At 35.5% G+C, this 60948-nt stretch overlaps 1 pseudogene; it reads left to right on the forward strand.

The window, feature by feature from the left end:
• Positions 1-25475: 25475 nt before the first annotated feature.
• LOC120168091 lies at positions 25476-53711 on the forward strand (annotated as a pseudogene).
• Positions 53712-60948: the final 7237 nt, after the last annotated feature.

Here is a 60948-nt window from a genome sequence, read left to right on the forward strand (position 1 = left end):
CGGAGTCTATTAAGCAATAAATAGTCGAACAAAGAAGGAATAAAGAAGCCCCCAGCCGTGCACACCGTTTCATTAAACATCACATGTTAGCAAAACCTCTAAAGGAGCCCGACACACGTTAGCACACTTCTAAGGAGACCAGCGCACGTTAGCAAAATCCGGGAAGTAATATATTCTTTCTCTTTCACTTTAATTTTACGTTTTGAGGCAAAACGCTTTAAGTGAGGGGAGTAGAGTGTAGATGAATTTCCCTTTTGCTTATCTTTATGTTTCGATTCTAGTATGTGTTGGTTGAATTTGCAAAATTTCATTGAATTTCTTTTTCTTGTTGAATATTTTTTGAATGATATACTTGTTTGGGAACACATGATTGTTTAGGTTGGGATGTTCTTGATAACGAATAGCATGAATTGTGATAAGTTGGCATTTTTGTGATATTCCATGACTCTGTTGGTTGAAATGTGATTAACTCAATGCACGAAACAATTTGGTGAGATTTGAGCCTTACGAGCATATCATTTTTGCTCTCATTTTGTTCGATTGAGTGTGTCGAATTTGGATTGATATTTTAGAACCTGCATGTTAAATGTCGAGATTATACATGAACATGATGCTTAAAAATAATTTGGGCACCTTAGGATTAACCATTCCGTTTCCCCACTAAATTGCCTACCCATGCATTTTCATTTAGTTAACCACTTCCGAGCCTATTTCCACTTCTTTGTTTTCACCATATTTATAAACCCGAGCCTTCTATTTTATCACTCTTTTCTACCATTTTTAGGACAAGTGAACAGTTATCCGATGTATGCTCCATGATAAAAAAGAAGAAGGAACAACTTTTGAAAAGAAAAGAAAGAAAGAAAAAAGGGGTTGTTCGAAAGAAAAAAAAAGTGAAAAAATGGAGAACGAAACAACAACAAAGAAAAAAAATGCATTTCGAAAAGAAATTTATTGTTTGATATGTTGTCTTTTTATCTTGTTATGCTTAATTTTTTTGATGGAGTTTAGATTATTATTTGTTAGTTCCTTGCCTTGAATATTTTTAGCCATATATTTAGCCTTTTCCCCACCTTTACCCGAGACCCGATACAACCAATAAAAGACCCTTCAATTATGCATCTTGTTCTTATTGGTAGTGGAGATTTGATTTGCTTGTAGGCCTATGGTAATCGTGTCAATTTGACATTGAGCGTTTCTTTCCCTAAACACATTGAGTGATTTGAGTGAATCCCGGTAAGGTGTTGAGTTATAAGCATTGAGATTGACGAATGAATGGATATTGTAATTGCACTTGATTTATTCCAATTAGTGATATTTAATTGATTGATGTCTTGACTTGAATATTTCTTGTGGTCTCTACCTTGTTTTCCTTGAATGTGAAACTTGACAAAGAACGATAATGGTGTTTTTGACAAATTTGATTATCATACTTGAGGACAAGCATGAGATAAGTGAGGGGGAATTTGATGAGTGTTCAGAATCGTTAATCTTTGGTTGTCATTTCTTCGATTTTGTGGAATTATTGTTGCTAAATTGATCGTGTTATGCTTATTTTCGTGCAGATCTTTACTTTCCAGAATTAGTGACAAAACGGGCGCATTCTGTATTTTTTTTATTATTTGGTCACGGCTGGAGACATGGGCATGACTCTGGGCATGACGCGGTCCGACGTGGCAGTTTCTAAAAGGTCCAGTCAGCGATGGTTTCTAGAAGACTTCCTCTACATGCCTTCTGGAAGATGGACGAGCAGAGTTGCAATAGGAGACTAGTTTAAGTTTGAATTTAAATTAAAAAACAATTATCTTTAGGATTATTTTATTTTATTTTCTTTGTTTATCTTTAAGGTTTGAGAGGATATAAATACCACTTGGGGTAAGCCTAAACTCATCACTCAAATTACATTCTTCTTTTATCTCTAGTTTTTATAAAAGCTTTCTCTTTTTACTTTTCAAAGTCTTTTCATATTTTCTTTTATTTTCAAGTTGTTTTTAATATGCTAAGTATGACTTTTTTCATGCTTAGCTAAATTTTTCATATGCCGAGAGCTGACGCAATGACTCAATTCCAACAGGAGAATTGAAACAGACCCTTAATATCTTCGGAATATCTCTCTCAATCTCTACGCTTATTTTTCAAAATCAAAACAGTTTTCAAAATCAAAGATTGACTTTGGTCAAGAGGTTGTTGCGATTAAATGTGGAGGAAGATTCGCTTATAGAAAGTTTGACTTCATGGGAATACACTTGGCAGATGGCTTCCAAGGAAATTGAGATCGGAATTGACGGTTATTGAAGCAACAATCCGAGTCGGTCGCCATGAACTTAAACAGTAATTGATCTACGATAATTGATGTTGATAGAATCAATTCCCAAAGATGGAATCAAATATTGCCTTGGGTATTCGGTATACAAGATAGAGTCACAGGGATTACCCTTGTAGACAAAGTACCGGCGTGAATCCCGAGGGAAAATCTTTTCGTGATCTAAAGGAAATTGAGTCAAAGCGAAACTTGAATATATTTTTATCGTATTTATTCACAATCTTTACCCTCTTATTTTTACTTTAATTGTTTTTTATTTAATCATCTTTTTACTATTTAAATCTTATATTACAAACCCTTTTTTTTCTATTTTCGCTTAGTTAAAACCATTCAAACATAAAATTATGATTTTCTAAGTCCCTGAGATTCGACCCTTATTTCTCTATACTACATATTCCTTATTTATTAATTGAGAAAAAAACTTTATTTGACATTCAAAACGGCAGTTGTCACATGCATTCAATAAATGAACCAGCTAGCGGCACAGGTTTGAAACATGTAACTACTGAACTACTAATTATGGTTAGCATCATAGTACGGCTGAGGGATCTGCATCTCAAAGCTCACGTGCCCCTCCAGCACTACCGATATACTCACGGTACACCTGGGTGAGATCCGAAATTTGTATCAGAAAAATACCCCCACCAACTTACTCCATCCTCTTGGGGCATCTACGCCCATTCAACTGCTGAAGTGCCTTGACACTGACTTGAATATCCCCTGATTGTCGTATTTTGCTAAAGAGGAACTCGAGTGTCTTGATTATCTGTTGAGAGTTACTGCGTGCTGTATAGCAGCCCCATGAATGCTCACGTGTATGCGGTGGTAGGCATGATTAAAGATGATTCTAGAGGTAGTTAGTTACAAGATTGGTATTAGTAATTGTGTAACGAATATTGTTGAGCATTTTTCAAGCTTGTAAAAGTGTTATATAAGCTAAGAATGTAAGAATGTAATCATCTTTTTTTGCTTGAGTAAAGAAATTACACGAGTTCTTGGAGGTTTCTCTAATTATTCAACATGGTATCATTCTCTTTTGGTCCTGGAGCGTTCTGCTGAAGCTGCGATGGTTCTCTTTGCTGATTCATCCTCCTCACAAGCTCGGTTGTTCACTAACAAATGAGTGAATGTCATGCTTGACGAGATGAATTTCCTTTTATGGAAGCAACATGTTCTTCTTACAATGCACAATCACTGTCTTGAACGGTTGCTGAATGACACTTTACCAACTCCATTAGAAACGATTGTCAATGAGCATGGTAAAACAGTGGTGAATGAAGCTCATGAAGATTTTGTCGCACAAGAAAGTGCGCTTGCATCGTGGAGATCATGGCTTCTCTCCACGATCAGTGCTTCGTTGCTGCCACAATTTATGGGTGCTGAGTCGGCTGCCACTGTCTGGAATACCGTCCTGCAGTTCTTTGCAAATCGATCCACGACAACTATCATGAATATTCACTATAAACTTCAGTCCATGAAGAAAGGTGATGACTCGATTCGAGTTTATCTCACCCGAGTTAAAGAGATCTGTGATGCCCTTGCTTCTTGTGGGAGCCCAGTGTCCCAGGTCGAGCACATTGTAAGCATCCTTAAAGGCTTGCCACGAGAGTATCATCCATTTATTGCAGTAATTACAACCACTCGTGAGTAACTCTCGTTAGATCAAGTTTATTCCATGCTGGTTAATGCCGAAACTCAGATTGCTGGGTTTAATTCTCAGCCTGAGAACTTCCCAATGAGTGTACATATGGTTCAAGGGACGTCTGTGGCTGCTTTGACTGAGTCAATTCATGGGGGACGGTATAGAGGTCGAGGTTGTGCTCATCTTCAATGTCAGCTCTGCGGCAAGAATGGGCATTCGTTTGATCGATGTTCGTACAGGTTTGATCGAGACTTCCCTGGGTTCAATGCGATGTATGGTTCATCAAGGTCCAGGGATGAATCGGGTGCTGCTAACTATGCGCTTGTTGATTCGTCAGGATGTGCCTGTTGTAGTGCTAAAACTGGTTCCAGTCTTCCTCAAACACACATGGCTTTAGGTGAGCAGTAAGTTATTGATTTGGTGCGACCCATCACGTAACTCCAGACGCATCCAAGGTGATAAAATCCTCTGAGTTTACTGGACCATGTAAACTTCTAGTAGGTGATGGTGTTTCTCTAAGGGTAAACTCAGTTGGTTCTTCTGTTTTAAATGCTTCTCCTCAGGCATTAATTTTGAGCGATCTTTTACATATACTAAGAATAACGAAGCATTTACTTTCTTTGTCCAAGCTTGCTAAGGATAACAAAGTCTTCCTAGAGTTTTATGCTCATGAGTGCTTGGTTCGGGATGAGATGACTGGTGATGTGGTGCTTCGAGGAAACAACGTGAAGGGCTTTATACGTTGCTATAGAACCTGCAGTTACTTCATGTAATAAAGCTGAAGTCATAATGTTGTTGCTTCTAGTATGTTGAACTTTGTGATAGGAGATTAGGACACCATTCGCTTCAAACAAAGATGTGTATACTTCACTCAATATCATATTTCAAACTCTTAATCAACTTGTGCGCTTGTTGCATGGAAAGAGCCACAGATGCCCTTGATTCTTCTACTACAGTTTATAGCGTTCCTTTTCAACTAGTTTATACTGATCTTTGGGGTGCTGCACATGTTCCCTCTTGTGGCTATCGATATTACGTATCATTTGTAGATGCATGCACATGCCATACATGGGTCTACATGCTCAAAAATAAATCTCAAGCTCTTGATGCGTTTCGATTATTTCAGGCAATGGTTGGAACTCAGTTTTCTTTGAACATTAAATCAGTTCAAAGTGATTGGGGAGGTGAGTATAGGCAGCTATCACGTGAGCTGACTTGTGCAGGTATCTCCCATCAAGTTACATGTCCTCACACCTCTGAACAAAATGGCATTATAGAATGAAAACATTTCCATTTAATCGAACTGGCCATTGTACTACTTGCTCAGGCAGCCATTCCATTCAGATTTTAGTCTTATGTTGTGGCCACAGCAACACATTTTATAAATCGATTACCTACAAGGGTGTTAGGTAACATCTCACCGTTTGAAAAATTATTTGGTTCCAAACCTGACTACAAGTCACTACGCATGTTTGGTTGTCGTTGTTTTCCTTATTGAGGCCTTTTCAACAATATAAGCTAATGTTTCGGTCTTCCCCATGTGTGATCTTAGGTTACAGCTCATAACATAGAGGGTTTCAATGTCTTGCTCATGATGGTAGAGTGTATATTTCGAGAAATGTCAAATTTGATGAAGATGTGTTTCTGTTTGTAGAAAAACAAAAATCTGGTCGTGTATTTGACGTTCGTGCGTGGCAATCAGCACCTTTACCGATTGTGTCAAAACAAGTACACGCAAGGGATGTGGCTGAACCTTCACTGCATTCTCACACGTCTTCGCATATGCATGAAGACTCTAGTAGTCAAAATGATGCACATTCCAATGTTCAAGGTGTTATTGATAATTTAGCTGAACAAGACAGCACAGCCGAGCCTAGAGATACATAACCCACCCAGTTCTCTCCTGCAGCATCTGAACATCTATCTAATGACCACACACAGTTTGCTCCTAATCAGAATATGACCTTGACAAATCAGCATTCCATGCTAACAAGGAGCAAGTGTGGGATCTTTAAGCCCAATGCACGTGTCAGTTACTTGAATGCCTCTCTTCCCACATCCATTGATGAAGCGATAGAGTCTAAAGAGTGGAGTACAGCGGTTCATGCAAAACTTACTGCACTTCAGAGTAATAACACGTGGAAACTTGTGAAACTACCCGAATGGCGAACCACTATAGGTTGCAAGTGGCTTTTTAAGATAAAGCATAATTCTGATGGGTCTGTGCAACGATACAAGGCACAAATGGTGGCTAAAGGGTACTCTCAGGTGATCGGGAAAGATTTCAAGAAGACCTTCAGACCTTCAGTCCTATTGTTCGATTTTCCACGCTGAATGTCATTCTTGCTATTGCCGTATCTGGAGGATGGTCATTGAGACAAGTGGATGTCAACAATGCATTTCTTCACGGTGATTTCTATGAATATGTATACATGCAACAGCCACCTGGCTTCGATCTACTTACTCCCAATAGTGGTAAGTTAGTTTGTAAGCTCCAAAAATCTTTGTACGGTCTGCGCCAAGCACCACGGAACTGACATGCTAAATTGAAGAACAATCTGCTTTATCTTGGTTTCAAGGAGTCTATAGCAGATGCTTCTTTGATTGTTCTAACGGAGGGAGGAGTGTCAACTTATGTCTTAGTTTACGTGGATGATATAACAGTCATAGGACAGTCGGCTGATGGAATTGAGAAAGTGGTGATGCTATTGAAAAACCGTTTTGCCTTAAAAGATATATGTGATTTATATTATTTCTTAGGTATTGAAGTGAAACGGTATGTTCAATTGTTGTTTCTTAGTCAAAAACAGTACATCTTGGAGTTGCTTAAGAAGGCACGAATGGTCAAAGCTATGTCCACAGCCACCCCCATGGTCGCTACATTCAAGATGAATAAGGATGAAGGACACTTGCTTGATGATGCTCGTGAATTTCGCAGTTTGGTAGGGGGACTACTCTACGTGTGTCACACAAGGCCCGATATTGCCTTCAGTGTGAACAAGGTGGCCCAGTATATGCATGCTCCTCGAGAGCAACACTTACTTGCTGCCAAACGCATTCTGCGTTACCTAGTAGGGACATTGAACTATGGCCTTGCCTTTGTACCAGGAAGATTGCAAGTTTCAGCCTTCTCGGGAGGTTGTGCTGACGACAGGCGATCAATGTCTGGTCATTGCATCTTCATTGGAAATAGTCTTGTGTCATGGAGTGCAAAGAAAAAAAAGGTAGTATCGCGATCTACCATGGAAGCTGAGTATAGGAGTCTTGCAGATGCTGCAGCAGAGGTAGCGTGGGTGGATGCTTTGCTTGCTGACTTGAAGGTGCCACGAGATAAGCAGTCCACTATATGGTGTGACAATACGAGTGCAATTGCTCTAAGTGCTAATCCAGTATATCATTCACGTCCAAGCATGTGGGCTTAGATGTTCATTTTGTTCGAGAAAAAATTATAGCAAATCAGCTCTATGTGAGCTATGTTCCAGCAGCCCATCAAACTGCAGATGGTTTGACCAAGCCATTGTCAAAGTCAACATTCATCAGCTTTCATGATAAGCTAAAAGTTTGGTTGATTGCTGAAGACGAGAAGAAGCAGAGAGAATGTTGAGAGTTACTGCGTGCTGTATAGCAGCCCCATGAATGCTCACGTGCATGTGTGTGTATGGGATGATTAAAGATGATTCTAGAGGTAGTTAGTTACAAGATTGGTATTAGTAATTGTGTAACAGAATATTGTTGAGCAGTTTTTCAAGCTTGTAAAAGCTGTTATATAAGCTGAAAGAATATGAGAATGTAATCATCCTTTTTTGCTTGAGTAAAGAAATTTCATGTGTTCTTGGAGGTTTCTCTATTATTCAACATGATCCCATAACCCTTGGATTATTTATCCAAATCTGCTATGGGTACCGATATTAACCATCAGTATCGATACCAGACCTGTGGTATTGATACCCCCTCACTGATGTGGTTTTTAGATTAAGGCAGTATCGATACCCTAGGATGAGTATCAATATTATGGTGTTGGGGTATCAATACTCAACTGAGTATCGATATCAAATTTCAATTCGATGTTTTGAAAAATACCAGTATCAATACTCCTACCCTGGTATCGATACTATATGAATGAGTATAGATACTACCCTTCTAAAACTACTTATTTTATTCATGGATGAAAAATAATATTGATATTGTTCTTGCAGTATCGATACCATCATTACGGGGTGCCTTATTTTGGTACTAAAGATCCCATTTTTCTGTCCCAAATGCCCTATTGAGGTCCCCAACAAATGATTAAGTGTTTTATTTGATATTAGGGGTCATAAAGAGTCTGTGAGTATACTAAAAACACTCAAACAATGTAATCTACCATGATCATGCTTCAAGCTTATGCACATACAAAAATCTCACTTAATGAACTACATGTTGTATATATAAGTTAAGAGTGAGTTACCTGATGATTCTAAGCTGCTACGGACGTCAAAATCTCAACCTAAGGTGAGTTTCTCATTATCCCTTGTTTGAGAACTCTCCCCACTTCTTTCACTAAACCATAGAATCAAAAGCATTGGTTACTAATCTATTTTATGGGTTAAGAAGGGTTGTAAAAACACTTCCTAAAGCTAGGAATCACTGAAACAATCTGAATCTTCCAAGCTCACTAAACCCCCACAAAACCCATTTTCTAAAACCATGGCCAAATCTTGTGTTTAAGAGCTTGAAATGAAGCTTAGGATGGTTAGATTCTGAAACTTACCTTTGAAATCCCGAATAAGGCTTGAAAAATAAAGTCTTGATCTTTGCTAAGTTTTTAAGAAGAATGAAATGAAGGAAGAAGAAGAGGATGAGACAAGCTTTGTGAAGGAAAAAGGGGTCATGCAACAGACGTGAGATTACCAATTTTTAATGGTGTTCAACCTTTATTTTAAACAATGGTATATTTATCTCCTTGGTCCTTCTGGTTTTAATTGAAAACTATAATTATCATTTTTACTCTCTATTGGGCCTAAACCAAGCCCAAAACCAAATCAATTTGGGTCAAAGCTTCCTATGAACTAGGGAATTAAATCAAGGTCCATAGTGTTTTTGCCCGAAACTCCTAACCTGGGATATGGGGCGTTACAATAAAATAAAAATAAATTAAAATTTACGTTAGAATTTATAGGTGAATTCTAGTATGAATTTTATTTTTTATTTTTAAAATAAAATAATATATATTTAGTTTTTTATTAATTTATTTTTTTATTTAATTTATATAATCTTTTTATATTTTAATTTTCATATATTTTTTTTATTTTTTTTAAAATAATTAAGCCTTTAAACTTTTTTTAAAAAATCAATTTGGTCATTGAACTTAAAAAAAAAATTAGCTCATCTACCAAGTCATCAACCACATCACTAACCACTGTGGGTTGTCATGTTAATATTATAGATCGCAAAATCAGAATAATGAAGTGTCACATCAACATCGTAACGGGTCATATTAGATTCTTTTTATAAGTTCGAGGGTCACATTAAGTGTAAAAAAATGTCGAGGGCCACATTGATTTTTTTTAGAAAAATAAGGAGGCCTTAGATACGCTTTTACTGTAGAAAAATTATATTTTAATATTATGTTTTATTTATTTTTATTCACTAAACATAAAAAAAAAAAACTAATTCGAGTAACTCTTGAAGTTGAATATTCAACTTCTTCAACTTAATTGATGTCTCGATTTCAAATTCTAATTCTCGATCTAGAGATAAATCTGACAACTTCTTAAGAAATATATCTAAAAACTTCTTAATAATCTGAAGATTCTCTAATACTGAATTCGAAGCACTAGCGTTGACTATATGGGCCAAAAATCTTCACAACTCTTGGCTAATCAATCTACGAGATGTAATCGCATATTATTTTTATAAATGGGTAAATCACACCATAAGTCCCCAACTGTAACACTTAGCTCAAAAAAATTTATCATTATTCATGCTTAATTTATAATTTAATTAATTCAAATCTTGACCCAATATTTTCAATTAAGCCCATTACTTAGTGTATCATAGTTCAAGTTAACATACAGATCTTGACTCCAAATTTAGATCATTGTACTACTTCTTGAGTTAGACAAAGGTCAAACAGTTCAAGTATGCTGTACCATGAGTGAAATGAAGATGATTGGATGGTGTATTTTTTTCATGGAGGTGAAGATGATGATGAGATGAACAAAGAGAGGAAGGTGGTGAGATAAATTTCTACTTGAAGGTGGTAGCTAGCGTGACATTTTGATATAATTGGTGAAGGAGATTTATTATTATTTGGTGTGGTTATCGTAACAATTATAACTTTGTTAAGAAAGATGTCCGAAGAGAACAAGAAGTGCTTGGTAGATGTTGTGTCAGGCTTTAGATCGTCGTTTAATTTACATTTTTCAAATGTTTGTTTGATACGATTGTTGAAGATAAAATGCACGAAGCTAGAAGTATGTGAGAAAGCTTAGGATTGTTGGAGAAAATGGTGAAGGAGACAAAGGAGGAGGAGGAGGGTGGAGATGTAGGGACACATAAATGGATCATATTGGTTGTTTGCCGAGCAAAAGACGAAAAAAATCAAATTATAGTTTAAAATTATAAAACCTACTAAATTAACATTTTAAAAAAAATCAAGATTCAAATTAAAAAATAATTTTCTTGGTTAATATTTCACGAATATAACAAGAGTCAATATCTCAATGATCAAATTGTTATCAATCGATAACATAAGTAACCAAATCATAATGATTGAAAGTTGAGTTACCAAAATTTTAAAAAAATAAAATAAAAGTGACATGTGATATACTTTATCCTATTAATTATTATTACTGTGGTAGCTACGAAAATTGAGAAAAATGTGACAAAATTAGTACCTTCCTATCTATTTCAGAGGAGATTACGGGTCAAAGAGGTTGGGCGTTCTGAGTCGTGAACCCTAAAAGGAGACTTGACTCTCCCGACTCACAGCGCATGCGTAGATAAGGAATGTTTTAAGCAGTAGACTGTTCAAATGGGACTATTTAATAAATAATATTAAAATGTTTGACAGAGTAATACTATATAAATTTATAAATAAATTTAAATAAAATATTTAATATTATAAAAACTAGATTGTAACACACTTGTACGATTTATCGTCTTCAGCTCACTATCCTTCTTATCATTATCGACGGTAACTCTACGCTTAAAATTAGTAAGGATAGATCATCTACAGCCATCGCAACTTACATTTTATCATCTACAATCCTGTCATCGGATATTCATAGCAGCAAAACTGTCCTGGAAATCCAAGTTAAGGAAAAAAATACACCAAAAAGTTTAAATTATAGCATGAAAGAAAAATAAGCAGGTGTTTGGGTGGTTACCTATAAGGACTGTGTTGGTCATATGACAATAGTTAACCTGAACGAGGAACAGTCACAAAATTAATTCAATCAACAATTTCAGAACTCCATCTTATGCAGAGCAAGTACTCGAGTTTGACATCAAATAATAGCAAACATGGAACTTTTATGTTTTAGCTGACCAAATACAATGAGGAAAGGGAAGTTAATCTTCCCTGTTTAGTGAATGTAAGCGAAGAGAGAGCATATATGTCGTGGGAAACAAGATATATCGGTGACCGAAAGGGAAGTTTACCTACACAGATTGTTGACTGTTTCCCTACAATTGCGTTCCACGTTTTTTGAATATAGAATATTGGTTTTGGTTAAGCTTACCTTTTGGCCTGACACTTGAAAGAACTCATGCAAGATATCTTTAATGGTCTCCATTTGTTTGCTCGATGCTTTTGCGAATAGCACCATGTCATCGTCGAAAAGGAGGTGAGATTTTTTTGTCCTTTTCTAGCCATTCTAATTTATCACTATAGTAGATTCAATTTATCAATTTCGCCCATGTCGTATTTTCGCATCAATTTAGCTTCGAAGTTGTTCAATTATATTATTCTATATTATACTTCTAACTTAAAACCCTAAATTATAAATACTAAATCATGACTTTTAAAAAAATACAATGAGGAAAGGGAAGTTAATCTTCCCTGTTTAGTTAATCTTCCCTGTTTAGTGAATGTAACCTATTTTAATGATTGAACGAGTTTAATTTATCGATTCAATGTTACAATGTCAACACTTTAGATAACTTATAAAGGAAGTTATAAAGCCATCATAATGGATGAGGGCAGAACGTCTCTGCAACGGGTGATAAGACCAGCGCCGAAGTGCATATCGGCGACCTGAACGAAAATGGGGCCATTTCTTGAAAAATAAAAGGAGTGATAAAGCAACAAGTCAAATAACATGCTTTGCAGATTCGAAGTTAATTAGCTTCAAAGTGCAACATAGTACCGTTTATCTCACAAGATTCCAGGCCTTCGAATTCTCATACAACCAACAGCAAAACGAGGACAAGAAAAGAAATCAATCCCGACGCCTTCTGTCCATGCCCGAATCCCCGTTCAGCTGATCCGTAATTGGGCTGGTTCATTACATTGAATTTTTAATTTCCGACCGTCGGAGTAGTATCGGTTTTTACGATCACCGAAACATTGGGAAACTTGCACGCTTCATCGAGCTGATTATTCTGCTGAAAATAGCTGTTGAAGGCAAAAGAAATGTGTTGGTAGTGCTCAAGGGAGTTAAGTCACTTATCCCGGATTGAAAAAGAAAATGCCTTGATGAAGGTTTTTATATTTGAAGGGGTATTCCTTTCCTTAGTGAACATGCTAAATGGTTTCTATGATTGAGAACTTCCTTGTATAAATACTTAAAGATAAGGACGCCACCAAATGCTTTGAAGTAGGAATAATTATTCGATTGAGGTAAATCAAAATAAAATCGTTATGTATAAGAAAAAATCTATCTCGAGATAAATTGAGTAAAAAAATAGAGAACGAGATAAGAGCCCACCTAGCTAAAAAAACGAGCACAACCATATTAGATCAAAATTTTAATTTATTTTGATTTTACTCCTATTTTTTATTTTTAATTGTACTTTGCTTCCTTAAACTAAAATATTGGCTTCGTCCTTGCTCGCTAGCCTTCGATCGAGGCCATATTAGATCAAAATTTTGCCTTTTCTTCCTTGTAGTAAATTTGCTCCTCACATCAGTGAAGATCAATTAGCAATTTAAGTTTAATCTTATTTTTTATTCGTTTTTATTCATATTTTTTTATTTACTTTGAAACTTATTTATATTTAATTTTATTCATTAGGAATTTTAAAATCGTGTTTCTGTTCATTTATTCATTTGTTTAATATTTGTTAACACTAGGAATATCTAGTCAAGCTTAAATCGTAACAAGTTTAAACTCGACTCAATATTTAGAGCTTGATACTCGATTTGAGCTCAAGCGAACATCAAAATACTTAAACTCGAGTATTAAGACTCAAATGGCATTTGCATATAAAATTAGAGTATTTATATAATTTAATAATGTAAAATATTTAAAATATACATCAATAAAAAAAACCCAACTAAGCTCGCGAGTGGTTTGAATCAAATATATGATGCTCGAATTCAGCTCGATTGATAGTTTGGACTTGACTCAATTATTACTGAAATTGTCACCAAAGCAAGTCGCTGAGCGATCCTCAAGTCCCAAATTCTTGTTATTGATCGAGCAAATGCTTTGGATAGATATACTGCATGTACAAAAATAATATCTTCATTCTTCTTAGGCTATTCTTACAATGGTGAATTATTGCATAATTATCTAAAATTTAGATGAAGACAATGACTACGGCTGGGATGAAGGGTGTCGGGATAAAGACAATGACTGAGGCTGCGAATTGCGATGACGGAGGCTGAGATGAAGACAATGACTGAGGCTAGGATAAAGAGAATGCTAATTCTGAGGATGTTGTTGAGAAGAAGGATGACTATGGTTACTATAATGTTGTGACCATCATCATCCTCAGCTACAACATCCTCTTCATCCCATGAACTGAAATGGAATGTTGACCTCAAAGGTCGACCGAATCATAATAGCACGCGTCTCTGAATTTGTAATGGATGGACATGGTTGAGTCAAAATTAACCAGCGAGTTCCATTGTGAACTCAGTTTCTTTTTTTTTTCTTTTTGTGTGTAATTGTGTTGAGCAGAAGGCATCCTTGTTCAAGCGTACGAAGATTTCTGAGTGTGAAATCAAAGTGGGTATTTATAGAACCGTAGGTATCAGTGGCGGATCTAGAAATTTAAAAATAAGATCCAAAATTTTAATTTTCTTTTCTTAAAAATAATAGGTATGCAAAATTGTATTTTTTTTCCTTTTTCCTTAACACATTAAGTTAAATTTAACCATTTTTCCAAAATAATGGGATTCACTTGGCCCCTATGGGGGCTTAGTGCATCCGCCACTGGTAGTTACGGAAAAAGTTTTGGTTTTTTTCAATTGGTAAATTATATGTCTATTTATTGAACTTTATTCTCTCATACTTCACTCATTGTACTTTTATTTTTTTTTTTCAATTCTCTTATTAAACTTATTACATTAGATTTTTTTGTCACTCCGTCGTTAATTTTCTAATGGCATTATGACCTGACTTAATTAACCATTTTTTAATCATTAAAATATATGTCAAAAGAAGGGAAAAAACAAATAAAATAAATAAAAATGACTTAAAATGAAATATGTTTACCCTGGAAAACAATAAAAGAGTTGCTCCACCGCCACCGATTGTGAAAATTTCTACAGCCTGTATAGACATGAAATCTATGGTAATTTCTTTCACTCTTTTTTTGTGTCGTTGTTTTAGGGTTTGCTAAAGGGTAATGTGTTTGGTTAATTTCTTTTTGGGGTTTTGAACATAGATGATAAGGGTGGTTCACAATTTGATTTTTGGTGATGGTGGATAGTGGAGTGTTTGGTGTTTTTGATTGGTGATTGTGAAAATGGTGACGAATGATTCAGATGATTGAGTGGAGTGAAGTGAAGTAGAGTTCAAATTAACTGTGAAGGATACTTGTTCGATTGAACGATAGAAACATGGAATTAGGAATTTCTTGACCTATTTATCAAAAACCATTATAATATTTCTTTATAATTTTGGGATGAACATAAAATAATATCTATAATAGGGGAACCTACTATATTAAATAATCTGTGATAATTCTTATTATATTAAATAATTTATTAAAAATGTCTTATTTAATATATTTTTATTAATACATAGATAAAATTGATCAATTTAAAACAATCATCTATAATAGGGGAACCTACCGGGCACTTTCACCAAAGATTAAAACATAATTAAAATCTAAAAAAGGGAAGGTAGACCCATAGAGTCAAATCCTGGAAATTTTGTCCCGCTTCCTACATGAGTTAAAGATTTCAACCAAGAACATACTTAAAAAAGAGTAAATTCTAAAAATAGTCACCCAACTTTTAAAATACTTTAATTTTTAAAACCTACAATGTAATCATTCAATTCATTACGGTCATTTCCGTAACCTAACCATGTTAAAGTCTATATCAGCTCTGTTCACCTTTATCGTCATCTTGCCCTCCTTTATTTCTTTGGTTCCCGTTAACATTATTCATCTTCTTTGTCATTGAGTAATACTCGAATGACCGATGTCGTTATCGTCCGATGTTTTTCAGACCGTCATTGTCGTTTAACAGTTCAACTATATTTATGGTATGTGAAAATGATTTTTTCCTCTACTTTCCGAAACGTTTTAGTCAAACAAAACTGCGATGATTCCTTTGCCATAACAATCAAGCTCTGTTGGAGAGTTGACGGAAACCTAAGAAATGGAGGAGGATTCGTCAGCTGTAGATGGTTACGGTGGAGGTAAAAACAAGTAGGCACCAAGGTAAAATTATGATTCCAAAATTTTCATGGGGGCTATATAGAAATTATACCCTTTTTTTTGAGGGAAACGATAATTGTTTTGTTTACCGCTGTAGCTTGCGTTTGTCACTGATCGACATGTTGATCCATAATGTCTTAAGAAATTGTTTGCTCAGTGTTCATTAGGGGCGTAAAATTAGACACTAGTATTGATAGGCTATTCAAATTTAATTTTAAAAAATTGAATTTAATTCTATAATAATCGAGTCAAGTTCAAACTATCAATTGATTTGAATTCGAGAATCATATATTTGGTTCGAATCATTCATGAACATAATCGAGTTTTTAATTAATACATATTTTAAATATTTTTATATTATTAAATTATATAAATATGTGTTATTTTATATATATGCAAATGACATTTGAGTCTTAATAATCCAGTTTAAGTATTTTTGATAACCGGTTGAGTTGAAATTGAGTATCAAGCTCTAACTATTCGAGCTCGACTCGATTATATCATTAGTGTTCACAAATATTAAACGAATGAATATACATAATTTTCTTTTTGAAAATAACCTCGATTAACTATTTAAAGCTTTCGAAATGACAATGTCTGAGATACAAGAAAGAACATCCGATAACATACATAATTTTAAATGAATATATACAAATATAATTTTAAGCACATATTTATGTTTATTGTGTTTAAGAACATATTCAGGTTTGCTAGGAGTATAAATGAGACACTAGTATTTATAAAAGTATTCAAGTTTGACTCGAAAAAACTCGAATTTGATTATCGAGGTTAACTTAAGTTATTGGTCGAGTCAAGTTTAAGAACCATATACCCTACTCGAACCGACCACTAGTCTAATTGAATTTCTCATTAATACATATTTTAAATATTTTATATTATTAGATTAGACAAATATTCTATCTTCAATACAAATGACAATTGAGTTTTTATAATCGAGTATTTTGATGTTCGGTCCTGCTCAAATTGAGCATCGAGTTTTGAATATTGAGTCGAGCTCGAGTTTGCTACAATTTGAGCTTGACTTTATTACATCTCTAGTGTTCAAAAATATTAGACAGATAAACCTACATAATTTTAAATAAACAATCACAAATATAATTTTAAAATTCTTAATGAATATAAGTCGAACACAGATAAGTTTGAAAGTAAACAAAGCAATATGAATAAAAACCGATAGAAAATAAGAATGAACTTAAACTGCTAATCGTTTTTCACTAACGTGAGGAGCAAATTTATGAAAACCGGTGAGAGACGAGGAAAAGTAAGAAATGACCACTGGCTCTTGTTCTGAAACGGCCTTGATCCGAGGCTAGCGAGCAAGCGCCAAAGAGGCCAGGCATTGAGTAAAAGCAAAGGCATAATCCACATTATGTCTGAGTTCATGATTAACCAAGACATTCGAGCATGGCAAAGGGACCACAATACCGGATTTGTAATTGTATCAGAAGATAAGATTATAGGTCCACATGATAACACCGTTGTCCGACGCGGGATCAAAAGTAAAAACATTGAAATGGAATCTCACCGGTTGGAACATGCTTCTCAGATCAAGCAGTGGAGGATGTTTGCTCAATGCCTTGAAACTAAGACGATAAAGCAAAGTCCATTTACGATCATCAACGCTAAGCACCCAGATTGTCGAAAATCTTAAAGTATGGTCATATTGTGCATACTGAAAGCGTCCCCCACACGAACCGATCAATCCTGGCCTCCCCTTCTTACTCGCATCAAAACCGTCATCCGGGAGCGGAACCAAGTTAAAAACGACATTGACGTTACCTTCTCCGATGGCGAACCATAGAATGAGATCGGGATGACATAATATAAATACCTTTCCCTGCAAGTAAACGTATCTTTCATCTAAAGTGAATGTACTTTGAAGAACTAGTGGACTGGAGTTGTGGACCTTGCGGGTGTGCCATGATGAGTCACGTGAAGAGAAAACGTCCAAAATCTCTTTGTTTCCGGAGAAGCTAATGATTTAAAAAAAAAAAAATCCATCCCTCTGTCTGCTTTCCAATGCCGGATATCTAAGGCAAGAACAGTAAAAATCCCCGACTTGTTCGGACAAGGGATGAGGAGAAACCGCTTGGTGGTGGGATTCCACAAAAAAACAGTTATTCTCCGATAGGTGTCGGAAGAACATCAAACCATCTCGGGAGTCGAGCAAATGTTTCGCAGCAGGACTAAAATCAACCGAGAATCCATTGTGGCCGCCGCCGCCAATCGAATCATTGAACACCGGCGGCCAGGCATCAACATCTGGTCCGGCATCGGAGATTGCGGCTCGACCAATCACGATATCCCTCTTAGGATCCTTCACGTTGAGGATTATATGACATCCCAAGAAGGGAAGGGAGGGAGTTCTTGGAGGTACACAATACTGATGAATCAAGGCGTATCAGGGTTTACAAACACAGCTTCATCGCATCAGAATCTTAGGCGGCAAACAGCAAAGCACTTGTATCAGCACATCTTGGTCAATCGGGCCAATGTTTGTTCTATAAGAACAAACTAATTTGTGAGGGCCAACAGACCCCGTGTCTCTTGTTTACAGTCGGCTGCCAAGTAAACACAAGTAATCAAAACTAAAAAAAAGAAAGAAAAAAAACCAAAACTCTAAATTATTTAAATTAAAAGGAAATGCAATCCAACATGGAAACAAAAAATAACTTTATATTTATTTGAATTTTAACTATCCTTATTTTTCGAGAGAGTAACTAGTTTATCTGTTTAGTTTTTTTTCAAAGTATAATTCTAGGTATAATTTGTTTTTTCTCAGTTTTATGGTTTTCTTCCTCGTTAGGGTAGGCGGAAAAATTAATTCGACCAATAAGTCAATTTGAAATTTATTTTGTAATCTAGGACAAATATTATAGTGCAGGATAAACTCATTATGTCGATGTGATGAGTTTGTTCAAATAATATTTTTTATTTAACTTATCATATTAATATGACAAATTTTAATAAAATATATATTTTTATTAGAATTTACATTATCGAGGTGAAAAGTATGAATAAAAATATATATTTTACGTTACGAGTTCCAAGACTTTATAATAAATGTAGATTTCTAAATAATTTAATGTGTATTGTATTGGGCTGATATATATATATATTCATCATATATGATTATAAAAAAATAATTTAAATTAGAATTAATTATGCCATAACATTATAAACACTTACAATTAAATTTAAATAAAATCTCATATGATTCAAATAGAATTTATATGTTTTGATCCGACTAAATTTTATAAATTCAATTTAATTTCAGAAAAATTCGAGCCTCGAGAAAAAAAATCAATTCGTAAGAGGGTGAGATCACATAAGATTATAACCAATGATTACAATTGTAATTTATGTCATTCGGCATAAATTTTAAAACAATTTTCCGAGAAAAAGGAAAACGAAATGAACTCGTACACATATAGAAAACTACATTACCTGGTAACAGCAGAACTCATGCCCAGATTCTTGTGTCAAGGCCTTCTGTAAGAGGAACTTTAACAGAAAAGTTGTAGCCAACTTTTGAGACTATATCATGGATTTCATTATTGGGGGCATAAGTTCGCAGGGATGCTTGATTAATGACTTCAGAAACCATAGAGGGATCAAGTTCGGCATCAACCCCGAGCCACTTCATCACATGAAGGCCAGCAACAATTCCACGACTTACGAAGCATGCTCCTATGAGAGCTTCAACACAATCTGTTACGGTTTTCGAACACATCCACCGGTGGCCTCTATCACATAATTTACCAACCTTAATTTTGGGGTCTTCAGTCTGAATTTTTATCCAAAGGAACTTCTAGAGATTCCACTCCACGCTTGCAAGGAACCGGACGAAGAGATCGTTGTCCAGGAGCTACCCAGCGACGGGATCAAAAGCACCGTCCCTAATGTATCCCTGTTATATAAGAAATAAAAGCAATGTAACAATCAACAGTTTAAAAATGATATCTAATTATTGTTAATAGGAATGAAACTTTTCGAGACAACCAGAGTTAAAGAGGAGAATAAGAGAACAAACCATTGAGCTTGGAATATCGACGTTGCTAGAATGAAAGTTGATCTCCTCTCTAAGTTGGTTGGCCAACATTAACGACTCCAGCCGGTGAATTACTGATGGCAGTAAGTAAAGTGCTTTTAGAACACTGACCGGGACATCAAGGGCAAGCAAAAGCTCAAGGGGCATGTAGACATGGAACCGTGGCTTTTCGTTAACCATGCCAGCTTGTGAGTTGTGATGCTTTAGCCGAAACACCTGCTCGGTAATTGGAAAATATTAGAAATCATATGGGCATCAGGTACGTAAGTGCCATTTCAGGCTTAAGACCCTTTTCAAGTAGCTTGAAATGCCTTGGGAATAACAAACCGAACACTCGTTGACTTATCATTTTGATAAATTTCACCGAGTCCGGTGGTTTGCTTGAACTGGAATATGGGCAATGAGTTGATGACCGTGGGATCGAACGGCGACTCACCGGACGTGTTTAGGCCTAGGCCACGTATGCGTCTGAGAAACACTTGATGGTGGTGGCGGGTTTGTCGGCGTCTATGTACGAACCTCACATAAAGATGAAATGTTATGATGAGAAAAACGAAAACCGACACAGAAATTAGGAAGGTTGTTGAATAATCGGGTAAAGAAAATGAAAAAAAACACAAGAATTTTAACGAGGTTCAACAATGTGCTTACGTCCTCGGTGCCTTGGGCGGCGCTAGATTTATCATTCAATATTTCATAGGTTTTGGTTACATCTCCTTTATAATAAATAAATCCTGATACATATTTGCAAAAATAACTCTGTACCGTACTGCGCATCCCACATAATCATAACCCCCACTATGAGACTTTCCTCTGTCCTCTTTACTGGTATATTTATGAGCCCTACCTAACAAATCTCCACCTTGGAGAATATCCTACCCCTTAGGAAACATTCAATGTGAGTTGGGTTACGTTATTTCTTTAACAACTCGAAAACACTCAACAAGTCCAAGCAATGCATTAACTTGTCTGTCGTAACTGGCTTGGTGAACATATCAATGGCATTCTCATCAGTATGTACCTTCTGAAACAAAACCTCTCACGATATACCTGATTCTTAGCTAAGTGAATAGTACTTTGATTGTCACAAAGCAACTGAACTCCACCTTGCTGAACACCCAACTCCTTCACTAAACCAGTAAGCCATAAAGCTTCTTTTGCAGCTTCAGCCGCTGTCATGTATTCACCTTCAGTTGTAGATAATGCCACAACAGATTGAACAGTAGACTTCTAACAAATAGGCACTCCACCAAGAGTAAAGACATACCTTGTTGTAGATCTTCTATTATCCAAATCACCTGTATAGTCTGAATCCACATATCCTACAACCAAAGGATTATCCCGTTGACTACCAAAAACAATTCCATGTCCCACAGTACCCTTTAAGTACCTAAAGATTCACTTGACTGCTTCCCAATGTTGCTTACCAGGTTTAGACATGTACTTACAAACTTGACTAATAACATGAGCTAAATCAGGACGAGTACATACCATTGCATACATCAAGCAGCCAACAGCATTATAATACGAAACCTTTGTCATATATTCAGCTTCCTTATCTGTCTTAGGGCACTGTTCTGATGAAAGCTTAAAGTGATTCGCCAATGGAGTGCACATTGGTTTTGCGCTGCTCATCGTAAACCTTTCTAGCATTTTCTCAACATAACCCCGTTGAGATAGCCACAGTTTCCTTGAGTCTCTGTCCCTGCAAATTTTCATTCCAAGAATTTTCTTTGCAGCACCTAAATCTTTCATACCGAATTCCTGACTCAATAAAGCTTTCAAACAGATAACATCATCCATATTCTTCGTAGTAATTAATATATCATCAACATACAGTAACAGAAAAATAAAAGAACCATCATCAAGGCTCTTAACATAGACACAACAATCATACTCACATCGCTTGTAGCCAATCTTGATCATATAGGAGTCAAACCATTTGTACCATTGTCTCGGAGACTGTTTCAACCCGAACAAAGATTTCTTCAATATGCAAACTAAATGCTCGTTTCTAGGTTAAGTGAAACCTTCAAGTTGTTGCATGTAGATCTGCTCCTCTAAATCACCATGCAAAAAAAAAAAAATTAACATCCATATGCTCTTAATGTAAATCTCAACTAGCCACCAATGCAAGTACTGCTCGGATTGAAGTGTGTCTGACCACAAGAGAGAAAATTTCATCATAATCAACTCTTTTCTACTGTGAAAAATCCTTTGCTACCAAACAAGCCTTGAACTTCTCCCCCTCTTTTTCTGTTACTATTGGTTTCTTCTTATAAACCCATTTGCAACCAATAGGCTTCTTACCCTCAGGAAGGCGAACTAACTCCCATGTACGATTGTGATTTAAAGACTCAATCTCCTCAACCATGGCAGCCATCCACTTGTCGTTTTCCTGACTAGTAACAACACCATGAAAAGTAACTGGATCATCATTGTTAACAGTAAGTGCAAAAGAGATCAAGTCTTCAAAACCCAATCTGTTCGGAGGCTTTATATTCGTCTGTCTCACCCTGTCTCTTCCGAGACTATAATCCTTCAAATCAACTGTAGCGGAACCACCAGAAGTCGGTTGATAAGTTTATGTTTTCTTAACCAGAAACTACTCGAAATCCACCACTGTCGTGTCTTTCTTCTACTGCAACATGGGCTGTTCATAAAAAACAACATCTCTACTGATCACAATTTTCTTCACAACTGGATCCCAGAACTTGAATCCTGTGACACCTGTCTTGTAACCCAGAAAAATACACTCCTTCGATTTTACATCAAGTTTGGATCTCTCATCAGCAAGTACATGCACATAAACAAGACAACCAAAAATCCGTAAGTGATCAAAAGTAATATCATGACCAGTCCATACCTATTCTGAAACTTTCTCATCCAATGATGCCCTTGGTGATCTATTTATAAGATAGCATGCCATGTTAACAGCCTCAGCCTAGAAGTGTTTGGGAAGCCCTGCATTCAACCGCAAACATCTGGCTCTTTCATTCAACGACATGTCCATCCGTTCCACAACACCATTCTGTTGTGGTGTCTTGCGTACTGTAAAATGTCTCTTAATCCCATTCTCCTTACAGAAGTTTAGAAATTATGAATCTATGTACTCCATACCATTGTCAGACCGCAAACACTTGATTTTTTCGTTCTGTTTGGTTTTCTACCTCAGCTTTCCACAGCTTGAACTTCTCAAAAACGTCAGACTTTTGTTTCAAAAAATACGCCCAAACTATCCGTGAAAAATTGTCAATAAAAAGTAACATAATACCTAGATCTACCCAAAGACGATGTCGTGGAAGGCCCCCATACATCAGAATGCACATAATCAAGAATCCTGTTAGTTGTGTGCTTCTCATTCTTGAAACAAACTTTAGTATGTTTACCAAGAACACAATACTTGCAAAAATCGAGCTTATAGCTTTTAGCACCATGCAACAGATTTCTTTTATGTAATTCAACCATACCACGTTCACTAAGATGAGCAAGACGTATATGCCACAGTTTGGTAGTATCATCACAGGACTCAACATAATAAACTCCACCTACAATAGTACTCCCTAGCAATCTGTAAATATTCCCTGCAGTCATCTTTCCTTTCATCACAGTCAAAGCTCCTTTAACAATCTGAATGGTTTCACTATCCTCATCAGCCTTAGGGATAAAATCATTCTTGTGCAAAGTGCCCAAAGAAATCAAATTCTTCTTCAAATCTGGGATATGTCGAACACCACACAACGTCCAAATAGAACCATCATATAGCTTAATTCTGACATCACCAATACCAACAATATTGCAACATCGATCATCACCCATATAAACATAACCTGAATTAACCAACCTGTATGTCGAAAATCATTCCCTATTTGGCGTGATGTGATAAGAACATCCAGAATCAAGAATCCAAGCATCCGTCAATTGAGTCATTGAAATAGAGAACATATCACCCTCACTGTAATTAGAATTGTCATCCTTGACCACATTCACAGACTTGGATGAGTCATCACGCTTTTCATCAGTCTGCTTTTTCAACTTCAGACAGTCTCGCTTCATATGTCCCGCCTCCTTGCACTTGTAACAGTGAATTGTCTTCTTATCCCTAGATTTGGATCTAAAATTCCATTTCCCAGACCCTGTCTTCTCTGGCTTATGCCCACGGTCTCGATTACCCTTGACATATAAGCTATCAGCTTGAGAGCTTTCCCCTGCATTCTACTTCCGCTGGTTGTGAGCCAACAAGGCTGTAGTAATCTCCTCAAATTTTATAGTATTTTTCCCATATGCAAGAGTAGTCACCATGTGTTCGTAAGAGGGAGGCAACGAACACAACAAAATCATCTATTTGTCTTCATCCACAATTTCACATCAAGTTGAGTGAAATCAGAAACGATTTGATTGAATACATTCACGAGTTGAGCCAAATCATGATCATCCTGCATCTTCAGCCCATACAGCTACTGCTTTAGATACAATTTATTCGTTAAGGATTTGGACATAAACTGACTTTCTAACTTCTTCCAAATTTCATCTAGAGACGATAGATGCATGACGTGATACATGACCTCGTCCGCCAAACATAATCGTATGGTTCATGTCGCTCGCTGCCGCAATTCTTCCCAATCTTCCTCCTCCATCGACATTGGCTTTGTAGGTGGTAAAGCCTTCAAGATCCCTTGCAGTGCCAATAGATCCTTCATCCTTGTTTGCTATAATCTGAAGTTACCCTGACCATTGAATTTTGCAACTTCGAATTTGGCTCCTGACATCTGATACCAATTGTTGAATAATCGGGTAAAGAAAACAAAAAGAACACAAGAATTTTAATGAGGTTCAGCAATGTGCTTACGTCCTCGGTTCCCTGGGCGGCGCTAGATTTGTCATTCAATATTCCATAGGTTTTGATTACATCTCCTTCATAATAAATAAACCATGGTACATATTTACAAAAATAACATTGTACCGCATTGCGGGACTGCGCCCCCGTACCCCCAACTCACATAATCGTAACCCCCACTATGATACTTTCATATGTCCTCTTTACCGATATATTTATGAGTCATACCTAACAAAGGCAAACAAGATACAGCTGCTGAGATCGAAAGTGTCGCATATCTTCTGTGTTTGCCATATATGTTGTGTTCGAATTCTGGTGATGGAGATGAGAAGAATGAGTTTTATATACATAAATCCACATATTTCAAATGTGGAATGCGTAAGCTGCTGGGTTTCATAGTTAAAATTTCAAAAAGAGTCGATTTTTTATGTTTAATATATTGGTGATTTACGAATATAATGAATTAAATGATGTTATTGGTTAAAAAAAGTTAATTAAGTATTAAAATTTCTAACTTTATTTATTTATCTATTGATGATTTACTTTCCATCTCCCAATTTGTTTTAGGGTAAATTACACAGTTGATCACTAATGTTTGGGATAGTTTCTATTTTCCTCACTGATGTTACAAAAGTTATAAATCGACCACTAACGTTATCGATTGGTTACAAACTGATCACTCAATGTTAACAGATGTGATGGAAATCATAGCTGACATTTTAACTGCTTACATGGATTGTTGAAAGCTTACTTGGACCGTTGACTGGTCACTCCACTACCATTACCTTCTTCATTGTTATTTGATTGTTTGGTTGTTCTGGATTTTAACTTTTTGAAACAATGGCAAATTGGGATTTTTAAATTTTGGGGACTGGGTTTTTCTCCGATGGTGATCTTTAATGTTTTGGCACTTTCTAAGCGGTTTTAGATAGACCCGGATTTATTTTTGAATCGCGTTGATGTTTTTAAAGATTTAGAGTTTAATGGTAGGGTTTTGACTAGGGTGTTAGAATGGTTTCCTAGGATAATCATGATGAATGGGGATGAATTTTTTGAAAAGATTGGGCTATAGAAGTATAAACACTAATTTTTTCATTTCATTTTATTACTAGTATTATTAAAATTATTATTAATATTAATATTAATATTATTATTATTATTTAATAAATAATTACAAGGCCCAGATCCTTTAGGCCCATTTTACAATAAACCGACCCATTTACAAACCAGGCCCGAAAAGCCCAAAGCCATTTGGGGTTTTAGTTAGGGTTTTCAAACCCTAGCTCCCAATCGCCGCTGCTTCCAGAATATCTCAGCCGCCGCTGCTTCCAAAATATCTCAGCCGCCGCTGCTTCCAAGGGATTCCAGCCGCCTCTGCCAACTCTCCCGCTACCAGGTGACCCAATCCGCTGCAACCACGACGCCGTCGCCTCGATGAAACTTCCAGAAGAGCTAGCTGCCCCCACGTCGCAGCTACAAGGTGAGTCACCACTATAGTATGGTGACTCACCGAGAAAGCCTTCTTTAAGCAGTCTGATGAGAGCCTCGGTGGTGGCTATAAAAGCCACCGAACCCTACAAAAGAAGAGAACAGAGGGAGAGCAAGAGACCAAAGACTGAAGCAAAACACCAACAACCACGAAGCAAACCATAAAACAAAAAGAAAAGAGCGAGAGAAACTTACCGAGGAAGATAACACCTCTATCAGAGTCACCACTGGCCTCCAAGTGGCACCAAAAAGGACACTGGAATCGGCATTAGCACGTTCCGATCTATATTTTGGGGGTTTTTAAAATTTTCTGACGCCACGGTTGCCGGATTCTCTCCGTCGAGAGAAACTTAGAGAGAGGCAAGAGAGTCTCTCTCCTAGAGAGAGAATGAAAAATTAAAAATGAAATAAAATGGCCATTTTGGGCCGGTTAAAGGGTTTAAATACTCTCTCCTAAACGACGCCGTTTTGGGGAGGGTGTTTCTGTAATTTCCTTAAGGGGTAAACCCCTTCTGCAGTGTTTCACGTTTGTAATCCTTACGATCTAGTCACTGCAATTAATTTTAATATGTTTTAAATTTTGCCTTTTAATTTCTATTTATCATAATTTAGTCCCTGACCTAATTATGTATACTTTATGGTAAATAACATATTTAGTCCCTTATATTTTAATGATTTATATTTTAATCACTAGCTAATTAATTAGGGTAAATTACACCTTTAATCACTATTTTTTTTATAAAGTTTCGAATTAGTATCTTTAATTTCAATAGTCATATTTTAAATATTATAAGTTTTAATTCATTTTATTTTGGTCATTTTATTGCAATTTTATTTTGTATTGTACTTTATTTTTATTTTTATTTTTTAATACATTTAAATTAGTATTTTACTTTAATTATTATTATTATTATCATATTAGTCATATAAATATATATATTTGTTTAAATAATAATATTTATTTTTTAAATATTCAGAAAGGATAATCTTAAAGCAACTAGATGTCCTATTTCGATATTTTAAATAAATATCCTACTTATAAAAATCAGAAAATACATATTGTTTTATTTAAATTATTTTCTTAGAAAAATTATTATTTTTAATATTTATTTATTTTTCAAATATTAAGAAAAGACAGTCTTAAAGCAACTAGATGTCTTATTCTGATATTTTAAAAATAAATAAATATCATGCTTATAAAAATATATATTTATTTTTATAGGGAAATTATTATAAATGTTTATTTATTTATTAATATTAAAGAAAAAAAGACAGTCTTAAATCACCTAGATGTCATTTTTTGATATTCTTAAATAAATATCATATTTACAAAACTCTAAATATGTATATATATTTAATATTGTTTCTTAAAAATATTAGATTAAATTTGTAATAATACAATTGTAAATTAAATTCATATTTGAATTCTTAAATTCTATTATTAGAGATAATTTATAATCAATAGGTACCAATTTTGGGCGTTGTGGGGGTGCTAATCCTTCCTCAAACGTAACCGACCACAAATCCCTTTTTATTTTCTAAAAAGAATGAATTTTTGGTTAAACGTAGACTGCTTTATCTTGTAACTGATGTTTTCTTAAAAACTCTTTTAAAATATGATTTTTAGGTATTCGACCTACCTAACCCAAAAGGTCAATGGCGACTCCCAAAACATTTTTTTCAAAATCATATTTTATCCACATTATTTTTCACGCCTAGTAAAATTTCGTGACCGGGCGAAAACTGGTTACGACAGCTTGGCGACTCCGCTGGGGACCTGGTCAAGCTTTAAAATCAATTATAAATTGTCTCTATTAATTAGAAATTAAAAATTAATATATTTAATATATAATTCTTTCTTTTCAAATTTTTTTATATATACTTATTATTTTCATAATATTTTTATATATATTATTTTATTAATATTTTTATTTTATTTTCAAGAATTAAATTTCATTATTTATTTGTTTGTCAGAGGTTTGAACATTTCTCCTCACACACAACATGTGTATTGCATAACATAAGCTTTATAATCAAGTTTGTCCCTTTTAAGTGGGAGTGAAAGCGACATCTTTGTGAGAATTTATTCTCTGTGTCAGACCTAGCTAGTAGCTTTCGGGGTTCATATGCTCTATGTCTTCATGAGAATTTATTCTCCGTGTCAGGCATAGAGAAATGTGTCCCCTCGAATTAAACTTAATCCGCTTAAGTCTGTGATGGACTAGGATTGAGGGTTTGGCAGCCTAAGGGGGCACTAACAAGGACAGTTCGAGTACCTTTACTCTTAGAACTAAAACCCTGCATATAATAAACCCTAAAAATTCTCCTGATCTAAGACAATATTGAACCTCTGTCCGTAGGTTTACACAAAGGAGAAATAAGTTCTAATTTGTTTGATTTTTTCCCTTTTCCTGAATAAATGCATGCGAACTAGAAATCATGCAGTTAGATTAACTTTTCCAAACAAAGCATGGAACTAGAAAGCATGAGGTTAGGATTTGTACCTTGATAGGTAGAATTTTTCTTTCCATTAATTGGTACTAACCAATTTATTTTTTCCTTTCTCATTTTATTTTGCTCTAACTTGCTTGTATTGATTTCTTTTGTTTACATTGCATGATCATGGCATAACCAAAAGGTGTTAACTGGAAAGATTGTTCATCAAATTGGAAAGAAATCATAAATGGACAAAAAGTTTTATGATCAAACAAAATATGACGCAGCCATGGAATGGCATCCTGAGGGAACTCTGAGGATAGAGGAGAGCTATGCACCCAAAGATTATATGTCCATTGAAGAGAAAAAGGAGATACGAGAAATAAGAGAGCAGATATCCAAAATCATGGGTAGAATATCTGTTTTGGCCAAAGGAAAAGAGGTTCCTGCACAAATAGAGGTCAATGAACATAATCCTGCAATCTCAGATATACAAGGAACTTATGATTTTAACTAAATTGAGAAATTACATACAGTCATCATTCGTATTCACAAACTGTCTGGAGATACCAAAGAAATGGTGATAATTGTAAAAACTCCCAGAGATGAGAATAAATAATGTAATATGAAATCGTTGAAGTTTAGTCTGCTCATGATGTCTAAAACTCAGGTTCAATCTAAGACAAAAGGCGGTTCTCATTTTGATGCTATCCCTATATCATATAAAGAGTTATATGAGAAGCTACTTGAAGCGCGAGAAATGGCTTCGTACTACAAAAAACTGTTCCAACCCCCGTATTCGAATTGGTATGGCATCAACGTTTATTGTGAATATCATACCGGAGCGCAAGGACATACCATTGAGAATTGTCTTGCCTTCAAACGACAAGTCCAAAGTCTTTTGGATCATGGAACCTTACAATTTATGATAAATGATCAACCTAGTTTGGTAACTGAAGGTCCTACTAGATTAATACCAAAAGTGGTCAAAGGTAAGAATATCAGTAGGGGCACCCAGAAGAAAGAAGATTTGCTGAGGTCTGAGGTTCAAATACGTTATTTAAAGATTGAAAACGATAAATTGAGCACCAAAATAGAAACCATGCATGAAGATTTCCAGAAGGTCAGTCAAGATTTTCAAAATGCTGGCATAGGAAATACCCAGAAGAGTGGATAATAGGGGTCACCAAACTAAAAAAGAACTGTGACATACATGAAAATCGAGCCAAGAAGTTTTCTCATGATTTACGAGTTGTAGAAGAAAAACGCAATACATCTATCAGTGAATTAAAAAGATGTCAAGTCGAAAATCAAAGGTTGAATAGTGCTATAACTGACATGGAATCATCATATCAGATTCATCATCTTGAGATTCATACTGAATTAAAAACCACTATGGCCAAGAACAAGACATTGAAGAAATGTTTAGATGATTATGGATATCTTGTACGAGAACTTCTTGAACATAAAGATTCTCTCACAAGAGAAAATGAACAACATTGTCTACAACTTCGAGAGTTAACACAAAAGATGAAGGAAAAAGACAATATCATGAAGGAAGCTGCTACTCAAGCAAACAATGTGGCTCATAAGCTGGTAGACTTAGCTGGCTTTACAAGAGAATTAAAGCAGATTGATAACGCCAAACCTGAGCATGAGTGGAAGTTAATTTGGATTTTAAGGGAAATAGAGAAATTAGGAGTAAAAGATATCCCCTACATATAAAAGTTTTGTTTGATGCACGAAAACTTTTGTGTTCAGTGAAATTTGTTCTAAGATGATCATTCTTGAGTAACACCTTTTCATACGTGCATTTGCATTTCACATCTTTTTGCATTTTCATTTTGTATTCATACTTTTATGTTTACATCTTTACATTGCACAGTTTGCATTCTTATTTTTTGCATTTATGCATTTTCACATTACATTTGTTATTTTAAGTATTGTTATATACATTAATTATAAAAGAGAAAATAACCCCAGTGACCAAAAATGCCTTATAATATACGATTTTAACCAACTTTTTTTGGATTTGCCAAAATGACCAACTAAATCGCAATGCGATCGATAATTCGCAACGCGATCTCCTGTATCACAAATCAGTTTCCAGATTCGCAACGCGATTCTGACTATCGCATTGCGATTTTCCAAATTCACGTTGCGATTTTCCTAATTCACAATGCGAAAACATAAATCGCAATGCGAATACGTAAATCGCAATGCGAATACGTAAATCGCAATGTGAATACGTAAATCGCAACGCGAATCTGACTATCGCAACGCGATTCTGACTATCGCAATGAGATTCTGACTATCGCAACGCGATTCTGACTATCGCAACGAGATTCTGACTATCGCAACATGATTCTGACTATCGCAATGCGATTCTGACTATCGCAATACTAAATTTCAAATTCGTAACTCGATTTCTGAATTCGCAACAGGTTTTAGTTTCGCAACACAAATGTTTTGGGTATATAACTACGCAGCAGCAGCAACTCATAACCTAAATCCCTAAATCGCAACTCATTCCATCTCTATCTATCACTCTCTTCGGCGACATCCGTTCCTATATCCAACGACATCCGTTCCTATATCCAACGACATCCTTCCCCATCCGACAACAGGTTTTAGTTTTGCAGCTCGTTTGTTTAGTAAATTAATTTACAATAATGAAATCATCTTAATGTTGATCATGTTTGGATAGATTTGTGTTTTGGAGGGTCATGGGAGAATGTTCATGGTGTTTTACAATATATGCCTTTACCCATGAATCTTCAACTAAAACTGTCATTAAAAAAGTTAACTTATGAAACTCTAATGTTACGTGTTGCAAATAAATTGAATTTAGAACCCGTAAGTGGATTTAGGCTATCTTTTTAGAGAAAAGGTAAAGTTTATTTATTAACCAACAATAAAGATGTTGAACGATTCATTTCCTACATTAGTGTTTCAAGTGATGATGTTACATTGTATGTTGTTGAACCTAGAAGTAGTGAAGTTGGGTCAGTAGCGGGTAGTAATCAACTAAGTTTTTCAACCCCAGTTTATGGTGCTCAAAATTTAATGGTTCCACCACAATTTCATCACCAAGCAAATATTGTTTCACCACATTTCCAATACCAAACACAATCTCAAAACCTACAACCTTTCCCTAATCCAAATCCCAATCAACTTTCAGCACCAAATTCCAGTTTTCGTATTGACCAGTTAGACGATGATGAGCCAACAGAAAAAATTGTGAGTACTAGTCAGTATTCGAAATTTGATCTTGGTCAATACTCGGACTTTGATCTTGGTCAATACTCAGATTTTGAGGATTTTTCAGAAGAAGAAACAGACCCTGCGTGTAATGATTTTGATATTGGTCAATATTTGAATTTTGATGATGAAACAGCCGTTGCCGAGGAAGATGTTGTTGATGATAATGAGGAGGAAGTTACGACTGTAAATAAACATGTTGAACATCCATTCTGTAATTCATATAATCCTGAAGAAGAAGAAAAAGAAGAAGAAGAAATCCCCAAAGAAAAGTCCCCAAAGAAAATACCACGGGAGTATAACTGGAATATACCAGAATTACTTCAGATACCGGAAGAAGAGTTGGTAAAGATAGCAGTTGATTGTTACACAAAAATTATTCATATCAAGAAAGATGATTGTTTTGATACAAAGGAAGACTTGAAGATAGCTTTGTATAAGAAATGTGTGGAAGATGGCTATCAACTAAAAGTTAACAAATCAAGCAAAGATCGTTTCGAAACAAGGTGTATGATTGACAAAAACTGTACGTGGCGTATGATTGCAAAGAGAATAAAAGATTGCGAAATGTTTCAAGTTAGGAATTTTATTGATGAACATACATGTTCAAGAACCCAAGTTTTTCCTCACCATAGACAGGCAAACAAAAAGGTGTTGGGTGGTTTTCTGGCTGAGTTAATGTTTTTGAATGGCAGGGTATATCGGGGACATGAAATTATGACTGACATGAATGCTCGGTTCAAGATTAGTATCTCATATTCTCAAGCTTGAAGAGCCAAATGTTATGCCTTGGAATTGTTGAGGGGGTCGCCAGAAGCATCGTTTGCCCAACTGTCGGCTTATTGTCACAATTTAAAGCTGAAAAATCCTAGGTCGGTAACTCATATCAAAACAGATAGAGATGGACGCTTTGAGTTGCTATTTATCTCTATTGGTGCTGCAGTAAGTAAATCAATATAATTTTGTTGACTCATTTTTGTTAGTTACATGCATTTCACATTTAAATGATTATATTTCTTGTGTATATGATTTTGTAGATTCGTTCGTTTATTACTTGCATGCGCCCAGTTATTATAGTTGACGGAGCACATTTAAAAGGTCGATACCTTGGAGTAAACTTATTAGCAGTAGCCATGGATGCTAACAATGGGATACTATCAATAGCTTACGGGGTTGGCAAATCTGAAACCTCTGATTCATGGACATGGTTTATGGGGCATCTTAGGGATTGCATAGGTCCTATTAGCAATCTGACAATCATATCCGATAGGGTAAACTCAATTGACAACGTTGTTAGAAGGTGTTTCCCAGATGCTTTTCATGGACTTTGTGGTGTTCATTTGTATAGAAATCTAAAATCAAGGTCTGCTGGTATAAAAATCACAAATGGACATACTAGAAGGCTGTAAAAGCTTATCGGGAAGTGGATTTTAATAAGCATATAAACTGTTTAAGACGTGTTTTGCCTCAGTGTGCTCAAACAGTAGAAGATGTCGGGTTTGAAAGATGGTCAAGAGTACATCAACTTGGAGCAAGATATGGTTTCATGACGTCTAATAGTGCAGAATCAATCAACGCTCTAAGTCGTCATTCCCGGAAATTACCCATTACTATGTTAATGGAGTTTTTTTGAGCCTCTATTCAACAGTGGTACTACAAGAAAAGAAACCATACATATATTATTTCTTTAAATTCGTAACTTATCATATATTTTACTAAGTATTATTTATTTAAATTTACAGGAACATTGGAACATCGTGTTACACCATGGACTGAAAAAAAGATAACGAAACGTGTTGTGAAGTCAACGTCATGGAGAGTTGAACCATGTTCAAACACTTTGTTTGAAGTACTGGATAATAACTTAAATGGGCTTGTCGATCTAAATGCAAATACGTGTAGTTGTATGAAATGGTAAACATCTGGTTATCCGTGTGGCCATGTTATAAAAGTTGCTCTTCATCTAAACCAAGATGATTGAAGCGTATACGCTATGGATTGCTACACCACAGAAGTATATCGACAGACTTATGTCGACATTCTCTACCCTATTCCACATCCTTCTGAGTGGGACATACCCAGATGACTTACAAACAGTTTTGCCACCAGCCATGGACAGAAGGCTACCTGGCCGACCAAAAAGTCACGATCGTATACCGTCTAAGGGTGAAGAGAATAAGAGATCGACATGTAGTCGGTGCAAGGAAAGTGGTCATACAAGGTTGACATGTGGATCACCACTGCCATCACAATCATCTTTTCCTCTACCAAAATATGGATCCTCATCAAAATCCCAATCACAACCGGCTTCACCTTTTGGGACTGTTAACTTAGGTGATTTTTAAATGCAAACGTTGTATTATATGTATATTATGTGTGAACTTTTAACATTTTCAATTAGGCATGTATTAGTAACTTGAGTTTGAACATTGCTATGATATGTTTAGTTGTTATCACTTATTAGACATTCATTTGACTATCGCAACGCGGAAATCGCAACGCGAATATGACTATCGCAACACGGAAATGACTATCGCAACGCGGAAATGACTATCGCAACGAGAGAATCGCAATGCGAAATGAAAATCGCAACGAGAGAATCACAGTGCAAAAATGAAAATCGCAATGCGAATTTAGTTTTGCGTTGCGATTTTCATTTTCGCATTGCGATTCTCTCATTGCGATTTTCATTTCGCATTGCGATTCTCTCGTTGCGATAGTCATTTCCGCGTTGCGATAGTCTGTTTTGCATTTAACATAATGCAGATTGAAATCAATAAATCAACTATTACATTTCAATCAATTAAACAAGCACAAATAATAATTATGTACACATCAATTAAACAAATCAACATTTACAAATCATCTTTTACAAATCAATTAAACAATCAAAAAATAATAATAAGAATTATTTCCTCATCAATTATTGAATCAACTTTTGCACCCATACATCCATTTCACGCAGCTCACTTCAGGATTAACCTGCATAAACCAAACATTGAATCAACAACACTTTCTACACATCTAAAACCTACAAACAGCAAATTATTGAATTCTAGCTACTTAACCAAACATTTTCAAACCAAAAAGAGTATATATGTTTAACAACACTTGCATTTGACTTACAAATTGTTTATGGACACTTTCATAACGCGAATGCAGGTAGGCATTGTCTCGCATATATCTTTCTAGCCATAAAATGCCGAAACCACAAGCCTACTACACCTCTATCTCTATCGATGGGAGGTAGAAACTGTGTACTTCCTGTCATCAAATGCTCCAAGCACATGTATACGAGAGGACCACAATCCCCTCTGGCTTCCTTCGTTTGTTGTGGCGCGGTCTTGTCCCTAATAACTGTAACATTGAACTTCTTTGGCTTCTTGTTTCCAGAATTAGTCCAATAATTAATTGCATCCAAGAATTTAGCCAAATGAGAGCTTCATCCCTTAATAATATCTCTCAAATCAGACAATGATATATAATTTATCATGCTGTCATATACTATTGTCTTTAGGGATGGGAGCTGAAGCTCGACGAGAAGCCAATGAGCACGTTCCAAAATAGGGATAAACACCTGCATCGAAATGTAATAATTCAAATTGCGCACTTATTTATGAACACCTTTAAAATATTTAAACAAATAAATACTAACCTTATCGACCTCCCACCATGCAGGATAAAGTTTAGCTTGTCCATTAGCCAACACATATGATTCCTGTCGTTGATTCTTCAAGTGAACTACGTGAAAAGACGTCGGCATAATTGTATATCGCGTTTTTTTTATATTTTTCTTCAATTTCCTTACAATTAAAAGACGTGTCACCCATGCATCAATATGTTATTTTACAAAAAAAGACATATATTAGTGAATTACATAAATTTTAAAAATAATTAATCAAACTGAAATATAAGAAGAAATATAAGACTTACCCCCCATCGAAATAGCCGTTGTCTTCAACCCCTAATAATACACCCCACCAAGACCGTTCAATCAACAAATGCATATCATCGTTGAGTTTGTATATGTTAGCGTAACACCATTAGCTCCGCTCATGTAGATAAAAATCAACTGCGGTCTTAGCCCAAAGGGTATTATCCAGAATTGATTCTGGTAGTTGTTTCCTCTCCACTTCATCTGCCGGAATGGTACTGGCCGATAACATATACGAAAGCCAACAGTCATCCATCATGTCCGGCACGTGAGGGGGCTTCTCAATAATTCGATATATTACACCGTGTGAATCGGGCTCTAGAATGTTGGGAGGGACCTCTTCAACGATGACAGTGGCCTCTTGAACGATGGGAGGGGACTCTTGAGGGATGATAGGGGCCTCTTGAACGATAGGGGAGGCCTCTTGAACGATGACAGGTGAGTCGGACTTTTTCTTACGGATTCTTTGCACTATTGGGGTGAACGGAGACGTAATGGCACGTGCACGCCGTCTGATGCGTGAACTCCGTCTTACAAGAAAAACTCGACGTAGAGCATCCACCTTAACGGGCCGCTAAAAATAAATTAATGCATAAATCAGTAAATAAACAGACATGATATTAAACAGTGAAAATAAAGACAAATATATTTCAAACTTGCACGGTATTCACCCAGGTCATTATTATATCATTGTTTACAAAATGCATCAGATAACATTCCAGAAGTAAGCACTTATATAAACATTTAAAAGGACAACATATAGGTTTAGTGCAGGTTCAATGACAACATAAAGAGTAGTAGTTTATTCTTGAAACTTAAATTTTCAACACTGTGAAGTTAGTATTTGTCTTTTGGTTGAAGTAATGCAATTCATTCAAGTTTCAATTTGCAGAAGAAGAATAGAATCTGAAACTTAAAATCGCAACGCGAAAATGACTATTGCAATGCGAATTTGACTATCGCAATGCGAATTTGACTATCGCAACGAGAGAATCGCAATGCGATTTTCATTTTGCATTGTGATTCTTTCATTACGATAGTCAAATTCGTATTGCGATAGTCATTTTCGCGTTGCGATTTTGTTGTTGCGATTTTCATTTAGCATTGCGATTCTCTCATTGCGATAGTCATTTTCGCGTTGCGATAGTCATTTTCGCATTGCGATAGTAAACTATTCTTCTTCTGCAAATTGAAACTTGAATGGATTACATTACTTCAACCAAAAGACAACCAAAAACAAATACTAACTTCACAGGGTTAAAGAATAAACAGTTAAATAGTATTGGCAGCAACCGAATGAATTTACTAAGCAATCTAAGTGAAATTACGAGTAAATTTATCATCAAGTTAAATATGAAAAATATTAAACTTACCTCGTTGCGTAGAGTATGAACCTCGTTCTGCAACGATGCTACAATCTCACGTAGAGCTGCTACCTCACCACGTAAAGTAGACACCTCAACACGCCATGCACCATTGTCATCGCGTAAAGTACCGACCTCCTCACGCTAGGCATTGACCTCATTACGTAACTCCCTAACTCATCCCGTGGAGGTGGAGGTGGAGGTGGAGAACAGGGAGATAAACGTCGTGGCATCTTTACCGGTCGCCTATCATGAGGTGATGGTGGAGAAGAGGCTCGATGATGTGACAAAATAGGTGATGACTCTCATTGTGGAGGTGTATATTCGGGTCGATCAGGTGATTGCTCTCGAAGTGGTGGTTGCTCATCATCCGTGCTATAAAAAAACGCTTACTAGCTTGCCACCAATCAGTGGCAATCTCAGCTTCCGTGGGTGTCAGCCTCTGTAATGGAGTGTTGGCCTCCTAACAATATAAAAGCTCAAACAAAGTTAAACGTGTACTAGTAATAACTTGTTTATAAACATATGGTAGTATTTGTGTTAACTTACATTATTTATTGTAGTATACGGTAGTAAATTTTCCCCTTGCTGCAAGGACCGTTTCCTCTTCCATGAAATAGCCCTAGGAATATCATTAGAAGTTTTTAATGCATATGTCTGCATGGTGGGAAATGCCTCAAATATCCAAATCTACAAACAATATAATAACAAACATTAGTAATTGTTAAAGAATTAATTATAATTTTGGAAACATTATATAAAAATTATTACCTTAAAGGCCCAAATAAAGCCTGACAAAGTGTATTTGGAACCATTGCCACGCAAACTTTTTTGATCATCAAAGGCAGACGACAACTTATTCCATGTAGCTTTCTATAGATACGAACCCCACGGAAACAGGTTCCATGCATTTAGGTCCTCTAACAATTTTATTAGATCATTAGGAATAGGTTGTCGGACCTCTCTGCCTAAAAAGCCAGCTTGCAAAAGTATTAGAAGGCATACTCGGACAACATCGACGTCATCCATCCGAGTAAAACCATCTTTCTTATTCAATAATCTCGTCAAGTCTTCCACCTGTAAATTCGACTTCTCCGTTGACAGCTCAGGAAAAACCTGGGAAAACCATGAGAGGCGGGTAATATGTCTAGTGTATCGATCTACATCATCGTGTCCGAAGCGTAGACCGGTGATTAAGCAAAACTCCTCCCGCCCAAAACACGTATACGCCAGTGGAAAATCAAACCATATCTCTTCATCACGACGTTGTATAGTCTCTGGTAGATCGCTAGTCATCGTTTGAAGAAACAGATGGGTCAACATAGCATCTCCACCCAGATGTTGTACTTTCAGCCATGGCCCGAAGCAAGTATCCTCAAATATTTTTCTTTGTGCAGGTGAAAGCTTCGACGCAATTGTTTTAGCCAGGCTTACTTTATTTCTTAAGGTCAATTGAGCCGAATAAAAGTTCTGCAAAAACAATAAACATACCAAGTTAGATATACCAAAAACTACACTGTGAAGATATAACAAGAACAATAAACATAAAGAGTAGTAGTTTATTCTTCAAACTTAAATTTGCAACACTGTGAATTTAGTATTTGTCTTTGTTTTTTGGTTGAAGTAATGCAATTCATTCAAGTTTCAATTTGCAGAAGAAGAATAGTTTCTGAAACTTAAAATCTTAACACGAAAATGAAAATCGCAACACAAAAATGACTATCGCAACGCAAGAATCGCAACGCAAAATAAAAATCGCAATGACAGAATCGCATTGCGATAGTCATTCTCGGTTTCAAATACTAAAATTGAAAGAAACTTGAATGGATTTCATTACTTCAACCAAAAGACAAAACAAAGACAAATACTAACTTCACAGGGTTAAAGACTAAACAGTTTAGCAGTATTGACAGCAATCGAATGAATTTAATAAGCAATCTAAGTGAAATGGTTAATCTATTATTGAAAACACCAGTAAACTTATCATCAATTTCAATATGAAAAACCTAATAATAATGCAAAAATTTCAAAATAAAAATAATTAAAAAAACTAAACCCTCGGTGGTTGATTTGGTTGATTTTCCATTTCTGACCGTGAATGATTTCGCCGAAGATGGAGACTGATATCGTCGGAGATGGGGATTGATTTCATCGGAGATGGGGACGGATGTCGCCTTAGAGAGTGAGAGATGGAGATGAGACTGAGTTGTGATTTAGGGTTTTAGGTTATGAGTTGTGATTACGGGATATACTGTGGACGGTTCAGTGTTCCGATATATTAATATATTCGTGTTTGGAATTTGAAAAAAAAATACGCGTTGCGATAAGAATGGCGTTATGTAAATCGCATTGCGATAGTCAGATTCGCGTTGCGATTTACGTATTCGCATTGCGATTTACGTATTCACATTACGATTTACGTATTCGCATTGCGATTTACGTATTCGCATTGCGATTTACGTATTCGCATTGCGATTTACGTATTCGCATTGCGATTTACATATTCGCATTGCGATTTACGTATTCGCATTACGATTTACATATTCTCATTGCGATTTATGTATTCGCATTGCGAATTAGGAAAATCGCAACGCGAATTTGGAAAATTGCAATGCAATAGTCAGAATCGCGTTGCGAATCTGGAAACTGATTTACGATACCGGAGATCGAGTTGTGAATTATCGATCGCATTGCAATTTAGTTGGTCATTTTGGCAAATCCAAAAAAAGTTGGTTAAAATCGTATATTATAACGCATTTTTGGTCACTGAGGTTATTTTCTCTTTATAAAAACATGTAAATAATTCATGAAAGGTTTCTGTAACAGTAAAAATGAGATCATTTATTCATATTATTGTATCATCATCATGAAAACAATGGAGCAATCTTATAAGGGACTACAAGATCAGTGGTCAGAAAAATTGACAGGGTTACCTAAGGATACAAGGAAAGAAGCATCGGATTCAGTACCGGATGGATCAAATCAAATTATTCAGAGGGTGTTGATAACTCCGTAAAAAGACTACTTTTAAGGCTTTTTTGACTTAAGTTATTGTTTGTTTAAGGGTACATATAGGTCATTATAGATGTATGTAGCTGCATATAATTGCATTTGTGGTGGTTGTGTTATTTTATTTTATTAAGGTACTATATGAGGAGAAAGGTGTGGTTTTTAGTGATGTGCAGGAAACAACAAGCAAAATAGGAGAGCTGGGAAGTAATGCCGCGGCATCACACGTTGCTGAAACAGATTGAAATGCCTCGGTATTTCTGGCACAGAAAACGACAAAAATATACAGTTGTACGTGGACAGCTGGCTCTGCACGTGAAATGATGGCTGTAACAGCCTGCTAGGGGACCACTGACACCTGGAGGATAAGGTTCATGCACAACATGTGATTCTAGGTGTATGAGGGGTATTTTGCACCCAACAACCTCATCATTACCCCTAGATATTTTTATTATATATTACACCTCACAAGAGAGAGAGTGGGTGGAAGAAAGAAGATGCATATTGTAGCAGAAAAATCATTTTTATTTTCCCTTTTCCTTTCTTCTTCCTTGGGTTTTCCTCCATTGATAAAGCTTCAAGGAGTGGCGAGCTAGGTGCCGAGAGGAGCTAGCGAGCTAAGGCGGTTCGTGGTGGCCGAGGAGACCTCCGGTGGCGCGCGTCGAAGGCTCTTTCTCACTTCCCTTTGCTGTTATTTTATTTGTGGGTTGTTGGAACGAATATTTTGTGGATTTTTCTATGGATATATCGAACCCCACCATGAACTAACTTATTTGGTGGTGGTTGATTTAATGTTTGTTTAAACTTTATTTTTAATGGTATATTTAATTTACTTTGGTTCTTTATTTGCTTTGCTTATAAATGCTTCACCATCTAGGCTTGTAAGAGGCATGGAAATGTCCATTTCTTAGATGAAGGTTAGGTATTCGGAAGAATCCTAGACTAAAAATAGTTGTAAGTATTCGGAAGAAACGCAAGACGAGATCCTCATAAGTAATGGGTTATAGTATTTTCAAGGGGCTTTGAACCGGCCTAGGAATATTATAACCTAATCCCTTAGATCTCGGAAGAGACTAGGATAGGATTTCAATGAATAAAAAGGGTGTCTTTATCAATAGGGTAGGCTGTCCAACATCGTTGAGTGAGAGCAGATGCCTTGGCATCCTATTCTGTTAGGTTCCTGTGAGAACATTTTAGGAAAACCCTGTCGAGTAAGTAAAGACCAGATAGCTTAAATCTGCCTGAGAGATAAGTTTAGCATTCTTAGATCAATCCCTACCATTCATTCCATGAAAAGCTTGTCACGTGAGGATTATCTTCTTTTTATTTTATTTATCTTTTATTTATTGTTTTTACCATTTTTCATTGCCTTGACATTTCATCATTTCCTACATTGAATATTTGTTCTTACCACTGCATTTCCATTTGCTACACCATCACACCATCAATCCACATTCACCAGCATACACATATCCATTGTTGTGATATTTGTATATATCAAGACTAACTATACTTAGATAGAATTGTGCATAAACTTTACTCAATATCCTTCAATTCCCTGTGGAGACGATACTCACTCATCACTTTATTACTTGAGCGATTGTGTATACTTGCACATTATTTGCGTATATTTTATAGTACTCACAATACGTGAACAGGTGTCATCTGATAAAGAATAGATAATAATTGATAAAGAGCAACCATATTGTCAGATTAAAGAGTCGAGAATGATAACATATCCTGGGGCATCCCACCTGAGCCCAAAGAATAGCCTCATTAATTATTCACAATATGAGGAGAGATTCAAGAGGATAGATGAAGCAATCAGAAATGTGAAAGGTGTTAATACTTCCCACAAAGAACTAGAAGCAAGAGAGCTCAGCTTGGTTCCAGACTTGGTTATTCCCCATGAATTCAAAATGCCTGATTTTAAGAAATATGATGGCACCAGTTGTCCACTAATCCATCTAAGAATGTTTTACAGAAAAATGGAAGGATATTTAAGTTCTGATGATCTGTTAATTCACTTCTTCCATGATAGCCTCATTGGACCAGCAGTAGTCTGGCATAATCAGTTGACCCAAGAATAGATCAAGAGATGGGTTGATCTAGCTGATACATTTTTGAGACAATATCGGTATGTTAAAGGATTAGCTCTAACACGTATGAATCTTCGAGGAGTAAAGATGAAAGCCAATGAAGGGTTTAAGGAATATGCCTTAAGATGGAGAGGAGTGGCAGCACAAGTTCAACCTCCTATGTTAGAAAAAGAGATATCACGTATGTTTCGTGATTCCATTCCCGCTCCTTTCTTCGAGTTAATACAGGAAAATCCGACGAAGGAATTCTAGAATCTTGTGACAAGTAGAGAATTAATTAAAAATGTAATCAACTAAGGAAACTCAGAAGTCACATCTAAGAGTCCGACGGGTCAGAGAGAGAAAGCTGATAATGTGAATGAATGTAGTATCTAGAGTCCCCGCAACTGCAAAAGAAAAAGAACAAGTAGTTGTTCTAATATACCAAAAAAGTCACACGATCAAGAAATACTTTGGAGATGTTCCAAACTTCCATTTTAGACTTGTACCCTCATTTGATTAAGGGTCAATACATCACACCAAGACCTATGAAAATGCCATCAAACCCTTCTGCACATAGTTGTGATCAATATAGTGTTTGTGATTTCCACTTGGGGGTATTTGGGCATTCTACGAGCAATTGTAGGCAATTGTTAAAGGAAATAGAGATGCTTGTTGAAAATGAAGTCTTGACACAATAAATGATCAAAAGATGGGGGATAAATAAGGATGAAAATCCTAGACCAGTTACACACCCAACATTCAAGGAATGATGAGGCATAATAGATAAACAAGTGGAAGTTAATATTTACCACTGTAGTACCTTTCGTTTTCAGCATCTTATTTGAACTTGTTTTTTTTCCTTTATCTGCTTTTGTGCAATAAATAAATTTGTGTTGCTTTTATGGTTATGAGCAAGGAATCAGATTTTAATCTTGAAATTTTTTAGTATCAAGTAGATTAAATATTCTTTTAATTTTTAAAGAGTTATATATCTTTGGCAAGTGATAAAATTATATCTTTCCATATCCCATCCAAAGCCAATTACTTGATCCTTACAAAACCAAATCCTGACACCACATTTATCTGAGATTATGAAGAAGTGTCTCTACCTGTTTTTGAGACACCAACTCTGGATGTTTACCTTTTTGGGTAGAGTTCATTGGTTTATGATACTACCTTCCACCACATACACGACTTCAAAAGTTACACATTTTTCCTTCCAAATACAAAACCATCATAAACCAAATGACCTCTAAAGAACCAAACTTTCAATTATCCGTAAATCTTCCTGCAAGAAGAGACGAGATGAGGCATTATGGACCAACTTATCAAAGATAATTTCGAGTGATTGGGGCATACTCAAAGAAGAAAAAAAGGATTGATTTAAATAAATATATCATGCATTAATTACATTGTTTTCATGTAAATGAAAGTTAATCTTGAATATTCATCCCCTTGGAGATACCTCTTTTTACAAAGACTTCTATGTAGGAGATAACTGAACTTTGTGCATAATTTAAGCATGCAAGCTTATTGACATATCGCCCAAAGATGAATGGAGCAGTTGAAGGAGAAAATAAGAACGTTAAGAGAATCATTACAAAGACCACTGAAACTTACAAGGATTGGCACGAGAAGCTACCTTTTGCCTTATATGCAAATACTGTTCGAATATCACTAGGGCAATACCTTATTGTTCAGTTTTACTGATTTAAGTTGAGATCCCACCACTTTGTATCTTGAAAGAGGTAAAATTGGAGGAGGTTGAAGGGATCCAAGCTTGATTTGATCAATTAAACCTTATTGATGAGAAGAAATTGAAAGTTATTTACCATGGGTAGATGCATCATAAACGGATGATGAAAGATCACAACAAGAAAGTACATCTGAGAGAGTTCCAAGAGGGTGATCTAGTTTTTAGAAAATGATCTTGCCTATACATAAAGATTTCCATGGGAAATGGATGTCTAATTAGGAAGGGTCATATGTTGTAAAAAATGGGCCTTTTCCGGAGGAGCATTGATTTTGGTAGAAATGGATGGGAAAGTTCTGAGAAACCAAATAAACTTAAATTTTGTCAAGTAATATTATACTTGAAGAAGAAAACAAAAAAAAACAAAAAAAAAAGGAAAATGAAAAAATTGAATCAAAATAGGTGACTCATAGACCCTCAAGTTACAAGATTAATCAAGTACAATTAGTTCAAAGATTCATATTCAACAAGAAGTGTAAGAAATACTGGAGATGAATGAATCTTATGGAAAAATCCCCAGCAAAGCAAATCCAAGTCAAGCAAAGCAAGATTGAAGGCATCTAATTAAAAGAGATTATCTTCAGAATTCATTCCGCCTCTCAAGATTGATTTTTATTTGCAAAAAATGGTTTTTAAAATCTTTAATTCATGACATGAAAAATGATAAAAGGGGGTTCAAGATGTAAATTTTTAAATAACATCTTGAAACCAATAGAGGATTCGAGTTGAAAACTTGAAAAGGCGGCTCGAATATTAAATGGTGCAACAACGACATAAGAGACGATCTTAAGCTCTTAATGAAGCACCACACATCCCAAAGATGTTCTTGAGATTCTAGAAATAAGAAGTATCTCTACAATATGAGCATAACAACCATTTCTTCAAGTTAATGGAAACCCAAAGAGACATATATGTTGGACTAACCTGAGAGACCTTACTTTACCAGAATCAACCTACACCTTAAATCAGTCAATAATTTTGACACTTGCCATAGGACTATGATTTTTGAGTGATTTAAAAGAGTAGTTGATTTATTTGATATTTATTAATTTCATGTCTTATGATTTAATTCTATTGTGAACCTGTAAAGGGCAATACTATACAAAATTCTTTCATTCTTCGATAAAGAAAGGAGGAAAAACATTTTCAAACAAGACAATCTCAAACGAGGAAAGTCCTTGAAGCAAGTTATTGTTTATTCTACCTCTGTTGTAGAAAAAGAATGAGCGATGCCAAAATGATGAAGTACTTCACTTTCTTGAAAGTAAGTGGTCCAAGAAGCCAGAAAATTTGGAGAATTGAACTTATGACGCTATCCTGTGACATTATTAGCAATTCATCAAGAAAGATTATCACTTATCTCATGCTGAGGGAGATAAGCATCACCAGACGAATTATTTTCCTCAACCACTAACCCATATCTCTAGCAGATCCTCCAATCACAGAGATATAAGTCCCATTAAGGTGTATTATGGGAATGAACAAGTCCACTACTTACACTCTGGTTATACCATGATACTGGCTCAAGTCTTGATACATCATTGCTACTTCTTCCATGCCGATCATTTTCTTTGTCAGGATTATATCCATTATGCCCTTCAGAAGATTGTTGAACTTGAATATGAGAACTTATGGCACATAATAGGACATTGGAACATATTCTACACTTGTATACCTTTCATATTAAGTAACATTGGTTACAAGATTCCAAAAGTAAAGATAACCAGTTCTACTATCAGCAAAACCTTTCCATGGTTCAGGAATAGTGGAATATGGAGATGTCTATCTTGAAGCAGCAGAAAAGACAGTCACTGTAGCAGCCATTGCAAGGAAATGCACCAACAAAAATCTTCTAGTTCATCCTGATGATGTTTATTTCTTCCGGTAAGGTTGTTACACTGGATGCCACCGACAACAAGGTCGAATTCACCAAATCTACTCATCAATTGCTCTAACTGATCACCATTCATTTCTTGCACATTTGTTTTCAAAGGTATGCCAAGAAAGTAAAAGGCAACCTCTGTACCACTGATCCCAGAGAAAAGAGACAGAACATTGATACCACCGGGGAACATGTCTCTAGCAGATCCTCCTCCTTGTGTATGGTTTTTACGGAAACCTAGAAGCATTTCTACGTCATCAGGTTCAAGAGGAATAACTTTATTCCTTCCAACCCATACCAGATTCCATTTTCGGCACTCATCAAGAACATAATTCTGGACATTCGAAGGTGGCTCATTGTCATAAGTTTCAAGAGCCTTACGGATCATTTATGTCAATTTGGCACTTCTTGTACATGTTTGTAAACATTTCAACTTTGTTATTGGATTCCAAGAAAGCCACCATTTGTTTTCATCAATGGAAAAGCACCATGTATGGTGCGTGGAGGAAGCGGAATAAGAGGGAATATGTTCTCAATTGGCAGATTATGAATATATCCACTTTTCCATACATCAGTACAAATACTTCGAATCTACAAATTCTGGCCCTACATTGTATAAGCACTGTGACATTTTGGTCCAAGCACCAACTAGAGCAAGTTCCACGTTCTCGTAGTAGAAATAAGGAGGCTCAATAGCATCTTCTGGAAGTGTTCTTTGAGTTATCTGATCTGATTCGGTAAGAACCACAAAACCAATCATTGGACTTGGAAGATGAACTACATGATCGTCTTCATTAAGAAGCGTCTTTTCGAGCTTCCTCTGCTTCTTCCTTTTCCAAAAATCATAGCCCGAGTCTCTTCTTTTCTTGTAATTAGGGTCATTGCATAATGACTTCATATCTTCTACTGGAAGAAGTGCGTCAGCAGCCTTAGCCATTTGAGCAGCACATATAAAATCTATCAACTCTGCAATTGATGAATACGGACCACATCTCTCTATGGCTATTAAAGCCTCAACCTCTGAGTACCCCATTTTCGTTAAGTATTATAGTTTATTCTCTTCATCAGAATCAGAATTCAGGATTTCATCGATATCAGAAGAACTATCAATATCTGTGAAATCATCCTGAAAGGTCACTTCATAATCAGATGAGTAGTTATCAGAATCAACATGTTGTATGGGTACGGACTTTTCAAGAACTTTCACTGAAAACAAGATTCATTGTGTCAGCCTGAAATGAATTACCAAGCGATCTATACCATTCTGTCCGACTAGATCCCTCCAGATCCAAAGAATGGGCACCTCATTCAGAAGAGACACATATTTTAGACATTTCTGTCAGAATGATTGAGTACTTGTTAAGTTTGTGACAACTTGAAGAGAATTCCTCAAGTTACTTGACAACTGTTGTTTAGTGACACCAGAATTAGAGTATTCAAGATAAACAAATTTGGGGCACGAATAAAGCTACAAGTACCCACCACAGTGCATTATTAAAATTGGACCTCGTGGGGATCATGATATTCAAGCCAAATAGATGTTGAGAGTGAACCAGAAATAGAATGTTGGTGCATCTTGAAAACCCATTTCGGACATAAATAATCCATGTGTGGCATTTTTAAGGTCCATATCAGTATGAACATTTGGGCATTCTTTTAGGCTCATCCCAACAAAAAGTAATGTGAATGCATTTTTAACATCTGTATCAGCAAATGTTGGGACATGTTGAAAGCCCATTTCAATCAGAATCAGGAATGTTGATACGTTCATGTCAGCAAATATTGGGCCATGCTGAAGGCCCACATCATCATGTGTTAAATATCATTAATTACAAATATTTCCAATAAGACAGAAAGATATGAAGAATGAAAATGGTGAAACGGTGACAGTCGAGCTAACTATATATAATTGCTTCATTCGTCAGACAATTGTATTAGGGTCTTGTTATTGAACAAAATTTTATTCAGCAAGAATGGTTTCAAATACCCAATCTTCTTAACCATGTGCCACATAACAACATGTTCTTTGTTAAGCTACATCATAGTTGCATGAATAAAGATGGTCCCCAGGCAGACTATTCGATCTAGGGTTCAGTTCCTCAAGATCTCGGCTTCGAGTTTGGTATTTTGTGTGTCAGTAATGATTGAATATATTTCATTGAAGTTTCTGGCAGTTAGTTTCAACCATACTATTGGGGTTACGAAGCTGCTTTTTCACATCGGTTTTTATTTACTTGATGACATTGAAGAGGGAGGCTTGACTTATGTATATTACCCTTATTCCCGTTATTACTGGGATTATCATTTCCAAACAGGATGAACTGAGTTTTCATCTATTTGGTTTATCATCTTCTTTCATCTCCATCAGTAAGAATTCCATGAACCTCTTTCTGTACATGGCTCCTATAGCTGATGTTTTTCTACTTCCTACAATACTCATTACGGAAGAAAACGTGATCGATATCACACTTGCCCTTGCTCAAGATGATATCAAGATCAGTTGGTATCTCTTATTCAATTCGTCACTAGCATATTTCATGAATTTGATCTAGTGTTGGTCATGAAACACATCAGCATTTCACTTCTATTCCCACTGAGTTTTGTTCTCAACTGGTCTTGTGACATCATACAAAAGATTTGAATACTGTGCAAAGAGCTTCATTGCTCAGAAATCTGTGCAGAAACCACAGAAAATGATGAATGTGTTGTCAAATGCTTTATGAACATCTGGCCAGAAGCCACAAGAAAGGATGAATGTGTTATCAAAAGCTTTACGAAAATCCGGGCAGAAGCCACGAGAAAAGATGAATGTATTTTCACATGTTTTACGAACCAGTGATTATGGTGATTAACCAATGTCGCTATCATATGGTGTTTTCATTTATTGATCTGAAATAAAGTTTGACTTCTTCAACCCCAAGGTCAAAAGTGAGATATGATGAATATTTCTTTCCACGGAAGTGAAACAGAAATTTTAACAACAAGAAACTAGTGGAGCCAACTAATGTTGAACGACAGATTATTGTTAAACATCTCGACATGATATGGTCCAAGTTGCATTCTTCGAGATCCAATTAAATGTGGAGACATGAAAGGAATTAGGATAAATCCTCCTTATGATGTGTTTCAAGAGTCAAATCAGAATAGACACTGATCTTCTAATTAATTTCTACTGAGTTTAGCATATAATATCTACACTCTTCAAAGATGATAAATTCACCTTCAAAGATGATAAATTCTCTTTTCAAATATGAAAGCTTTATTGGATTTCTACACAAGACCAGACAAAGAAAGTCGGATTTATCCACAATAAAATGGGGCAACAAGGTCATGATTCTGATTATGGCAAGGTTCCATAAATGAAACATTTCCTCTGAGACTTTCATGAGACAAAGAAGACACAAAGATGCAAATTGATCAGATGATTCTTCAGAAATGCAATCTTGATAGCATAAGTTGCTATACTGATATCCAAAGGTAACCTTGGAAATAAATGATCAAGTGAAGGAAGACCGAGTTCACCACTTTGAAGTCAAATGAAGATTGCAACAACATTCATGCATTCATAAGAACATCATTTGCACAATAGACAATGCATTACATTGATACATTTGATTGCATTCAAACATGAAAATTTACAGATCTTCGTATGAAAAAGAATATTCATGATAAAAAAATATCTTACAAGAAGAAGATAGAATTCAAAACCTCAAATGCAGGAATCACACAAACATCTGAAGAATAGATGGACACAATCCACAGAAGAAGCATTATTTTAAAATGGGGCATGTTACCCAATCAACAAGTTATTTTAATGAGAAAACGATTTCCAAAATTTCTCGTTTAATCTTTTCTAAAAATAAAATTGTTGAATTGTAAGAAAACGATTTTCATGGTTTCTTACTTAGTAAACTATCTCCCACATCCGTAAGACCTACAGTGCAGGATGTTTTCAAAAAAGCCTTCGGGAGCTTTTTGATGTTTTTAAAGCCTCTGGGACATCTGTAAGACCTACATTGCATGATGTTCAAAAAGCCTTCGGGAGCTTTTTGATATTTTAAAGCCTCCGGGTCATCCGTAAGACCTACAGTGCAGGATGTTTTCAAAAAGCCTTCGGGAGTTTTTGATATTTTTAAAGCCTCCGGGTCATCTGTAAGACCTACAGTGAATTATGTTTAAAAAGCCTTCGGGAGCTTTTTGATGTTTTTAAAGCCTCCGGGTCATTCATAAGCCCTACGGTGTAAGATGTTTTCAAAAAGCCTTCGGGAGTTTTTGATTTTTAAAGCCTCCGGGTCATCTGTAAGACCTACAGTGCATGATGTTCAAAAAGCCTTCGGGAGCTTTTTGATATTTCAAAGCCTCCGGGTCATCTGTAAGACCTACAGTGCATGATGTTCAAAAAGCCTTCGGGAGCTTTTTGATGTTTTTAAAGCCTCCGGGTCATCCATAAGTCCTACAGTGCAGGATGTTTTCAAAAAGCCTTCGGGAGCTTTTTTATTTTTAAAGCCTCCGGGTCATCTGTAAGACCTACAGTGCATGATGTTCAAAAAAGCCTTCGGAGCTTTTTGATATTCAAAGCCTCCGGGTCATATGTAAGACCTACAGTGCATGATGTTTTCAAAAAAGCTTTCGGGAGCTTTTTTAATTTTAAAGCCTCTGGGTCATCTGTAAGACCTACAGTGCATGATGTTTTCAAAAAGCCTTCAGGAGCTTTTTGATGTTTTTAAAGCCTCCGAGTCATCCATAAGCCCTACAGTGCATGATGTTTTCAAAAAGCCTTTGGGAGATTTTTGATATTTAAAGCCTTCGGGTCATCTGTAAGACCTACAGTGCAAGATGATAAGACTTCAGAGTCATTCATAAGACCGCTGGGCAGAATATTTTCAACATTTTCATCCTACTTAAAAGAAGCCAAATGAAAAAATTATTATTTTTTTTCGTCTTTGCTCTGTTCTTGTTAACACAAGAATGAGCAAAGAGGTGCATATGTAAACACTAATTTTTTTCATTTCATTTTATTATTATTATTATTAAAATTATTATTATTATATTATATATTATTATTAATAAATAATTACAAGGCCCAGATCCTTGAGCCCATTTATAATAAACCCGACCCATTTACAAACCAGGCTTGAAAAGGCCAAAGTCATTTGGGGTTTTAGCTAGGGTTTTCAAACCCTAGCTCCCAGCCGCCGCTGCTTCCAAGGGATTCCAGCCGCCACTGCCAACTCTCTCGTTGCCAGGTGACCCAATCCACTGCAACCACGCCGCCGCCGCCTCGATGAAACTTCCAGAAGAGCCAGCTGCCCCCCACGTCGCAGCTACAAGGTGAGTCACCATTATAGTATGGTGACTCACCGAGAAAGCCTTCTTTAACCAGTCCGATGAGAGTCTCGGTGGGGCTATAAAAGCCACAACCACGCCGCCGCCGCCTCGATGAAACTTCCAGAAGAGCCATCTGCCCCCCACGTCGCAGCTACAAGGTGAGTCACCATTATAGTATGGTGACTCACCGAGAAAGCCTTCTAACCAGTCCGATGAGAGTCTCGGTGGTGGCTATAAAAGCCACCGAACCCTACAAAAGAAGAGAACAGAGGGAGAGCAAGAGACCAAAGACTGAAGCAAAACACCAACAACCATGAAGCAAACCATAAAACAAAAAGAAAATAGCGAGAGAAACTTACCGAGGAAGACAACACCTCGATCGGAGTCACCACTGGCCTCCAAGCACCACAAAAAAACCTTCGAAAATCGAAGGTACTTTCGTAGATTTGCTCCGATTGGGAGCCTTTTAGGGAAAAAGGACACGGAATCAGCATTAGCACGTTTCGATCTATATTTTAGGGGTTTTTAAAATTTTCGACGCCACGGTTGCCAAATTCTCTCCGTCGAGAGAAACTAAGAGAGAGGGGAGAGAGTCTCTCTCCTAGAGAGAGAATGAAAAATTGAAAATGAAACAAAATGGCCATTTTGGGCCAGTTAAAGGGTTTAAATACCCTCTCCCAAACGATACTGTTTTGGGGGGGGTGTTTCTGTAATTTCCTTAAGTGGTAAACCCCTTCCGCAGTGTTTCACGTTTGTAATCCTTATGATTTAGTCACTGCAATTAATTTTAATATGTTTTAAATTTTGCCTTTTATTTTCTATTTATCATAATTTAGTCCCTGACCTAATTATGTATACTTTATGGTAAATAACATATTTAGTCCCTTATATTTTAATGATTTATATTTTAATCACTAGCTAATTAATTAGGGTAAATTACACCTTTAATCACTATTTTTTATAAAGTTTCGAATTACTATCTTTAATTTCAATAGTTATATTTTAAATATTATAAGTTTTAATTCATTTTATTTTGGTCATTTTATTGCAATTTTATTTTGTATTGTACTTTATTTTTAATTTTATTTTTTAATACATTTAAATTAGTACTTTACTTTAATTATTATTATTATTATTATTATCATATTAGTCATATAAATATATATATATTTGTTTAAATAATAATATTTATTTATTTTTCAAATATTCAGAAAGGACAGTCTTAAAGCAACTAGATGTCCTATTCCGATATTTTAAATAAATATCCTACTTATAAAAATTAGAAAAAACATATTGTTTTATTTAAATTATTTTCTTAGAAAAATTATTATTTTTAATATTTATTTATTTTTTCAAATATTAAGAAAAGACAGTCTTAAATCAACTAGATGTCTTATTCTGATATTTTAAAAATAAATAAATATCATGCTTATAAAAATATATATTTATTTTTGTAGGAAAATTATTATAAATGTTTATTTATTTATTAATATTAAAGAAAAAAGACAGTCTTAAAGCACCTATATGTCATTTTCTGATATTCTTAAATAAATGTCATATTTACAAAACTCTAAATATGTATGTATATATATATATATATATAATATTTTTTAAAAATATTAGATTAAATTTGTAATAATACAATTGTAAATTAAATTCATATTCGAATTCTTAAATTCTATTATTAGAGACAATTATAATCAATATGTACTAATTTTGGGCGTTGTGGGGTACTAATCCTTCCCCAAACGTAACCGATCACAAATCCCTTTTTATTTTCTAAAAAGAATGAATTTTGGGCCTAAAAAATTTCGTGCCCAGGCGAAAACCAGTTACGACAAGAAGGAACTGAGATTTCAAGGTACGGGATTGAACGGGTTTTTCATTCTTTTCCTGAAGTTTGAGGATTTTATGTCGAAAATAGTTTGAGGCCATTGCTTGATGAGTTTTTGGAATTGAGTTTTAGTGAAAATGAAATTAGGAATGAGATTATGAAGGATCCAAGAGTTTTGGGCATGGAATTAGGGGAAATTGAGGTGTTTAGGATTGTTGAAAACTTTGAAGTACCATGTTCCTATTAAAGACAATAGTTTTAGTGAAGGATAATTCAGAGCTGGGTTTGAAGTGAAGCTTAGAGTCGATTGCTTGTGCAAACAGGGGTTGATTCGTAGAGAAGCATTTAAGATCCTATGGAAGGAGCCAAGATTGATTTTGTATGAAATAGAAGGGATTAAAAGGAAAATTGAGTTCTTGGTGCATAGGATGAAGTATGGAGTTGGTAACTTAGTAAAAGTTCCAGAATATTTTGATGCCAATTTCGAAAAACATATCGTTACTAGCTATAATGTTGTCAAGCATCTGAGATCAAAAGGTGTTATGGAATTTGATGTGGGGTTAAAGAGTTCGATAAAGCCAAGTAGGCTTAGATTCTATAATGAAGAAGGTGATGGTAGTGGGATGACGGGTCAACAGTCCAAGTAAGCTTTTAACAATCCATGTAAGCAATTAACGTGTCATCTATGATTTCTTTCACATCTGTTAATAGCCGTTAACGTTGAATGATCAATTTGTAATCAATCGATAACGTTAGTGACCGATTTGTAAATTTTAAAACATTATGGAAAAAAATGAAAATTAACCCAAACATTAGAAATCAACTGTGTAGTTTACCCTTTGTTTCACTACTGCATTCTCTGTCCATTTGGCTTCAATTTATATATCTATATAATTTAGTTTATTATATTCTTTTATTCATAATATGTTTATTTTATTTTTTGTGTTGCATTTTACTTTTTTATATATTGTGTTTATATGTGACATATAATCTTATTTAATCTTTGACATAGTTTGTTATCACAATTCAATTTAGAGAAAAATACAAATTTATGTTTTAAAATGATGTGATTTTAAATTTGTTGAACTTATATTTTGATATAACAAATATTTGTAAAATTGATTTTGGACTTAATCAAATATTTCAAAAATAATTCAAAGTCTAAAATAACTTGAAAAATATGTGTTCTTAATTGCTTTATATATATGAAATGTTTTTAAGTTAATTAAAACGTGTTTAAAGTGTTTAAAATGTGTTTTAAGTTTTTTAAATATGAAAAATACTATTCAGTCATTATTTGACATTGTTCATGACACTATTCATACACGAGTATTGTTCATAGTTTAGAAACTTTGTAAGAGTTTAGAAACTTTTATTAAGAGTTTTGAAACTTTACAAAAGTTTTAAAACTTTGCACCCATAAATTGTTTTAACGGTCCAATTTTCTTCAACGTTCATATTTTTAAGTAAGAGTTTTGAAACTTTCATCAAAGTTTCAAAACTTTTAAGAACAATTTATTTAAAAGTTTTGATACTTTCACAAAGTTTCAAAACATTCTTCAAAGTTTCGAAACTACATGTGCATTGGCCTTTATTACATGTTTTTCAAGCTTCCCAATGGCTATAACTCATCTCCAACAGTCATAAACGGCTAGCAACTCATTTGACACAATTAAAACACTCCAAGGACACTTGAAGAAGGTTATTACACCTATCCAAGCTTTGATAGCAAGAGAAAAGAGTTTTATTCATATTTCCTTCATTTTTCTCTCGTACATAAGTGTATAGAGCTTAATTGAATATATTTTGTTTTAATTATTGTGAGCTTAAATCTTTGTAAATACCTACGTTGTGAGGTTTATTGTTTACTTTTTGTATCCTTTGTAAAAGTGGAGTGGTTATAGTTTAGCCTTGAAAAACTAGAGAATTGTAAATGTTACCCTTGAACTTAGAAAAAGAAAGAACGAATTTGTGAATTTGTTGAAATACTTAGTGTGGAGCTAAGGCAGCGGATGTAAACTTTGGTTGAGAAAGTCGAACCACTATAAATTTTGTGTCTAATTCTTATCTTTTATTTCTTTCACACCAAAGATTTTTAAAATCAGTTCACCCCCTCTTGTACGTAAGAGTTTAACAAATTTATTTTAATTTATAACAACTTAATTTAGAGAAAAAATATTACTTAATTATCTTTAGTTTATTTTTAAATTTTGTATCTAAAAGTGTTCTTAATTACGGTGACATGCTGTTTGATTTAGGATTTGATTAATTAAATGAAAAAATATAAATATTAATATATTTTTATTAAAATATGTATATTATAAAGTAAATTATTCAAATAGTAACTTTATTTTTATTTTTATTTCAACTAATGTGATTGAAGAGTAAAGTGTTCGAAAGACATCATGACAGGGTAGTATATTTAGAGCAGCTACTTGACCCTGTCATGATGTCTTTCGAGTTGCGAAAGAGATTGAGAGGTGAATGTGCTGTTTGGGATTTCATTATATTTGATCATCTATTGGAAAAATTTTAACCACAAGGATTAAACAAAGAAATTATTATATGCCATTTATACAAAATAATTTCAGCTTTGTTGGTGACTTTCAACAATAATACTTAGTTTATTTTAGTAGTATTTGTCAACTTTGCATTTCTAACACTATTTTTTCTCAAAAGCATTTCATCGAACATTTATACTTCACCTGAGATGACTTGTATCTAACATTACACCTTGAATCGTTGATGGTCCCGATAGTCCCTTGGTCGGGTCTTCTCTCAATGGACTCTTATTCAAGTCAACACCTCGACATAATTCAAAGTTAGATTAGAATTTCCCATGCATACCCGACTAAAAAGTTACGCTGGAAATGAGAAAAGAGAAGCGAAAAAGAAAATTTGAGATCGAAAAGGAAATTGGGGTTTAGAATGAAATTGAGGATTGTGTTGTAAGTTTTAAAAGTTGGGGGACCTAAATACAAGCACCTGAAAAGTTCAGTGACCATATTGCAAACATACTAATGGCAGTGTAACGATGTCAAACGGCCGGTTACGTCGGGGACCATATTGCAAACGGACTAAATGTTGGAGGACTATATTGTAAGTTTTAAAAATTGAGAGACCTAAATGAAAGCTTTAGAAAAGTTTAGTGACCATTACTATACTTTACTCTAAAATTTATTGGGCTTTAATATTTTAAATGGGTCTAGAGAGATTGGGCTAAATATAAATGAACGCACATAAACGAACTAACATAAAGAATGAACATAAATGAGCGAACATAAACGAACATATTACCTAACGTTCACGAACGTAAATGAACGAACGAGCCCTATTTTCATGTTCGTTCATTTAGTTAAACGAACACAAAATCTTGTTCATATTCGTTCGTTTAATAAATAAATGAACATAAACGAACTTCCCACCGAACGGTTCATGAACGATTCACTGAATGTTCTATTCGTTTACAGGCCTACTGATTAGACCCTTGACCTCATTTAACTACCCCACAAGAACGCCAACCCAACTATACAATGTTTTTTTGGTTCTAATGCTTTTCATTCAAAATGAAGTGAAATTAATTAAATTATTAATTGATTACTCAACCAATTATATTTAAAAAAATAATGTCCTAAAAGTTAAGAGTATAATTTAAGAAAGGTACTCTTTATGGAGGATTCATACGTCTAAGATTGAGAGTATAAATTGTGTTTGGAATGGAAGTAATATATGTTTAATTACTAAATATTTGCGCTAAAGCTACCAATAAAATAGTATATTTGAATTAGATCTTTAAAGGTATCATAATTGCACTAATCAAGTTATTTCATCAGTTTAATTATGAGTTTAAACATCAAGTATCAGTCCAAATATGATATAGAATATATTTATATATATATATACTATTTTTTTAAAATAAAATAGGGGTATAAATGAACAGAGCATTTGGTAAATTGTTTGTGAACCGTTCGTATAACGTTAGTTTGTTAAGCTAAATAAATAAATGAATATGAACAAATTTTTTTATGTTTATTTTAATAAACGAACTAATACGAACAGATGTGCATTTGATTCATTTATGTTCACGAACAAGCTCATTTTTTAGTTCATTTATGAGCTCATTTATCGACTCGTGTATTTATGTTCACGAGCAAGCTAGTTTACCCACTTCTCTTTTCCTTTTTATTTTTTAACATTTTAAATATTTGTAAAAGTAGGGACTAAATTAAACACGTGGTAAAAGTAAAATTTAAACTGTGAATCTTAAAAAGTTTAAGCACTTGTGACATAATTTTACTCTTTGTTTAGCTTGCAAATGAAAGGGTAAAACTAAAATTTGAACATATAAATTAACATCAAACGAACAGGTTCATGAACGCTAAATGAACATGTTTGTGGACATATAAATGAATATGTTCGTGAACATTAAACGAACATGTTCACGAACAATAAATAAACGAATACAAACGCTTTCAAAAATAAGTAAATGAACACGAACACAATACTAAAAATTTAATCGAACACGAAAAGAACATGAACACCTTTAAAAATAAACAAACAAACACGAATATAACCTTATTCGTTGAAACTCAATCGATTTACACCCCTAACTTTAAATAACTATCTTTTAAACATAAGTCTTTTTTAAAATAATAGGATAGTCGTGTTAATTTAGTAAGCATCGTATACATGAGAATAAAGCAAGCCCTTGTATTTAATGTACCCTATTATGATAGAATTGTATTTAATATACATATACATACCAGAAGACATTAAAAACATATGAAAAACTCAAAAAATAAATACTACTAATTATTAAACCTCTAACAAATTTCATTGTATTAAACATAAATAAGCACCACTTTTCATAAAAAAGCCATTAATCAGTAACAAAAATGCTTCCCCGCTACACCCCTTCCACTGTTCTTTAACCACTCAAAAAAAATCCCATCTTTGACTCTCCTTCCCCATTTCTTCCTTTAACTCGAGATATATGTTTTCCTCAATTATTTTAAACAAAGATAAAGTGGATAGTTGAACTGCTTTTGAGATTTTCTGTCATTTCGCCTTTTTTCCAACGCAATCTCTCTCGGTCCCTGCATGAAACAGAGAGTTCCCCGATGAAGTATATCCGAGCTAATAGCTTGAAACGCTTGTTCTCATTGAAAAAGCGCAGTTTCGAGTGGGGTTTTCGAGGAAGAAGACAAAGATGGTATCTTGATTGCTTCAGCTGCTCAGAGACCTTCTTGTATTAGGAAGTGACTATAACATCAAGTATACACAGGAAGAATACTTTATTATACATCTAAACTCGAACATTACATTTATAGGAAGAGGTTAGGCTCTCATCAGTTGCCATTAATTGTCTAACAAACTAACAGTCTTAGCTAACCAACCTAACATACTAACTGCCTCCTCATGCACGTGTGTTGATAGCAGTCTAACATTCCCCTACTCTTCTTTTTCTCCTCTTGACAACAACCTAACATTCCTCTACTTTTCCTATCTTGATCTTCTTTACTTAGACAGTAGGCACTACACACATTTTTCCAAAATTCTTCAAATACAGTTTTTGACAAGGCCTTGGTGAAGCCATCTGCAATCTGGTGCGCATCTGGTATGTAGTTTACTAATAATTGTCCAACTGCAACTTTTTCCAGTACAAAATGCACATCGATATCAATGTTCTTGGATTGGGAGTGGTAAATGGGATTTGCGCTCATCGCTACAGCCCTTGTAGTGTCACACCAGATCACAGGTTCCTGGCGTTACTGCAACCCGAGGTCATTAAGTAGAGTGCCTACCCAGGTTATCTCAGCAGCAGTATTTGCTACACACTTGTACTCGGCTTCTATTGTCGACCTTGACACCGTTTTCTGCTTCTTCGAGCTCCAGACAATAAGACACTTACCAGCAAAAACACCATAGCCAGAAACCGATCGTCGATCATCAATATTTGCTCCCCAGTCTGCATCAGCAAACGCTGCAACAGACAACCAGTCATCTCCTGGTTGAAACAACAACCCATAGTTAACCGATCCAGCCAGATACCTCAATATTCTTTTGACAACAACCATATGAGTTTCTCTTGGAGCATGCATGAATTGTGCCACATTCCCAACACTATATGCTAGACCTGGACGTGTATGGCACACATACAATAAAGAGCCAACTATACTATGGTATTTTGTGGCATTATATAGCAATTCCCCCTCATTCGCTGACAGTTTGGAAGACAAAATCATAGGTGTTCCACAGCTAGCTGCTCCTGACATACCAGATTTTTCCAGTAGCTCTAGTATGAACTTCTTTTGGCTCAATATAATGGTATCTCGTGATCGATGCACTTCAATACCTAAGAAGTAGCTGAGAAGGCCCAAGTCCTTGAGTGAGAACCTTTGTCTAAGCGACTGCACCACCTCTTGTATTCTGCTAGTACATTGTCCAGTGATGACAATGTCATCAACATATACTAATACATAGATAGCAATGCCATGTTTCCTATTGATAAACAATGAAGAGTCTGTACGAGACGAGGTAAATCCCATTTCCACAAGGTTGTCTTTAAGTTTACTGTGCCAATTTGAGGCACTTGTTGAAGGCCATAGAGAGCCTTTTGTAACTTGCAGACGAGAGGAGTTCCATCTGCAGCCACTTGCTCGAAGCTCGGTAGTTGCTTCATAAAAACATCTTCACCTAAGTCCCCATTGAGGAATGCATTGTTGATGTCAACATGCCTCAATTCCCATCCGTTTGTCACAGCCATAGTCAACACAATATTGAAGGTGGAGAATTTTACGACTGAGCTGAAGGTGTCAGTGAAGTCATATCCTGGCACCTGGGAGTAGCCTTTTGTAACCAATCTGGCTTTATATCGATGAATAGTGTCATTCGGGTTCCGTTTGAGTTTGAATAACCATTTGTAGCCTACGGGTATGCGTCTTACTGGTAGTTTCACTAACGACCATGTGTTGTTTCTTTGAAGGGCATATATCTCGGCTCGAACTGCCTCACTCCAGTTGTCAGATTGTAACGCCTCATGAACTGAGGAATGTATGTTATTCTCAAAATAAGCGGAGTATGATTTGGGTTTAAACACCCCGCACTTGTTGCGTATCAGCATCGAATGACAGTTTTGTCTCACCAAGTCTATAACACCAGACTCATTCGAGACATTATCACGTGTAATTGCTCCTACATTAGCATGCTCATTTGTGTCAGCTACATTGGGACCTACATCAGGGGTGGAGGTCGTGGTTGTGTCTAAGACAGGAATAACCTCATTGGTTGACTCTAGCGGGTTTGTAGCTTCAGCAACAACCTCGATTTGTTATGATTGATCTGGAATAACTTCTTCAGCCAAGTCATCCTCATCACAAGGTACACCAACCATATTGTGCCACCTTTTTACATTAGCAACAATTGGAATATTTTGCAGTCGAAAGGTAATAGCTTTGTGCTGAGAGTTGTCTGCCTCTTTACCTGCAAATGGAAACACCATTTCATTAAATACCACGTGACGCGATATATAAACCCTTCCATCACCTGAAAGGAACTGGTAACCCTTATGCCGAGGGCTAAATCCCAAGTACGTGTAGGGTTGTGAGTGAAAGAACAACTTATGGCTTTGGAATGGCCTCAGGTGAGGAAATCACTAGTACCTGAAGACCTTTAGGGTAGCATATTCGGGTTTCTTGCTGAACAACTTTTCAAACGGTGATAGCCCTTCAAGCACCTTGGTTGGTAACCGATTAATGAGGTATACGGCTGCTGTCATAGTATAGGACCAATATTGAATAGGTAAAAATACCTAAGCCAGCAAGACCAGTCCAAGCTCGACTATGTAACGGTGTTTACGCTCGACAACATTGTTCTGCTCCGATG

This window comes from Hibiscus syriacus, unplaced genomic scaffold (assembly GCF_006381635.1).
Source record: "Hibiscus syriacus cultivar Baekdansim isolate YM2019G1 unplaced genomic scaffold, ASM638163v2 tig00111708_pilon, whole genome shotgun sequence".
NCBI lineage: Eukaryota > Viridiplantae > Streptophyta > Magnoliopsida > Malvales > Malvaceae > Hibiscus > Hibiscus syriacus.